Source organism: Colius striatus, chromosome 1, assembly GCF_028858725.1.
Source record: "Colius striatus isolate bColStr4 chromosome 1, bColStr4.1.hap1, whole genome shotgun sequence".
NCBI classification, from domain to species: Eukaryota; Metazoa; Chordata; class Aves; order Coliiformes; family Coliidae; genus Colius; species Colius striatus.
The window spans coordinates 103,065,764-103,119,609 of NC_084759.1; the positions used below are offsets into that span (position 1 = coordinate 103,065,764).

General features: G+C 39.0%; 2 protein-coding genes across 4 annotated transcripts; one reads left to right on the forward strand and one right to left on the reverse strand.

Annotated features, from left to right (window-relative positions):
* The first annotated feature begins 8,724 nt into the window (after window positions 1–8,724).
* On the forward strand, window positions 8,725–16,959 carry HSPA13 (heat shock protein family A (Hsp70) member 13). Its single transcript, XM_062002592.1, has 5 exons — window positions 8,725–8,963; window positions 10,005–10,345; window positions 11,097–11,310; window positions 11,827–11,994; window positions 13,482–16,959. The coding sequence occupies exons 1-5, from the start codon at window positions 8,939–8,941 to the stop codon at window positions 14,150–14,152; spliced, it is 1,419 nt and encodes a 472-aa protein (XP_061858576.1). The 5' UTR covers window positions 8,725–8,938; the 3' UTR covers window positions 14,153–16,959.
* A 3,055-nt stretch (window positions 16,960–20,014) lies between these two features.
* LOC104554466 (multidrug resistance-associated protein 1) lies at window positions 20,015–52,578 on the reverse strand. 3 transcript variants are annotated; one of them, XM_062002605.1, is made up of 28 exons: window positions 52,434–52,578; window positions 50,910–50,971; window positions 49,194–49,335; window positions 47,653–47,810; window positions 46,483–46,660; window positions 45,111–45,365; window positions 43,630–43,695; window positions 42,904–43,041; window positions 41,428–41,574; window positions 40,140–40,224; window positions 39,962–40,031; window positions 38,280–38,406; window positions 36,001–36,177; window positions 35,337–35,504; window positions 34,077–34,263; window positions 33,793–33,862; window positions 32,787–32,841; window positions 31,589–31,808; window positions 30,939–31,093; window positions 29,664–29,819; window positions 28,553–28,752; window positions 27,525–27,651; window positions 26,051–26,152; window positions 24,988–25,131; window positions 24,183–24,341; window positions 22,117–22,283; window positions 20,945–21,139; window positions 20,015–20,470 (listed from the first exon to the last, which is right to left on the reverse strand). In XM_062002605.1, the coding sequence occupies exons 1-28, from the start codon at window positions 52,494–52,496 to the stop codon at window positions 20,359–20,361; spliced, it is 3,885 nt and encodes a 1,294-aa protein (XP_061858589.1). In that variant the 5' UTR covers window positions 52,497–52,578; the 3' UTR covers window positions 20,015–20,358. The 3 variants fall into 3 exon arrangements, with proteins under 3 accessions (XP_061858589.1, XP_061858606.1, XP_061858598.1); XM_062002622.1 differs by lacking the exon at window positions 45,111–45,365; XM_062002614.1 differs by lacking the exon at window positions 41,428–41,574.
* Between the last annotated feature and the right edge of the window lie 1,268 nt (window positions 52,579–53,846).

The window sequence follows — 53,846 nt, forward strand, 5'->3', positions numbered from 1 at the left end:
CTCTATTAAGCCAGAACGTGTAATCCAACTTAAAAAAATTATGGTGTATTATCGTGTCCAAACACAGCATGATATGCAAGTATTTTTTTGTTCTAAATGAATGTAATAGCAACAAGGACTCAGACACAGATCTTCCAATTTGGATAATTTATGATCACTGAAATTGCAAAGCCTTTCGTTGCCATTTGTTGTTGGCTTATCTTGATGATACAGAAATACTGCAGGTATTGTAGATGCATAACAATTGCGTAACCATATTCTTTTTGAGTAGCACATTATTATGTATCTATATCTAGCCTACAGTCCTTCCATCACACCTAACTGCTCCTGGAATGAAAGCATGGAAGATGGTTACCGTAGCACTCAGCAGACAGAGGACAAGTAGTATGTCGTACAGCTCCTTGGATCCTTTTCAGCAAAGAGAGGGTAACACATTGATATTGCATGATATGAACTGAATCTACATCTCCTTATGTGAGAGAGGACAGCTACAGTGGGAGTAAATAGGTAAGGAATTAAAAAAAGGAGTAAGTTTGTTGTTCCTGCAGCTGAAGTTGTCGAGGTCCTTAGGAATGGGAAAATCTGAATCAATATCTGTCAGCTCTGCTCACTTTGTGACTGATTGACAGCAAGAAAAGAGCTATTACACTGAGAAATGGGAAACATTTGGGCCTTCTCCAGAATATATGAAGAAATGTGTTCTCTGTCCTGACAATTCAGCAGAAATTAATATACTTCTGTGACACCTTTCTGAGGTTGCAAACCCCTTCCCTTGCGCTGCTGTTTAATGATAACTATTGGTACTGTGGGAGCACTACAGCATGCCAGCAGCCCCAGCTTGCTTTGTGCTGTGTGCTAAGAGCAGCAAAAAGGGGGAGGGGGGAGAAGCAAAAAAAAAAAAAAAAGCAATCCTGCCCCATGAGACTGTTTGCACATAGTCAGAAATGTTTCTTAGAACCATGACATAAACATACTGTTGTATTTTTATCAGTATTTCATACTCAGTAAAAATATTCTGAAGCTTAAGGGCTCGGTGCCCACAAATATGCTGGCACGCAGATATCACATATCGTGTAAAGTCTGCTCCTGCTCTGCTGTGTGCATGCAGCAGCTGATTTTTCAAACAGGCAAAAGCATGCACTTGCATATCTGAGCAGCAGGGCTGAGCCAAAAGCATGTCAGTGAATTATTGGTGGCAAGAAGGTATTGATGCAGTCCAGCAGACCTGTATGCAGGACAATCACTCAAGAAAGAGAGCGAAAGCTGGCATGGGACTTTTATTGTGATTGCACAGAAAGGCTCATTTCTGCTTCTGTGGGTGGATCATTTTCCATAGCAGTGGACACTTCTGGAAAGGCTCTAACTTAGCAGTATCTGCTTCCAACAAACTTCTCCCCAGGCTAAACAGACACTTGCTCCTCACATGACAGTGCATGGGAGAATGATGCTGAGAAAAGAAGACATGCTGTGGCCAACATCTTTGCTCATCTTGTAAGAGTAATCTGACTAACGTCGGAATGATTCCATCAATATTGTCAGAAATAGGTTTAGGAGCCCTCCAGGTACATTGCAAGCCTTGGCACAGGCAATGACTGCTGTGAAGTGGATGCCAATTGACCAGAGGTTCTTGGAAGGTACGAAACAACACTAAGGACCTTGACTCGGGCTGATAACACTGAGTTTTCTTCTGCTGTGTTCTCAGCATCTCTATTTCAGGCAGAGTAGAGTGTGGAAAAGGCATTGTGGGACATGCTGTCAAGTACTATTGTTTCACATACTGCACTCACAAATAAAGCCAAACTGAATTTGTATATCGCTGGATGAGCTTGCTCACATCTTAGTTGTATTTGAATTACATATCCATTAAACTGGAATATGCCAGATATTTGTACAATAACGACAACTCTGGCTCCTGCAGGATAGATATGTACTATAAAGACCATTAGAAAACACCACTACCACTTTGCCCATACAGCAATTACAAATGAGGACACTTCTGTCCCATTGGATCTTTGATGACCCTTCCTAACCCAGATTCCTTTGCTTAAAAGAATAGAAGGCTGCCGATGTTGCTTTGAGCTCTCTGGAACGGTGTTTGATACACCTTGCTTCAAACTGTATTTGCCCTCCAGGCTTCTTGACTAGTCTTGAGCCGCAGGATTTCTGTGTTCCTCCGCTTCACACTCTGTAAAAAGGAACACATGCTCTTACCTATTATTTCTCCTGTATACTTGGATTAGAAATCATTTAGGCCAGGGACAAACAAGCATTGCATAGCTGTTCCTAGAGTACCATAACATTACTTAAAAGTGGTATGTGAAATAAATCTCTGTTCTAGTAGAAAGATTCCCCACAAAGGCTCAAAAGTTCTTATCCGATGTACAAATCTACAAACAGGTACTGTAGGTGATACCTTCAGGAAAAGTGTGAAATAGATGTTCTGATACTTTAGTTTCAGAACCCCACAAAAGAGATGGGGGAACTTCTCTCTATCCACATATATTTTGCAAAACTACTTCTCCTCCTTTGCCTGTGGGGCTTGCTGTTAAGCTGTATTTGAGTGTATTCCTCTGTTTATCTTTTTGTAGTAATTTGTAATAGACAAAATTGAGAAGCCTGACTGACGTCCGTATGGATTTCATATACGCAGCAACAACATGAATGAGAAAATGGCCTCCTGGGAGACTGCTGGGACTCTTGTTCATTATCATTATCACTATGATGATTCACACAGATGATGAGACTCCTAGACATATCATCCTCTTTGTGCTCTAGGCTGCACATTGCAGCACCTTGTTGTCACGAACAGTTGTACAAATCATAGAATCATAGAATGGAAGGGGCTGGAAGGGGCCTTTAGAGATCATCTGGTCCAACTCCCCTGCAGAAGCAGGTTCACCTAGATCAGGTCATATAGGAACGCATCCAGGCAGGTCTTGAAGACCTCCAAGGAAGGAGACTCCACACCTTCCCTGGGCAGCCTGTGCCAGGGCTCTCTTACCTTCACAGTAAAAGTTTTTCCTTAGGTTTAAATGGAACTTTTATGTTCCAACTTCATCCTACTACCCCTTGTCCTGTTGCTAGATACAGGTAGAAAAAACGGATGTCCCAACCTCCCAACACTCAACATTTAGATACTCATAAATATTAATGAGATCCCCCCTGCACTATCAATCCTCTTGTCACCAGAGTTACTGTGGTATCGTTCTCCCTGCTTCCACACAGGTCAATCGAGCTGGGCAGAAGGTGGGTGACGTGCTGCAGACATCAGCACGAATCCAAACCAAGGCACGATTCAGCCCTGCTAACCCAGGCTGCCATGGCTGAGGAGAATTCAGCCAATCTCACAGCTGCCGTTCAGCCACTGGCCTTGCAACACCTACCCAAAATGGTGCCATAGTGAAGCAGGAAGAGAAACTCTCCACTACCAGACCAGTAAGTGCCAAACCTACTTTATCTCTTCAATAAATAGTGGATGTGTTGTTAATTTTTTTTCTCCCCACACCACAGCAAGCTGTGCCAGCATGTAGACTAATTGATACTCGAGAAGTGGGAGAGAGACCTGTGTAAATCTCATTTCTCTTCCAGACTGTTTTTCCTGGATATGTACTGGGTTACGTTACACTGTTATCACTGCAGCTGTATTCATGAAAGGGGAAATAATAGTAATTTCAATGCCAACCTCAAAATGATTTCATGTGGGTTCACTGAAACCGTTAACGGGAATAAAATAAACTGTAGTGCAAAATGAGGCACCGTTTTCACGACTTATGCCTTTAGAAGAATTTGGATAACGACTGCAAAGGTTAATCCGCTTTATCCGAACCTGCGGGTATCTGTCAAAGCCGTAGAGCAGCCGGGAAAGCAGAGCGGCCTGGCAGGGACACCTGCTGGAAGCTGCTAACGCTGCTCCCAGCCGCCTCCTTCAGTAAACTGTGGCTGCGAATCCTGGGAGCAGCCCCGAGCTGCCTCTGCTGCCGCCGCCCGGGGACAGGCTTCTTGCCCAGTGAAGAATTCAACGCACAACTGCCTGGCTATGGCCAGTCGGACACTCACTGGGTGCTAGAGATCTTTAGGCTGTGTGCTGGAATTGAAATGGAAACTTTTGCATTTAAAATTGAAGGTTGTACTCCTCTTGCAGCTGCCTGACGTTGAAATGTCTGTCAGAGGAAGACTGGGCACCGAAATCCTTCCCTTTCCCAGTCGTATACAGCTGAAGAAAATGTTTTAACCCCAAAACGGAACTATCAGTGATATTCTCTATAATTTTGATGATGTGATGGCAATAAGGTTAAGAATCTACTTTTACCCAAGTTAAAAATTGAAAACAAGGTTTCAGATTTCAGTATCTAAATAAATTGCCTCCCTCTCCCACAGACACATTGACCATGCTCTCCACTGAAGAACTGGATCCAAATCACTCTCCTCTTTCTTCCTTCACACTGGGAAAACACAGTTTGATTATATTGTGTTGCTGGAATCACATTTTGTTTTGTCTATACTCTGGCATCCTGTGTTTTGGCTTTGGACACTGGCTTGAAAGTGATTGAGAAGGTACAGAAAGCGCTCACTGAGTCCACCCTAGATAGATGAAGCACTGTTCTGTACTATGGTGGACAAGAGATTCAGAGATTCAATTCCCTTTTCTCCAAGTGCAGAATACTGCTGATGCAAAGCATCCTACAAATGAGCCGTGTTTGGCTTGAATGCTTGAACTGTGTTTAGCACATCACAGGTCTATGGTTTGAACAATACTCCCCAGTGTAGCAGGCTTTTTCCTGCAGACACCAGTTCACATTTGATGGGAGACAGTTTTAAAACCAGCTTCTGCTCTTACATTTTTAAGAACAACTCTCTCCCTCAAGCTACTTGCAGAAAAAAATATGTTTACCTCCATGTATCAAAGCACTGAGGGAAAACAACAGCCTCTTGAAGGGAATTAATCCCCAAAAACCTTTTGAAAATGTTACACACAGCTTACTACCAGAGTGAAGAGATGCACTAATAAGGATAAACAAGCACTTGGCACAGACCCTCAGAGGGAGATAGCTGCACACTCACCTTGCAGGCATGTCAGCACCAGGCAAGCGTTGAGGGCCCAGTGGGTTGTCACCAAGGGCTGGCAAATGCTACATGGCCAGCACAGGCCAGGTATCCAAACCAGCAGAGCTATCAGAAGTTGTTCAGTCCTAGCAGCCCACAGCACCTCACTTACGATCATTCAGCTACATCCAGAGATGGGCTTCTCAAAAGCCGTTCTGTGGGTCTGAACTTGGCATTACCCACCCACAAGTGAAGATGTTCAAGACAGCAGTACACACCTTGCCTGCTCTTAAAGACAAGTGGCTGAAGCATATTGTTCCAGAAGATGACCTGCCTTCCAGCGTCTATCCCTAACCATGTCTACATATTCCCCACGAGGCAATCTATAGGCTACTCATAGCTTTCTGCTCCCAGCTAAACAAGCCTTTCCCTCTATTGACCAATGCATATTTAATTATTCAGTGTAAAATCAAGTCATTTTCTCCAGAAAATGCTCCCTTCTGCTCCTAATAACCCAACTCCTATGTGTAGTACCCATTCAGATTAAAAAAAACATAAATGGAAACATAAATGGAAACAGGTCTCCCTCTCTGGGACAACAGCTCTGCAAGGGCAGGTAGAAAGAAGCTGATCCAGAAGACACTTTGGTAATGTCCAAAAAGAAAAGGGCAAGTTGACTACAATTTTGCAGAGGCAAGAAGTCAGGCACCTCTGTGCAGAGTCCAGGAGTATCCTTGAGCAGGTTCTGAGAGGTCATGAAGAAGATGCTGGAAAAAAATGAGGCCCTTCTGGTCGTCACCCAAGCATGAGTGCTAAAAATCAGATGTTGCCTTCAGGGGACTACGGAGTACAGTTTGGACCCAGCCTTCCAACTACACAAAAGGCAAAAACAGATACAGGGAGGAAGATGACTTCTGAAGGAGCTTCTGGCATGATATACCTTTGCTGCAGAGCAGAAAGCCTGCTGAGATGCTCTCCTTGATTTGACTCCCAGGCAGGTGGCCTGCACTGTTTAATTCTGCAGGGAACAGCCAGACCTCCAGGGAGTCAGTCAGGTGGGGAAGAGTTGGCCAATTAATTAGGCAGCTTTGTTTTGAAGAAATAGAATGGGAGCTATATAGGAAAGGGCATCTGAATTCCGTCCTTCAGCAGGTACCTTAAGGAAGTGAATCCAGTGTCTTTTTGAGTTTTAACCTCCAGGATGAGCAGCAGAGCCTGGCCTATGCTTTAGAAAACGATGAAATCTCTGAAATGAGGTTTCATATCAGTATTTTTTAAAAACCATCCCTACATATCTGCATTCCACAGTGTGACATTTCAGATGCTCCCTATGTATTACATCCTGTTGTCATCAAATATCTAAATTATGAGCAAAACCCAGTTTAATTGTATGCCCTGTTTTCAATAAGCTTTTTTTTCCCCCTGCTCTCCATCCACTGGCAGTTACATAAAATAAAAAGTGCCTGTGCGTGAGTTACACCGGTGAAGAAATACTGTAAAGAACAAGTTTTCCCCCACTTAAATAACTTCGGAATGACAACTACTACGGTGCCACTTCAAGAAACGTGAACTCTGATGTATGGAAAAGAAACTAGTTAGCTACATAATTAGAAAACAGATCATAAGTCATTAAGAGAACTGAGTGGCTTAACTTTCTCTTCCCTTACCAAGGAGCTTCTACCTTGTGCAGGGAGTGAGCCACATCACTATGCTAACAAGAATGGAAGAAGCACACATTTTTCACTATTAAGTGGTGCATTTTTTGCATAAAGCAGCTTAGAAGAGGTAAGCTCCTGGGAATTACTTTTGGGTTATGTCTCTTTCCATCACTTAGGAGAAAGAGAGGTGCTAGAGGTGGTCAGAGCAATAGAACTTAGTGCAACTTTTCTTCCACTGTGCGATTTGTGGAATATACATATGAATATTTTCAATTAAAAAAAAAAATCTAACCTTAAATGCTTTAAGGAAATACCAAGCTCTCCATTTCTGCCCGAAATGGAAACCCGATCTGAAAGAACTTGAAAATCCATTATTCCTTATCACAGCGAGTTTACCAGAGGGACAGAGCTGACCACAGCAAACCCACACTGTGTTTCATGTTGTACTTCTTGTATTAATTACTATTTCTGCTTCTCCAGGATGCATCTGAGGGCAGGTTTCATCTATATTCTCCTTACTTGGCTAAATGTCAGGTGGGCAGGAAGGAAATCTGCTCTCACCATTGATATGAAGAGGTGAAAGTTGTCATGCCTGTCTCACTGTTGAGCCATGACACTCAAAGAGCACTTTTTAAGTTGCAATATGCATTCATAGCAATTCAGGGAGTGGGGATGAAATGTTTTTAAAAGGGAGAGTGCAACCTCAGCACAGGAGACCCTGGTGCTCTCTCCAGAGCAGATAAAATCTGATTTTATCTGAGAGCAGATAAAATCAAAGGCCTCTGCTTCAGCATAGCGTGTTGGTTCATAGAATCATTTTGGTTGGAAAAGACCTTTAAGATCATAGAGTCCAACCACTAACCTAACATTGCCAAGTGTCAGGGATTTCTCCACCACCTCGCTGGGCAGCCTGTTCCAAAGCTTAATAACCCTCTCAGTGAAAAAGTTCTTCCTAATGTCCAATCTAACCTCCCCTGGCGTTGAGCCCATTTCCTCTCGTCTTAGTATTCATTACTGGAGAGATCAACTCCCACTTCACTACAACTCTTCAAGCAGTTGTAGATCATGTCTCCTCTCGGCCCCCTCTTCCCTAGGCTAAACAGCCCCAGCGCCCTCAGCTGTTCCTCACAGGGCTTGTTTTCTAGACCCTTTACCAGCTTTGTTGCCTGGCTTTGGACATGCTTCAGCACCTCGGTGTCCTGATAGCGAGGGGCTGAGAACTAAACACAGTGCTTGAGGTGCAACTTCACCAGTGCAAAATACCTGAGGACAATCACACCCCTAGTCCTGTTGATCACACTATACAAACCCGGATGCCACTGGCATTGGGCACACTGCTGGCTCATAGTCAGCTCGCAGTCGATTAACAGCCCCAGGTCCTTTTCTTCCCTTGCAGGTCCCGGGGTGCCAGGACGGGGACTGGGAGTTAGCCCGAGGCCCCTGACTGGGTTTTCCACCCTTGTCGCCGCAAAGGCCGTTTCGCCATCGCATTTCCAGAGGCGCGGCCGTAAACCCCGTCACAGGGCAGCCAGACCTAGCGCTCCGCTCGCTGCCGGTTTCTGCGCCGCGGATGACCGGGCAGCCACCCGCCTCTCCTCAACGAAGCGCTCTGAGACACCAGTACCAGTAATCACGGAAAAAGAAACCACGGTAGTTACAGTTGTTTTCCAAGGCCTAACTTGGAATACACACACACGTTAGTGTGTGGAGCCTGCAGCACCAGATCTACGGTCTCTAACGCCTCATGCTGGCAGGAGGGCGCTGGGGCGGCGGCGGCGACGACGCCTGCCCGGGCCGTGCCCCAAGACAGGAGGCGTTGGGCAGCGGTGGGAAGCTGGGCGTCCTCACCGTCTCCATGGCCCAACCGCCACCGTGGCGCCCGGTGCCTCCCACACAGCCGTGCCACCTGAACTACCGGTTCCAACAGGCGGCTCGGCGCGGTCGGCGGGTGCGCATGCGCCGCCATGCTGGATGACACACATCCGCGTCGCCAACATGTTCCACCCCTCCACTGTTGCCGATGCCACTTCCCTTAGCCCCTTGGCTGGCGCCCGCTGGTCGCGTCCCTGTCTCTATGGGAGTTGTTGTTTTCTCGCCTCTGACGTCACATTAGTGTCAGTGGGGCGAGCGGACGTGCGGACTACCGCTCCCGGCGAGACGCGCGGCGCGGCGCAGCGCACAGCGGCCCGGAAGAAGCCAGTAGCAGTCGGCTTTGGCAGCTTCGGTGGCGGACAGCCATGAGTGGACAGATGGCAGTGCTGGGTGAGCGCAGACGGCAGCCCAGGGGCCCGGACTGGCACGGGGCCGGCGCGGCACTGCGGAGCGCCCACCCTGCTGAGGCGGCCTCCGCCTGTGAAGGCCCCGGCGCGCCTTGTCACCAGGGGCTCTCGCAGTCTCTCTGACAGCGGTATGGCCCCGGAGTGGCTTTTCGGGATGGCACCGCTTCCTGTAACGTGTTCGGTGGCCACCTCTCATGGGAAAGCCGCCGGGCGCAGTGGGATATCGATAAGAAGTGCATTGGGAGGTTCAGGGCGTTCTCCTTGGCCTGTTTGAAGCATAGCTGTGACCATCCCTCCCTGCTGGGAAAAGGGGTTTATCCCCCCTTTGAAATTTAAGATGTTTTGGTTTTGTTGTTTGACGGTGTCCTTATTGTTTTTTCTCTTCTGAAGCATTGCTTTATTTTAGGGGTTTTGGTGTGTGTGTGTTTTTTTGCATTGTTTATTGATTGGATGCAAAGTTCCAAAAAATAACCAAACGCCACTGTGCATTTAAATTACTGGATGATCAAGGCACAGAAGAGGTTCAGAGGTGTGGGAAGATGCTGTTTGGGGTCTGTGACTGAAATGGGAGGAGTTTGGCATAGTGTTACATCTCCTTAGTTTTAGATTTCCAGTGAAGTTGGAGGGAATGTTTAAATCCGGAGCTTGCCATATATATTTTTTTTTTACAGTTTTATGCAGCTTCATTAACTATGTGTCCCTTAGGGGGTCATTTATAGGCAGTTCCCTCCAGAATATTAATTAGCCTATATTTTTGAAGTACCTTGGAGAGAGACCTTGCTGGACCTCTTGGGCCTCTGAAAATCAGTGTAGTATTTAATGCCTAAGATTTTTGACTCTTCTAATCACTTTTTGTTGAATTAAGAGACATGAACTTGCTGGTGACAATTCCTTTGAAGAAATTGAAAACTAATTAGGTAGCGCATGAAATAGAACTGCATGAGATGTTACATATAATAGTGTGTAATCTAAGTTTGCAGCAGCAGATACTCTAATCTTGTTTTTAAAAAAATCTGTGTTCTAGGTTCAGCTGTTCTGGCTCTCTTGTTAGCTGGCTATCTAGCACAGCAATATTTACCCATGCCTACGCCAAAAGTAATTGGAGTTGACCTTGGCACGACATACTCCTCTGTTGGTGTCTTCCTTCCTGGAACAGGACAAGTGAAGGTTATTGCAGATGAAAATGGGCGCAATAGCATACCAAGTATAGTCTCATTCAGAGACAGGGAAGTGTATGTAGGATATGATGGCCTAGAACTGGCTGATTCAAATCCTCAGAACACCATATATGATGCAAAAAGATTCATTGGGAAAATCTTTGCCTCAGAAGAACTGCAGAGTGAAAGTCGCAGGTATCCCTTTAAGGTAAGTAGCCATCTTCTTCAGTTCTCTTCAGTCAGTGAGCCATCGGATGCCTGAAATGTGTAGTAGATGACCAGCTTGTCTGACCTTGAGCCATTTGGTATGTCTGAAAACTGACAAAGATATCAAGGGAGAGGAGGAACAGATGGTTGTGGAAGTTGTATACCTCTACGTGAGACCCCGTAGTGATTTTTCCACAGGACGCTGTCCTCTACTGTGAAATGTGTTTCTGGATAACCTTCTAGCCCTTTCTCTAAAAGTATAAATTTGAACTTGAAATTCCAACCGTGCTTTGCTGAAACTTCCCTTTTTTTCCCCCGAGACAAAAAAAAGATAAGGTAGCAGTTTTTCAAGTACTGCAATCAATTTTTAAATTTTTTACTTGTTGGTACCAAACAGTTTCTCTCAACCTCTTTGCTTTATTTCAGGTAGAAGAATCTGTGGGAAGCTTTATCAGTAGGGTAAACCTGATGATTAAAAAGCACTACTTTTATCTTTATATGTGGTGTTGAATTTGATTACACAGTTAATTGTCTTACCTGGGCACACTGGGTGTCATTGCTTTGGATATGCTCGGACCCCCTAATTGTCAAGTTTTGCATAATAGCCGTAGTCAGGGGCAAAAAGTGATTCTGGATGTGACAAGCTCATTCCTGTTTTTCCAGAAAATGCAGACTAGATGCAAGTAAAGTGTTTGGCGGAAGCATAAGGAAAAGACTTCTCACCTGTGGATTGCGTTGCTTTTTCCTCCTAGATTTTGAACAACAATGGATCAGCTGAATTTTCTGTGGAGTTTAATCAAACCTTTCACATCACCCCAGAGGGTATTGGCTCTTTCCTGCTACGGAAATTGAAGAAGCTGGCAGAAGAGCACCTGGGTGTGCCCATTTCAGAGGCGGTCATCTCTGTGCCAGCAGAATTTGATGAAAGGCAACGGAATTCTACCATTAAGGCAGCTAACCTTGCAGGTGACCTCCCTTTATTCCAGTAGGGTTTTTTATGAAAACTTCAGGTCTGTTTCTCTAATAGTAAAGTCTTTGTGGAGGATATCAAGACAGCATTTTAGTGATAGGGAACCTTGGGTACTAACAGGTGCAGTTCACTAACACAAGCATAGACAGCTAGAAGTAGTATATACTACTTCAGGAAAAAGTCTCTTTGCTAATCTCCAGATAGAGAGACTATACAGAACACCCTTGCACAATAATTTAAACAGAAGATGTGAAATAAGTTGTCTTAACAAGATTTCTCTGGAAGAAGTGTGTGTGGGCATAGCATGGATGCTGAAGTAGTCCTACTGTACCCTTAAATAAGGACAAGAGTTCATTGAGTATTACTGCTTATAAAACTATTTCCTTTAAGTCTGACATTTTACTTAATTTTGGTTTAAAAAAACCTCAACTCATGGTAAATGTCATACGATGTGAGAACTGCAGTTTTCTGAAATGTACCTGACTGTTGCTGGTTGTCTTTGCTCTTTGTAGGGCTACACATTTTGCGAGTAATCAATGAACCCACAGCTGCAGCTATGGCTTATGGACTCCACAAAGCTGATGTGTTTAATGTTCTGGTGGTGGATTTGGGTGGAGGAACTTTGGATGTGTCCCTGTTGAACAAGCAGGGAGGAATGTTCCTCACGCGAGCCATGGCAGGTGAGAAAAATGTTTTGCTTCCTCAAGGAGCTGGGGGAAATGTAGACCTGAAATCACCCCAAGAGGGGCTTTTTAAAACGTACTAGCTGTGTCACCATGTTTTTCTAATGTGTTCTCACTTGCTGTTCGTGCAAAATCAGGTTTGTGATTTGTTGCAGCTACAAAGGTAAAAGTCACAGGTCAAACGAGTAAGTCGTGACTCCATTTTATCCATGGCTGTTCACTTTTTGTGCCCACTAGTAAAGCACTGTTGTGTATTTCAGTTACTGTAGTTGAATTCTTGGGGGCCGAGGGTGTTACAAATCTCTTTATTACCTTTGCCCAAACTGGAAATGCTTGCCAAACCATTGTCTGGTGCTTTAGGGCATCCTCACCTTGTGTTTGTCTGCAGCTCAGTTGGGCAGGGTTTGGGAATTCACAGTGCTCTTAACCCAGAAATAAGTTTTGTGATACATGTTTACCAGAGGGATTCACCACTTGGCAGAATTCTGGCAGCAGTGTTTGGTAAAACCGTAGCAGGTGCACAGCTGCCTTTCAGATGACCTGGCTTTAGGCAGGTCTGAGACACAGGTGCTTAAACGGTCTGAGTTGCCTTTGGTCAGCAACTTTTGATGTGAGCTGCTGCTCAGTCCAGTCTGAATGGAACAGCAAGAAATGTTCAGCAGCTTCGCTCTTATTTAGACAGGTCCACTAAGTGCATTCCTGTTTTCCATTGAAACTAAAGAGTGGAAACTTTGAGAGCAGTGTTCAACATGGATGGAAAGCATAAGTACTTCTTGGAAAGGTTTTGAAAGCAAGGTGCAAGAATAGTCTTTCTGTAGAAGCTGGTTATATATTATACCTTTTTTTTTCTCTGTCTCTGAAGGCTAAGATAAGATACACCTGTTAACAGAGCTTGAGGTTCACCGCTTGCCTCTTATCACTTTCTTCCACTTTCAGCAGGGTATATACATACACTTCAGTGGCATGTCATTTTTCATGTAGGTGCATGGAGACATTGATTAACTTAAAACTGTTAATAGTCCTGATAAAGCTGTACTGTGTAAGTGCTAAGAGAAAATTCTGGGCAGAGAGTGAGATTTGGAACTGGAAACTTTAGCTGAAAAAACAATTTGCTGGCAGAGATTGCACTTAGGATTCCAGCTATAAATTTATTGCACATACTTTCTTCTGTAGAGAATAACTTTGCACTAACAACCATTGCTTTTTTCTGTTACAGTGTAGTGGAGTTCAGGGGTAAAACACTGAGGGGCATAGATTCTAAAATAACTGCTAAATCAAAGTCTGTAAATGACTGTCCATTGTGCATTGTTCAGTGGACAACAATTATGTCTGTCCTGGCAGCTCTGTGAGCTCTTGGGCCATGCTTATGTTCCCAGTATTGTTCTGGCCCTTGAGCACCGTCTCCTGGTGAAAAGGGAAGATGAGTTCTGCTTTCTGAAGCTTTGAAGGTGGCGTGTCTGATACTGTCTGTTCTGGTGTTTCAGGTAACAACAAACTTGGAGGACAAGATTTTAATCAGAAGTTGATGCTGTATTTGTACGATCAGCTCCGACAAGTGTACGGTTCTCTGCCAACAAGAAAAGAAGAAATACATCGCCTCAGACAGGCTGTGGAAGCAGTTAAATTAAATCTGACTGTTCATGAGGCAGCTACACTAAGGGTGGAGTTGACAATGCCAGCAAGGAAGCTTACAAAAGAAGTCTCAGAAAGTGAGGTCAAAACCAACTCTGTGGCAGAAGACAAGCCTCTGCAAAAGGCAGGAGGGCTGGAAAACATTGGAGATGCTTCCGAAGCAGAGAAAGACTTTGACAAAGTTGTGTTTGAAACGCAAATCTCTAGGAAGCTGTTTGAGATGTTAAATGAGGACCTTTTTGAGAAGATTCTTGTGCCCATTGAACAAGTGTTGAAGGAAGGCCACCTAGACAGATCAGAAGTGGATGAAATTGTGTTAGTTGGAGGCTCCACTCGGATTCCTAAGATACGCAGAGTTATTCGGGATTTCTTTGGGAAGGAACCGAACACCTCTGTAGATCCTGATCTGGCTGTGGTAACGGGTGTAGCTCTCCAGGCAGGAATCATTGCTGGCTCCTGGCCTCTTCAAGTCAGCGCTATAGAAATTCCTAATAAGCATTTGCGGAAGACTAATTTTAACTGAAGAGAAACTTTTTCCCGTTGCATTCCATCTCTCTGAAGCATACTCTGATGGTGCATACTTTCCTGACTGGCAGTGGAGCCTAATTCTAGCCATATCAAATTCATTCTTTTACCTGTCAAATTTATCCGTCTTAGGTGTTACTGGACACAAAACTGTTACAGCTAGGTGTTACTTCAGAAGTTCTGAAGCATCTTTTAAATAGAGGACGCTTGTAGATGAGAATTTGGATGAAAATGCTGGTGATGACACACCCATGCTGTCATGCTAAATTTTATTAGCAAATCCTGAAGAGGTGTATGTTTAAAATATAAAGGGAGCGTGACCAAAGGTTAGAGAGAAGGTTTTATGGTACTGTAGGTATTCTCAGGTCAGGTCCAACATATCTACTTTGAAAGAATGTGAATCAGTGTTAATGCACATAGCACTAACAATGTTGAACTTCAATTTATTTATTAAACTGAGTCATGTAAGCACCTTTCTTGCAGCTTCAATGGGACTTGGGCATTCACTTGGTTCTTCTGCTGTTCATTAGCAGCATGATGGTATCATTGAAGTTGTATGGCAAATTATCTCATGCTTCAGCTGAAACATATTAAGAAACTTAACTCTTGCTGTGTTGAGTTACTTGATGAGCCTCCAAGGGCTTACTGCCTGATCTGGTTTTGCTGGTGAACATACAGGTGCTCCTGTCATACCACTGATGTTCTCCACAGAGAGCAAGGGTGTAGCACCAACTATTTATACTTCCCTGCACCTTATTTGAAAACTGCAGTGATTTTGTGTAACTTGAAGGCACAACAGTTCGTCTTTTCTTCAGTTTGACCAACATGGGTTTCATTGTTGTGCATCTATGAGCGTGTGATGCCTTTCCCCATGAGCGCCTCAAGCCATGTTGTTCTCAGAGAGAAAGTGTGGGACAGAAGGGACTGCCTGGATGACAACAGTGGTTCCTCTGCTCCTAACAAATGAAAATTCACCCAACTATTTCATACTATTTAGTTCATATCTCTGATTCAAGTTCTGCCACGTCCCCACTCTAAACTGAATAGGGATCAGAAATTGTAGCTGTTTTTTCGGGAAGGTCACTCAGGATTTGAGGTAGCACTTCTTAGGACTGTGTTAGGCAAGTAGTTTGCTGCCCAGCTATCTAGCAAATGCATGAGATAAAACCCCCAATGATCTGAAAAAAATAACTGGGGGAAAAAAAGAATTAATGATCTGAAAAAATAGTTGGTGACAGTTCTGTGCTCTTTGGAGGGTTAAATCAATACTTAAATGCCACTGGAAATATTTTATCTGTGTAGAACATTCTGCAGTAAAAACAGTTCATTTGGCTTCAACATCCATCAACCTGGTCTTAATTGAGTAAGCTCTAGCAACAGGTCCTTCTCAGCATTTTCTTGTGTTCTCCAGAATCATTTTCTTTGCATTAAGCTTGTCAGGATCAAGTGACAGGCTTAGATTTATTATTTAACCTATGATTACATTAAAATAGTCTTCATATTCTCCTGGCAGTAGGCCTGATTTATGGCACTGCCATAAGTCAGTTGTGCCGATTCAGCTGTTTGCATAGCTGTTGTCTAAACGTGGCCTTGAAGTAATCCAATTAAAGACCTCTAAAATTGAATCACAGTTGTACACTACCATTCCATCAACATTGTTTAACTTCACAGAGGATTCCCAAAATACATGTGGTTAATTTCCCTCAGTTGAAAAAACAAAGGGATTTATCTGAGGGGTTTTTTCCCTTTGTACCCCCTTGAAAGTGACCATTTCTAAGTCTGTGTGGAACTTCCAGGAAGTGAAAGTTTCCTGTGTTGAAGGAAGTGCCTCCTCCGTACCTCCTCAGAAGTGCCTCCTCATCTCACTGAGGATGCCAACATACAGTATGGTTGAATGCCAATATACAGTACAGGTCTCACATGCGGTTGCTATTTGGGGTCTTTGCCTTGCAGATATAAATGTATGTGTTTAACTTAAGTTCCAGTGTCTTTGGAGTCACTGTGGCCTGCCCTGCTGTAAATTCATCTCAGTGTCTACTGAAGTTACAGTAGGTTTTCAGTCTTCACCTATTTAAATGCAGAGTGTCAAATGAGCAGAGTTATATGGCAACAGAACATCACGGTGAAGTCAAGCCGTTACAAGCTGTTGGTGACTTTGGGACACGTTAGGCAGGAGCAACTTCAAGCTGTTAAAAAGTCTCAATGCAAATAAATGCTTTTTTCCTTTTGTGTACCCTTTCACTGGGGAGGGGGGATGTTTCCTTCATTGTGAATCTGGGAATTTTAAGGGAAGGATGAGTTGTTTACTTGTAACACAAAGGGGTATTTATTCAGATTTCTATGCAGTTTTGGTTTTGGAGTAGAGAAGTTACTCTACATTGTAACTTTGATGCATCCTTATTTATTAAATAACTTTTCTGAGTTCTACAACAGAGTTATTTATTTTGTATCTTTTGATTTTAGTTCTGTAATCTGGCACAAACCACTGAATTTTAAAGATTAGACGGCTGTACAAAGTGTGTGTTTCCAGGTACACGCATGTCCTGCTTACTAAAAGTCTCTCTTTAAAGGAGTTGATATTTGAAAGCTGAAATCTTTCTACAAACAGTCCTTGAAGTCGGAGTATGGTTGCCTGTGGTGTTACGTGTATAATGAATTCATATAGCCAAAGCTTGCTTGGTCAGTTGAAATGCTGAAAGTATAAGATGCCTCACCAATTGTATGTTCCTGAATTGTTTCCAGTGCAGATGTTGAAATGCATTTTATAAGTAATCTTTTAGAATGTTTTTAATAAAAGCAGTTTCTGTCCCTTGGACATACCTTACTTCAGTTTCTTGTTTTAGTGTAACAGCACTGTTTCCCTGTCTTCTTCCAATTTCCTTGGAGGTCTGAAGATAAGGTGGTAATCCCCCAATTTGTCAAGGGGTGGTTGTACCCTGGAGTGACAGATCTGCTCTAGGATGTAGCACAGGGGAGTATTGAACTGGAATGGGAAAAGAAAAACCCCTTTCTCCTCAAGCTGCAGTCTGAGGTGGAAGAGCATAACTGAGAAGTGCAGGTTGGTGCAAGGAATGATGGGGGAAAAGAGGAAGCACTAACAGGGAGGGAAACCCTGGTTAAGTGGGGTGACAATGAACTTCTGTCGGCATTAGGAACAGTTCCCACCCCTCCAGTGCTTGTCATCCTGGGGCCCTGCCTCCTCGATCACAGGATGTGGGGAGGAACAGACCCTTCCTCCTGTTGGCAGCTGCAGGATGGCCATGGGGGAGGGCTCCGAGCACATGCAGAGTTAAGGCTGGGAACGGGCTCATACAGGATACAAGCAAATGTGGTAGTTGAGAAGTTGCAGGTCAAGAAGCTTGCCCTGTCATCTCACATTTCTAGCTGTGAGAAGGTTTCCTACATGTTATGTCATCTTGGTATTCAGGCTGAGACATGGGAGATCTAGAGAGCCTGAACGAGGATGTTTTCAATAAAGAATCTTTTAGCCTGCAGCTTAAACGCAGTACAGAATTTTGATGTACTACTTGTCCACAAACACAGCCAGAGAAAATGCTACTCAGTAGCTGCAAGCCTCTTGCTTCCCAGTGCAAAAGCCCTTGATGATTACACCTAGCCCAACTTTCCCTGTCAGCCAGCAATCAAGCATGGCTGGCAAAAGGCAGAAATGTGTATGTGCCTGTGAGGGAAGGGGGAGCTTTTCCCTCAACTTCTTTCCAGTTTCCCCTGTGCTACTGCCAGAAAAGTACAGAACAAGGACTAGAAGTAGGGCTAAGAGAAGTGGCACCTGAGACGATGCAGCCTGTGGCATTTTGAAAGACTGTGTGTAAGGAAGCAGAACAGGAGCAAGTTCTACTCCACGCTTCTCCCTGTGAAAATGAAAATAGGGTCATGGTGTTCTTCTGCACCTCATTCTCAATTGAAACTCTGTCCCAACACCCTGGCTGTCCTACCCTTCCTTTCCCTAGATGGAAAAGGAGGCTACACAGTAGCTCCTCAAAGAGACGAGCAGTTGGGTTCCTCATACTATCTCCAATCAAGGGAAGGTCACTTGCGTAGTCAGAAGGCTCCTTGAGAACAGCCCTAAGATTTGAGAAAAGCCCCAAGAACCTTCTCAGAACCTCAGCAGTTTGGGCCTGATCCCCAAACACCCCAGAGGCACTTGAGAACTGTTTGCACAGAAAGCACAGGACAGGGGAGGTTTGTGCTGAGCTGTCCTGTAGGGCTATGCCATGGATTTGTCTGTGCTGTCAAAAGACTTAGCTGCTGTTATGTTTGGTGAAGTGTGTTGGACACTCCAAAGCCTGAATTAATACTGAACTTGAGAGTCACGTGGCCCCTCTCAGAGTGAGTGTCTAACAGCCGGTGTGTGAGGAGACTAGAGGCTGCAGACCCTGGGTGATACTCTTACTGCATCAGTGCCTTTTCCTGCCTACCCTAAGCCTGGTAGATGGTTTACTTTGGTAAGTTAGTGCTACATGAAACACAGCAGGAGCGCATACTGCTTCTGCCCCTGCTGCACTTCCTTACACTGCACTTCCTTTTTTTTCAAAGTATAGCTATATGTGAGCACTACAGCTCAGTGAAAGAGAAGGGATGGTTGGTTGGCTTTTGCTGACACTAGTGCACCATTTTCTCTCAGAATTCACAACTATTCAGTCTGCAGCTCTTCTCAATTGTGGCTTGAAGGCTGTCTGAAACTGTAAAGCTAAGTCAGAACACCAATAAGCACAGAAAACCCTCCTCTCCACATATAAAATATGCTTTTTAAAAAGCCCTAAAATTAAAGTGCCCTGATGCTAGTCCTCAGATTATTTTCTTTGGACCTTGCAAAAGAGATTGGTCTCTACGGTAGTGAAGTCCATTTCCCCTAGCCTTATGCCTAAAACTTATTAATCACTTTAAGAATAGCACCCACTGCAGTCTTTTCCAGTTCCTCCTGTGATACTTTCGGATATGAGTGGGTTTGGAGGGGAGCATGAATGTAGGTATGGGATGGGGACAAGGTTGGGGGAAGTGGAGCCCCACAACAGCCTGCTTGTGTCACTTTGAATGCTGCTGGGAAGTTAAATGTTGGTATGAGAAGGTTCTGCTCTGTTGGGAAAGTACCATTGGCCTCCCCTGGGGCAAAGAGGAGGAAAAGAGAGATGAAAAGGAGGAAGCTGTTCTCTCTTTCAACATTTTGCCACACTAGTTGCTCCAGAAGACAATAGTTACTTGAGCAGGGTCATACCTAGTTCAAAATCATTATGTGCTTCTGTGATGGTACATTCTGTTGTGTTTTGTAGCCAATTAAACTTACTAGTAGTTTGTAATTCAGGAAGACAGACTTGCTTTCTTTTTTACTTTTAGGAAAGGATAGAAAAATAATTCACTATCACTGTATCAGAATCACAACTTTAAGGAGTTCTCTTCAAAGAGACTCTGTCACTTCTCACCAACTCTCTAAAACAGTAGATATGTTTTTTTTTATATCAGGCAAAAACTTAAGATTCTACTTGATATTAACCATGAGTCAATATTAAAGTAACATAACAGGGCTTTAACCTGAAACTTTATTCACATACTTTGGAGTTTGTGGTTTTGTTTTGTTTTGGGGTTTTTTTTGTCTTTTTAAAAAGCAGTTGATGGTAATCTTTAATCTTTACTCACAAGATTAAAAGGAAAATTAATGTGGCAAGTTTATTGCCTCAAGAACCACCTCAGTATACAGGCAAATAGGCATGTCCTAAAAGTCATCACCAAGCGACATCTGCCTGTATGTCCACACAAAAAGCAGTTTTGGGGTTTTATGAATTTGCCATCATAATAAGAATGTATTTAATTAAATGGGAATAACGTCAGAGTAACTTGAGTGCTATTTTTTTAATTAAAAACAATTCATGAACATCAAGATTTATTTTTCAATCAGTCTGTACAACAGCTGAAATACAAGGAAACTATTGCTTCATTGTAACGTCCCAGTGCCAGTATGATCAAAATAAGTGATTTGTATAAAATCAGAAAGTTATTTTAAGAAACCTGATGAACAGATATTCTTTGTATTTGTAGTAAACAGCAATGGTGTGAAAAGCTTTGAGTAAGCTAGTTATTTTACATGCAATAGAAAATATGCCATATATATGTGGAATGCCAGACATCACTTGAGTGTCTCCTGGAGTAAGGAATTCTTGTCTTCATTAAGAACTCATTCATTAGTTTTCTTTACCTTCTAATCCCAGCCTCTGCAACCATTTCAGAAAAGGCACCTTTTCGTTGTAACAAATTATGTGGTGTACCATATTCTAGAATCCTTCCAGCATCCAGAACAAGCACTCTACAATGCAAAAGCAGAAAGATTACAGGAGAAGAAAAATCCTCTCTTCAACCATACTTTCCAGTCCTAATAGAGATATCTCTGCATAATGGGTACTCTAAAAGAAGTATCATTGCACTAGGCAACTGATTGGTTTCTAAAACTAGAAACTCTTGTATTGAAAAAAGCTTTTTAAAATGCAATTTTTGCTTAATTGGTAAAAATGCTACAGTATAGTCCATTTACTCTAGATAATTAAGTGGTCTTAACAGTAGCTTCTACCTGTAGGAAAAATATTAATTCTGTATTTAGAAGTGGAAAACAGAAGACAGGTTATCAATATTTAACTAATCTTGATGCTCAAGTCTTTTGTGGTACCTTGGTTTGTACATATATAAAGATACAAAGGTACAATGAGTGTAAAATTTAGGAAGTCTGAAAACTGATGCATTTAATACAAACCATTTCTTTTTAAAATGGTTGACCAAAACTTACCTCTCTGAATCCATGACTGTATGTAACCTGTGGGCTATAGTTAATATTGTGCAGTTGTAAAATTCTCTCTTGATGGTGGACTGCACAAAGTTATCTGTTTCCATGTCAACAGAAGCTGTTGCTTCGTCTAGGACCAGGATTTTTGTCTTTCGTAGCAAAGCACGGGCCAGACAGACCAGCTGTCTCTGCCCAACACTGTTAAAAACACATGAGTAGGTAAGGTCAGGCACACTGAGGAAGAGGACAACAACATAAAGCTGCAACTGCTGTGAAGCCTATCTGTTCTGTCTTTCTTAACAATACTTTATACTTCTGAAAATACTAGTGAAATACATTCACCTTGTTTTCATTTCTTCTGGCTCAGCATACCAATAATAGTTCAGGTGCAACTCCTGTGGCTAAACTTTATAGTATAAATCTAGTCTTGCCTTCAATTTCTGTAATTCACATTATAATGGGGACTCTGAATAAGCCAATTGAATGCTAAACCACTTTTTAATAATGTTCAGTGTAAAAGTCTGAATGCTTCCAGATATTCACTATGGTGTATGCCTTCTAGAAACTTCCTCCTGAAAATAATCTATCAAAAAAATCAAGTTGATATTCAGTAGACTTCATTTAAGACCTGTCCCTTTGCTGCCAAAAGCTTCAGTATTTGGCTCCTAGAGCTTAGAGTCCTTTTATTTCAGGTGTCACCCTTCTTATACAACTAAGGAAACAGGGAGTTGCTTTGCCTAAGCAAATAAAGCAAAGGAAGCTCTGTGCAGTTACGCTTTCCTTCCAGGTTTCATTTAGTTTGGTTTTGGTTTTATTTTTGTTTGTTTTGTTGTGTGTGTGTGTTTTTTTTAATTTAAATAAATGAACATATTTATATGCAAATCTAGTTAGATGATGCATTAATTGCCCCCTCAACTCTTATCCTTTACACATACTCATACACTCAATCTGAAAATAGTTTCTTCCCTGGCTTCCTATGCAGCACAGGCCACAGAACTTCATATAGTTGTGACCAGCTGGCCACATCAAAGAAGCTCTTGCTATCAGAATAACTTGACTTAGAATGATGAGAGAAGAGTCATTTTAATGCTGACACTTTCTGAAATAAATTATCTGGAAGGAACACATAGTTTTACAGTATCAGAAAATAACTGCAATAGCTCTTGTTTATGTACCTGAGATTTTCACCACCTTCTGAAATCTCATGAAGGAGCTTCTTTGGGAGTGACTGAACAAAATCTTTTAAGTCACACAGTTCCAGTACCTCCCACAGTTCAAGATCAGAGTGTTTTCCAAGTGGATCCAAATTTGACTGCAGTGTCCCAGAAAACAAGATGGGGTCCTAAATAACAGCAGAATGTGAGTGCACAATTCCAACATAAACCTAGAACAGTCTGCCACAAATCCTTACATTAGTATAGGGAACTGGGACAAATAATTTTGGAAATGAAGACTTGCAAGGGAAATTGTTACATTTTGAAGCTAGTGGATGAAAATACAAAAATCACACAGGGTCTCAGTGTGCTCAGTTCTTCATTAAGGTGAAATGTAAAGAGCAAAAGATTTCTTACGTGTTTTCTGTGCTACTGCTCCTATGGCTAACTGAAGACCTGCCCAGCACCTGGTAACTGCAACATCATGCGAGTTATTACTATGGTCAAGACTTTGAAGCATTGAAGCGTAATGAAGCTTTCATTAGAATCACAGAATCATTACAGTTGGAAAAGGCCTTTAAGATCACCAAGTCCAATCACTAACCTCACACTGCCAGACCCATCACTTAACTACCCCAAGTCCCTCAGCACCTCATTTATGTATCTTTTAAATACCTCCAGGGATGATGATTCCACCACCTCCCTGAGCAGCCCATTCCAATGCTTTAATAATGCTCTCGGTGAAAAATTTCTTCCTTATAGAAAGCTATAAGTCAAACATCCTTAATTTCCCACAGGAAAGGTGACATATTCAGAAACAAGAACACAAGGAATTATTCCACAACTGAGTATCAATAGCTTCTGTGCACTGAACACAGCAGGGAATGTCTGGAAAAGTACACATAGACTGCCATATGCCAGGGGTCACATCCAGCACTCTGACCGTAGAAATAAGCATTCAGTAGTTAAAGATTTTTGTTGTATGCACACAAAAGCTGTTTTCTTAAAAACACAAATTTAAGTCAGTACTTGACAACATATGGATATCTGTACAGATTTATAAACAGAACTGCTGTTTTGAGGCAGTGAACAGCCACCTTGACTAAGAAGCATCACAGTGGTTGTTACCCAATAGGTAGACTGTAAAAGGCCAAAAGATTCACTAGTAAGTTACAAGCAAGCAGGACAGCAAGCAGGACAGACTCAAGCTACTTTGGTTTAAATATGAGCTTCGTCTCCATGTAGTCTATGGTAGGAAATATTACACGGGAAATATTAGCAGAGTTAAAGCTTCAGAAAAGCTAGATAAAGAAAATAGACCTTTCTTTGGATAACTGTCAGATATATTTATTAAGTGATGATAACATCACCTATACACAAAAATAGTTCTATGAATGGCATTTGGTAACATGCAAAAAGTCTTCAGGTGACCATTAAATTCATGTTCTAGGCTTTACTTGATACTAGAGCATTTCAACATAAATCAGTTTATTGGCATGAAGAGAATCTAAGTGATGTATCAACTAACCTTGGGTTTCCTGCCGTGTTCTGAAGTAAGCAGAGACAGACTTACATGACAGACCAAGGCAGATTGATTTAAATACATGTTACATGATTTGTGTATACACAACTTTATTCCCTACATTCTGCAGATATGAGTTATTTAAAAATATTTTTGTTTTCAGGTACACATGCAGACTGTAGAGAATGTGAGTTATTCTAGCTAAGACTTTTAAACGAAACCTGGCCTAATAAAACCCAATGTCATACTTACGGTCTCCCTGTTTGAGGTGTCTTCCATATAAATGCCAACATGCAGGTAAGACAATTTTCAGCACAGCAGTACTGAAGATTACTGTCTAATCAAATAGCTAAGACTCTAAAAAATTCAATTCTTAAAACTGATAGGCCATAACAGCCCCTGTTTTTAAACATCAGCAAAATTCTATTGGGGTTTTATGCATTTGTCTCTTGGCAGCCTGTAGATTTTGGGGCTATAATTTCTCAAAAAATAATGCAGTGTCATGTGTTAGTCAAAAAAAAAAAAAACAAAACAAAAAAGAAGTTATCTCTAAAACAGTTCTCACTTGAGGAATAATGTTGAGATTTCCACGTAGGTCATGGAGTCCAATAGTTGATATATCAATTCCATCAATAATTATTTTGCCTTCACATCCCTCCAGAACTCTAAACAAGCAGTTTGTGAGTGTTGATTTACCAGCTCCTGTTCTTCCAACAATCCCAACCTGAAACAGAAAGTCTCCTGATAAAGACAACAACTTTCCATGCTACACATTCTGTATGAAAAATAATGATTGAATTCAGTTACCACTTTCAGTTCAAAACTTAGTTTCCTTCATCACCGTGTCATCTTATAGACAGATAAAAGTGTTTACAAGTCACTTGGGACATGTGAACTCATAATCACAGCTCTCCCTCAGAAGCTGTACGGCCTGTGCCTGGTTCAGCGGGAAGACTTTCTGTTTCTGTTCCCTTTTATCTACCACTCCTCAGCTCAAAACAATGACTCTAAATTAGGTCTCAGTGTTCCTAGATCCCAAACCCCAAGCTGGTTAATACTAATCTGTCAGTGTATGTCTCCATATAAATATTCAGCACAGTGAACAAGAGGTTCAATCTCAAATTTAGATGTTCCTTATAACTGCTACACTCAAAAAATATTCTCTCAGTTTTTAGAGGGGATAAGAATTTCTACATAGTAGAAAATATCTTTCCTTTGCTCATTTGTCCTTTCTATAATGTGTTAGTCACTTAACATCTTCCCTGTTCAACATTATGCTGTTATCTAGTATCGGAGTCTCCTCACATGAAATTTTTTTGAAGTAGAAAGAATTTTACACCTCTGGTTTTTTTTCTTATTATATACAATACCTTCTCTTTGCTCTGCGTCTGAAAAGAGATATCATTCAGGGCTAAACCAAGATCCTTCCTGTACTTAGCCTTGTAGTTAACAAACTCTATTATTCCTCTATCAGGCCACTCCACTGGTGGTCTCTTTGACATTATCCACGGTTCCTGGAATTGAAATCATTGGTATTTTAGTATATGACAGTAAAAATATTACAAGTTAATAAAAATATTAGGAAAATTATAGATATATTTAAAAATCACAGCAGGTTTAGGGTAATTCCAATGCAAAATAAGGGAGAGAGAACCCACTTTCATTAACACTGAGCAGAAACATTCCAACTCAGATTTTTAGGAGTTTTGCCTTTGTGTTGCACAGGGTTTTAGGTTTTTTTAACACCATCTTATATACTCATTTAAAAAAGTAAACTCAGTTTAACTGGGTAGTTGCTAATAGTCTAATATCTGTGGCATCAATTCACAGAAACTGAATTTAATCTGATATCTAATCTCCCAGATATTTAAAATGCATATTTTATGAGAAAAAAACTTTAAGTAGAGTAGGAGAGAATAGAAAGATTTGAACAAAGGTTAAGAAACATAAACATGGGGGAAGGGTAAAAGAGAATGGAGAACTAGAAGAGAGTCATGTTTCCAAGACAGACTGAGGCTCTTTTCATCTCCATACTTGACATGGGCACTACTTTCAGAAAAGCACGCACCCAAAGCTAATCGACTTGAAAGAAACGTGTGTCTCTACATGAGCTAACAGTTAGGGGGCTGACAGGAATCTCCTCTCCCTCTTCCTCTCCCTCTCCCTTCCCCTCCTTCATTGCAGATAGCATCAAGAGTTCACCTGGGCTGTATTAGCATTAGTACAAAATCTATCACTAAGAAGGATGCCACGAAATGTACTGGTCAAAACAGGTATGAACTGCTATGACTATAAATGTAATGAAGAAGTTACACATTATTCTCAGTATATAAAAAAAAAATGAGATAGCATTCAATACAAAATTATAACCTGCTATTACTACTAACCAATATTAAAGTCAATCTAAGTTAGTAATTCAAGAAGAATGCTCACCTCTTTATCCATTTTTGCATATTCACAAACTCTTTCAATTGAAACTGCATTGGTCTCGATTTCACATGCTTTACGCACCCAAAAATTGAGACTCTGAATTACCTGGGGAAACAGTTGCATTGTAGAATGTGAAAATTTGAATCTGCTAGAATATAGCATACTGACTTCAAAACTTACTCTGAATTTAATCATCTCATCAGATGGATGCTCAATCACAGAAGTCAAAAAGTGTACAGAAAATGATGGCATGTCAAATTAATTATCACTTAGAAAATCAATGATCTCAGCATTCCTCCAAGCATTTCTTGTCTGCTTCCAGATGCCCAATGACTATTGTAATTTTCAGTAACAGAACAGCCCCAGAAATCTCAAATCACTTCAGGATCAACAAAAAGTACACAGTAATTATACGACATGTTAAAAGGAAAAACATGTATGGCTTATACTGTGGGCACATTATTGAACTGTCTTGTGAGGTAAAGTAAGCTAGCAATATAGAAGAAAGAATTTTTAATGGAGATACATATTAGGTCTACCATGTCTGCTAAATTTGTCATCTTCAAGCTCTGGGAATGCTTCCACAGACAGAATTGGTAATTGGTAATTCCTACTTGTATAGGAAAAAAAGGGGGTCAAAAAAATTCTTAGAGTCAATTGTTTCAAAATGTCGTATTTAACTAAATAATGGTGTCAATTTGACATCAGATGGTGAAAAACTGTGTAGTACCTGTGACTGTCATCACCAAATACATGTTGATAGAAAGAAGATTACTCTATCTTCGAATAACAGAAAATTGAACTCCTGTGAGTTAGAAGTGATGTGGGATGTGTCATGAAAGGTAATTGTCTTTTTTTTTTTAAATTTCTATTCATTAGTATCTGTTGACTGTGTTTCTGAAGCACTTACCACAGTGAGAATCTGGACACCTCTAGACTCCTAATCTCCATCACAAGATTAAAGAAGCTTGGATGCTTAGTTTGTGCATACATAATACTTAAGTTGCTAGTTAAAATAAATCTTATCAATACAGTTTACTTCAGGACACATTTCAAATGTGGCTCTCGTATTACTTCTACGAGGATAAAGCCAAAGCAAATTATTTTATTCAACTTTTAAGTAAATACTACTATATAACATTCAGTAAGTGAACAAGAAATCAAATATGAAGTATAGCTGTATGTGACTAGGCTCCTTATTTAGTTGAACAAAACACTTAAAAGTAAACCATACATAGTTTCATTACCTTGACCTTTGAATATGTTTTCATAATTATTCTTTCATCTAAATTCAGAAGTGGAAAATAATGTGAAGCTTACCAGAATTAACGGAATTCAAAGGAAAAACTCGATTCTTCCTGTGGCATTTAGTTTCATTGATGTCACTGTGTATATTCACCTACACACCTTCATTGTATGTATTATTCCCTTTTCATATGCAAAGTAGTAGCACCAAAAAATTTATACCATTACTTACATTCAGAGCATAGGATATGGATAAACCCACTGTAGAAGAAGTCATTGTATTTCCAGCCAGTACTGCAAACAGTGCAGCAAAGAACACCATTAAATTTCCCAGAAACTCAAGCCTGACAGATAGCCACCTGTGGTAAATCAAGGCAAAGATAAAAGTGAGTCACCAACAGTATTTTTTACAGTATAGTAAACACAGTGCTAATACAATGATTCTTTGACATCAGTACATTAGCAATTTCCCCACTTTACAAAAGAGGTAAGTACTATCATTCCCATTTTACAGATGGACTGGAGAGGGAATATGATATAACTAGAGCTGGTAACACTGCTAAAAACAAAATGTAGGTATCAACTCCTGGCTAGCGCTTCCTTCACTCCTCATACTGCTTTCCTACTCTCCCTATCATGGAGTTTCGGGTATATAACTGGAAGCCAGAAGTGAAAATCTCTTGTTAAACTCCTCTTCCAGAGCAGGACCACCTAGAGTAGGTCACACAGGAAGTCATCCAGGTGGCTTTTTAGTGTCCCCAGAGAAGGAGACTTCACAAACCATCTGGGCAGCTTGTTCCAGCGCTCCGTCACCAAATTTCCTTAAACTCAAGAATCCACTCTCCAAACCTACCTGGTGCCTGTAGGTACAGACAGCAACACTAGCTTACTTCCAATTGAACTATTAAAATATACACTTGACTTTTTCATAAACTTGTAAGGAGAACTGTTAGTTGAAAAGTAATGCTATCCATGCTTATGACCTATTAGTAAATTTTTTTATGTTCTTACTTTTTTAACATACTCTCACCCCAGACAGCACTTGTGTATTTTCTCATAGTAACATGCATATTACCTGCTAGTCTCTAGTACATAAAGAAGAAATCATCCTAGTGTTTAGACATTATGCATTCATTAGAAAGAGAGGTGGATAAATTGCTTATCCTTCAGTCTCTCAGCTGATTGACTGGAGAAATGCTTAGTTATGGAATTCTACAAGAAGAAGGTCTCAGTCACAGATGTAGAACTGTTGTACAGTACCTGTTCGAGATGACATTGTTGTAGAAATAAACTAAGTTCTCATACACAACATCATTATTCTTTCTAATGAATCTCTGTTGATGGCCAAATGCTCTAATTGTTGCTCGGCCTACGAGAGTCTCACTGAAGTGGGAGATGACAGGAGAATGCGACGCTCCTGCCAGCCGGCGAATCTGTCGTGAACTCGCTATGTAGTATCGCTAATAAAACAGTAAAGACAAACAGACGTTTAAAGTTGCTGCAGCTTATTTTACGTTGTTTAAACCACTTGCTATGTTTATTTCCAGTTAAGTAATTCCTGTAAATTTAGATATGAAAAAATTATAGGAGTTATACAGAAAAAAATATATATTTACAAACAGTATAGAAAGAAAATCTGTCTCTTGGGACACATCAACACTATAAACCTGACATTAACTGCAATACATAAATTACTGGCAAAATTAGAGAACATTATTTCCAAATTCTGTAGAAAATATGCAATATCACATGAGACATGTAACAACTAAAAGCTTTATGTAAACTTTCAAATTAGAACTTTCTGCTTCTTTCTCAGATGAAAGTCAGCCTTTATTTTTCCACTGTAATGATGTCTGTATTTTAACTCCTTAGCAGAGACTGAATCTAGGCACTCTTTTCTGTCCTCTAGATTCTTATTTTAAGAATATTTTCAAGTCTTTTTTCTTTCTCAGTAGCCTAACTGACAAAAAGTCTAGAAAAAAACCTAGCACAAGTAGTTCAGGCATCATTCTATTTTACATTTACTGTTTCAGCATTACCCTTCAACTTTTAACTTTCACTATAATATAAACCCCATTTTTTTTCAGGTAGCTTCATCAAATTTCTTGGCGAGACCTATATCAATATTATATCTTCCTAAGAACAAGGAAAATGTAAAAAGAACAATACAAGTCATCAAAAGTTCCCAAGTACTACAGACTATATTCAAGAAGTGCTCTAATTTCCTTTTATGAAGCCTGAAGATTTTTTCTGAAAGCAATTTCAGATGTCTTTTATATCACAACAAACAATGTCAGCCTGTATCCTTGATTGTTCTGGACATTTCATTCACATACATCTAGAAATCCTTATAAAAACTTAATACACTTACTTGGATAGTAAAATAAAAGTATCCCAGGGGAATAACTATCACTATGAATAGTGGTGAGGCATAGGTGATAACCAGAATGGTTCCAATAACATCTAGGGTACAATTTAGCCAAGTTCGTAAGTAGTAATGGAAACGTACATCCACTATAAATAAGTCCTGTAATAAAGCACAGAAGAGTCAAGATTTTGTGAGTAAATTCCACTAAAAACTTTGTGAAGGCATCCTTTAAAAATGGAATCAAATATCTTCAGTAAAAAATTGTAGCATCCCTTGATTATATTCCAATGATACCTATTAATATTTCATTATTATCTGTCTAAAAGTGAAACAGACACAATACCTTTTAGACTGCTCATGGTATGTCAGAGAATAAGATCAAAGTGTGTGAAGTCAAAGAGACAGCTCTTGCTGTTTTGCTACTCAATACTCTTAGTTTACCTAAAGCACAGAAGACTGAAAAGGAGTCCAGGAACTCAAATTCTACTAACTCCCGTATACTCCTGTTAATAATTCTAGAAGTGAAGTGATATATTACTAACCTCCTACTGAACTTGGTAAAGCTTTTTCAAACCCAGTTTATAGTATATTGCTACCCAAGACTAGAGATTTAAACCTAAATCAACTGATCTTTCAGTGTATTACACAACTACCTGAGCCTATTATAGAGAACACAACCTTCAACAGTCCCATCAATAGTGAAATAATTGGTAATGCATTGCAGCAAGCTAGTTACTGCGAGAGTGGGAAATATTAAAGTCATGGTAAATATTTATTAGTGTATTAGAGGTTCCAATTAAAGCCAAGCCAGTACAAGAACAGAAAATAACATTAATTTCAACTGTATTTACCTCTGAGAATGTGAATTTCATGTATCCATTGGTTTTGACTGTAACAATTGATTCTTTGTAAAATACTATCAAACTAAAAATAGAGGTTTTTTTTTTTTTTTTAAATATATCAGGTTTAGGTCTGGTAAACTCATTGCACTGCAGGAATGGTCTTTGAAGAATGGCTTCCTAATCATAGAATTGTTTAGGCTGGAAAAAACCTCTAAGATCAAGCAACTTCTACTAACAAGAGGTTTTGATCTTTTTGTAAGAAAATAGCTTGAGACAGTTCTTTAAGTTTTTATGTGCTGAAGCACCTTTCTGTTGCTAGATATTGCATTGACTTATATTTCTTCAATTTTTCAACAATACTAATTAGAACTAAATCTGCAGTCCAGTCAAGTTTCACCTTCATAAAATGGAAGATTCACATGAGTTTTCCCTTTACCTTTGTGAATCTATTGATGATCTGACCAACTGGATTAGTTTCAAAATGCTGAAGAGGAAGGTGCAATACATTGTCTAACAGCTGCTGATGTAACACCTGAGAAGCACACAGCGACCCCCTGGAGAGCACGTATGCACTGCAGCAAACAAGCAGACCTTGGGAATGGATAAATTAAAAAACAATGTGAATGGCTGGGGAGGGAAAGTAGATGGAGTTTATTTCTATCACTCTTTTCTACCACAGTGACAACTTCAACAGGAATATGTCATATCTTAGTTTCACAAATTTTTACCTAATTGGATTTTGTTGATACATCTTCCTGCTGCTTAGTACTTTTTTCCTACAATTAAGTCACTCACGCTAGCACGCCATCCCACATTAATGCTGATTTCCTTCCTCACTGAAATGCCAACACAACTTCATGAGGGTACACTTGGATTTCCAATAATTCACAGAAGCATCATAAAATGACATAGCATTTTCTCCTATACATCTGTTCAGCTCTTCTCCTCTCCCCAAGTTAACCTGTCATATGATGTTGCGTGCAATTCTGTTTATGAAGCAGTCAGTGTTATTTCTTTACTAATACACATTCAGGTAGGTCAGACTCAGCAAATGGTGAGAAAACAGTCATAAATACATATTCTTGCCTTGTATGAATCCCAGAAGCCCATAGATATGAAGTTTGTAATTTTGTGATTGTTTCCATTCTGTGAGATCACCAGCTTTTGCTGTTTCTGTAGTCCAGGTGCTAAGCCATAGATTTTGTCCAATGGCTAATGCATTCTGTCCTAAATAAGCAGCTATGGTTAGCCACATCCATCGCCAGTCAAAGGCTTGCAAGTATTTCAAAACAACTGACATTTTCATCTAAAGATATATATCAAAAGAACATATAAAAAAAGGAGTTACTCCTAAAATCATTATCATTTTTTAAGATAAACAAACATTATATAATAGGAACTGTATACATTAAATTCCAAATAAACCTAAATAATTTCTTAATTAAATCTGATCACTTAGGTATATAAAATCACCATAAAAAGGTTTCCTCTCCCACTACACTCTGCTCTTTAATGATACATATCAAAGGCAATCTTACTTGTGACACTTTCCAGTGTCAGACTAAAAAAAAAATCTTACATATGTAGATTATAAAAAACAACTAAACAAAAATAAGACAACAAAACAATTCAGAGTCTGCATGAGGCAAATCTTGCTCCATTCATCTGTGGAACTAGAAACTTTACAATTGCCGCTCTGGGCTACTGGAGCCAAGGAAATTAGTGTCACCAGGAGAAAGTTCTCATCCTTGGTGTAGATGAGGACAAATGGGGCCAAACTCAGCTAGGCCACTTGAAAGGTAGAACTGGTAGAAGCAGAATAATGACAACTATTTGGATTTTACCGTAAGGTCTAGAGAAAAGCGAGTTCTAGCTGGCACAAACTCTCCTGGCTTCTAACATAAATCAATACTGCAGCAGTATTATCATGCAAAATTTCTAGTCTCTGTTCTAGCACACAGATATTTACACTTTCTAAAGGTAAGACAGAATGTTTTTCTAACAGAGGTAAAAGTGGGGGTTTTTATTTTCTTTTTTTTCTGAAATATGCAAAACAGATACAGGACTTGGATGCAATATTAAAATACAGCTAGTAGCAAATCATCAAAATAGAAAATCTCAGACTACAAACTTGGTATGTAATTTGGTAAAAACCTGAACGATTTATTTTCAATTCAGTAATGAGGAGTCAGGCAACCTTAACTAGAAACAGAAAATTGCAACTGTGAATTAACATATTTTTATAAAAATAAATGTCAAAACCTCTTCTATTAGTGATACTTACTCCACCAGTGGCAACTTTTTCTTTGTTGAGTATTTTCAATTGATCAAATGAAGAACTGCAAACAAGAAACACTTGTTTTTTCTTTTGAATCCCCATACAAAGAATATGTTCACTTATTCCTAAGTAAAAATGTGTACCATAACATCTTGTAAATTTTTGCTATTGAGATACAAACTGTCTTCAACTGTTTTTCTTAGGATAAGATTATGGTCAGAAGCCAATACGGCCTTTTCATTTCTCATATAAGAATGTGCAGATAAAATAAAGCTTGCCCTGCACAAGTATCAGCTATGGATGTAAGACTGCTCTTTTCTGAGGCATGCAAGAGTGGTGCAACTTGGGTCTCAGTCCCTGTCTGGGCCAAGGATTAGAGCTTAATATTTGGCATATCCAGATCTACTACTTCTGGACTAGGGTGGTTGAGCTTAAGTGTCCTGCATTGTCTGAACTTGCTAGGTTGAATCTCTTCAACTTTGTCTTTGCATTACCTTATACCATTGCAAATATACCACTACAGTGTGTTTACAAATTACAGTGCAGTTACAAATTGATCTAGGAGGTCTTTCAACTACTTCAAAGCACACATGTTTTCTTAAAGGTGGAAAAAATGAATCAATGTTACAGGGGAAAAACTAAGAGCATAAACAACTTCTTAATACACCAAGAAGTCAAACTGCTGACAGTTGCAATGCTGACAGATGAGAGTGCATCCACACCAGCAACTCCAGTTGGTCTTCTGAAAGTCCCTTTCATTCCTGCTTCAAGTAGTTTGGTTCACACAGTGAACTTCTTGAACTCACACAGCACGTTGACTGGACTTCTTTTGTATAAAGTGAAACAAGAAGATGAACTCCAAATACATGCTCTACTTAAGCAAAGTATTAACGGACATTCAGGCTTGACCCATGTTTTAACACAGGGAAGAATAGTGGCATAGACTTCAAGAGGGCTGCCCTAGCAGTGCATCAGTTAAGCAAAAGTCACTTTTGCTTTTTAAAATACTTACTCTTTATGTTTTGGCAGTTCTCTATGTTGCAGACTCCTGCCCAGTTGGCTCTTTTCTTTTGAAGAACTCACTGTAATGGAAAAAAAATAGAAGAATCTTTTCAGAACAATTTGTTCTCAAGGCATTAAAGACTGATGTTTTTTCAGTGTGTAACCTGTAATTCTATAGGAATGCTCTGCATTTTTCAGCACTGTTCATTTCCAAGAAGGGGAGAAAAAATATTTTGGGAAGCCTGAATGAAAAAAAAAACCCACTAAGCAAACACAGTATGCAAAATTTCTCACCTTCTGTTGGGGTTGTCTCTTCACTTCTATGCTCTCCACTGAAGACTTGAATAAGCTCAGTAAAATTAGCTCTCTTTGAAATGAGTTCTTGGTAGGTCCCTGTTTGACTTATTCTTCCCTCTTCCATTACTATTATAAGATCAGTGTGAGGCAAGAGCGTTAGGTTATGGGTCACCAATATACGAGTCTGAAACACAATGTTTTCCTTTTTACCATATTAGTACAAAGCATACATTAAAATTAGACATTATATTATGACAGCTGGAGCAATAAAACAGATTTTTCTCTGGGATTTTTCTCATTTGTTTGTCTACTTTATTATTATTATTATTATTGTTCTTCATTACCTGCTTTACTACATTACTCTTTTAATTGCTGATTGTAATGTCAAACTTTATGTTTATAGCTACTTGCCATTACTTGTACTTACCTGTTTCTTAATGTGTATATTCAGGAATGGTTTAAAATGGGTTGTAAAGAGAAGAGGCAGCTACGACAGCTTTTAATATACTACATGTAGTTTGATAGTCAGTATTAAAATCTTATAAGTCTAACATTACTAGAGCTCCTGCTTCTGCCTATTTTTATAAACCACAGAGCAGGTAAATTAAGAAAAGGGATAAGGGGAAGAGGGAAAGTGAAAGACATTTACTTCATTTTAAGTAACACATTCACAACAGTATCTAACCAGTAATGGAGGTGTTTTGCAGGCTTCAGTCAGCAGGAATAATGTGTACTAATATTTAACACTGAGGGGACATTTTTTTACAAGCTACCTTACCTTCCTACATGAACAGTTTTTAAATGGGGGAGCCTCTTCCTTCTGATTCCACTTTCCCCTAGAAATTTCTTTTCAACAAGAAGAATTTTCTTTCTATAACCTATGCTGGTTATAACCTATTTACTCCAGTGAGACACCAAGAGTGACCACAAAAGACTCCACTCTGCCTTCAATGCAGATCACAGCATTCCTCAAAAACTGCCAGTAAAGAAGAAATCATCGAATATTATGTGAATCCTTCAGATTCCCAGGTCAGACCATCTCTCAAACTTTTTTTTCAGTCTGTGCTATGTCTACCCAATAGGCTTCAAATTGGCACAATCAGCTGTGCTTTTATTTACTCCCTTTATTCAGAATAATTTTCATCAACACATGAGGTAAGTGATGAGCTTTTGCCGATTAAGTGGGACTCCTTTTGGATCTGTTGTATTGTACAAACCAGTTTATTCCTAAATTGAAAGGAAGCCATGCTACTTTACCTTGCTTTTTAGGAGACCTGATGGGCCAATTAGATTCTCAAAAAGATGTTTCCCAACATGTACATCTACAGCAGACAGGGGGTCATCCAGAAGATACAAGTCAGCATTGCTGTACACAGCTCTAGCAAGACTCACTCTCTGCTTTTGTCCTCCACTTATATTGACACCCTAAGAAAAGAAAAATAATCCAATTTAAATATGAAATACTGAAGAGGACCAGTGTACCACACTCAGTCTCATCATTATTTTTTTTTCAGGCAAAAGTAAATCTTATGTTAGATATGAAAATAGAAAGAGATAACATTTGTATTTTCAGGTAATTAGAGCAAAGTTTGGGCTATGTTGATTAAATTTAAATTCTGACTCCAGAACGGGCAAAATGAAGATACTTCAGATAATAAAAGTATTTTTATATTATAGAGGAAACCCCTGGAGAATAGGACAAGGCTGGCTCAGTCTTCTGCATAGAAAATAGACAGTTAAGAATTCAGACTTTGAACAGAAGTTAAGTTCAAAGTATGCATGCTAAGCAAGGAAATGGGCCAGGTGTACTTGGCTGAGCACTGATTAGTCATTAGTATAAATTATCAAATAGATACTATATTAAAAACATAAAAGCCATAATTTAACTTACTGCATTATTTCTGACATCTCAAATTCTCACCCTTTCTCCAATCTCTGTTCGGTCTCCATTTGGTAACTGTTCCAAATCTGGCAGTAAAGCGCAAGACTCTAAAACAAGTTCATAGTGTGGCCTGTTTAGATTTGCACCAAATAGAATATTTTCCTGTAAACTGCCATTTTGAATCCAAGCCTGCTGAGAAACATATGCCACTGAACCCTAAAAAGAATTAGAAACATTTGGGTTTTTACTTGGGCTTTCTGAACTTAAAAATAGCATTTAAAAATACATTTGAAATTTCAGCTTTACCTTAATTCATAATTACTTTTAAAACCTGAGCATCCCTAAGCTGTTAACATTTTAACTAAGTCAGTTAAGAAAAACAATCTGTTTAATATTCCTGTATAATAGCTTGCCTACAATTATTATAAGAGCACATACTTTGAATAAAACTGACATAGCTGGGACACATATTTAACAGTCTTTCAGGGACAAACAGTTATCCATCGTAAGATTTATATGCAGAATGGGTCTGTGTTAGGTATATACCAAAATAGACTTTTGTTTTTTTCTGTCTTTACATAAGATTTCTGTATTTTTTACGTAATATGCTGTGTCAGTCATTAGAAACTAAGGTTACAGGATAGGAATGATAACTGGAAATGCTCCTATATCTGTTTTTACATTAAGCTATATGTCCTGTGAAAATATAGTAATTTTACAGCAAATGGATTGTATAGATAGACTTTTTTGGTCTTCCTTATTAGATTCTACACAGTTGAACTTTTTTCCCATTAAGTACTCCTCTCAGGTTTGGAACATGTCAACTTCATATTCTTCCCCAATGCTTTAACAGTGTCAGGATAACGTACTAGGTTTTCACAGAAATGGATTCTCGTTCAGCATTTATTTTCAAGGCTGAGACACATTTCTAAACTTGCCACATCCACTTGCAACCAGATTAAGTAATATCATGCGTATCTATTGATATCTATTAGCTTACATACTGTAGTCTGTCATCAGAGGTTAACTTCCTCCATATCTCAAACATATAAAAAACTTCATTGCACTGTCTTCTGCAATGCAGACTTTCATTGCTCTATGTAACTACAAGACAAGTTAAGCTACAGAGTTTCCGATCACTAGAAGAGCCAGTGCCTTCATTAGCTCTCTGCTTAAAGTTCAACTTTCCCTCTGTTTCCATATTCTTTATCATCTCTACACATAAGCTATTCCAAGTGGGTCACATTTGTAAATCTGCTCAAAAGCAGCAACCATTTGAAGTTTAGGCTTAATATATGACTTAAACACTCAACAATTTTGCACTGAATTATATAGAATATATACTAAAAAAGAAAGCAGCCTTGTAATCACTTAGGTTGAAAACAAACAGAAATTGTTATACTGTTAACAAAATGGTAATGGTGGGAAGGAACAACCCCATGCACCAGTACAGGCTGGGGGTCGAACTGCTGAAGAGCAGCTCTGCAGAGAGAGACCTGGGAGTCCTGATTCATAATAAGCTAAATATGAGCCAGCAATGTGCCCTCATGGCCAAGAAGGCCAATGGCATCCTGGGATGCATCAAGAAGAGTGTGGCCAGCAGGTCAAGAGAGGTTCTTCTCCCCCTCTACTCTGCCCTGGTGAGGCCTCATCTGGAGTCCTGTGTCCAGTTCTGGGCTCCTCAGCTCAAGAGGGACAGGGAACTGCTGGAGAGAGTCCAGTGCAGGGCCACCAAGATGATCAAGGGTATGGAATATCTTTCATATGAGGAAAGACTGCAGGAACTGGGGCTGTTTAGTCTGGAGAAGAGGAGATTGAGGGGTGATCTTATTAACATTTATAAATATCTAAAGGTTGAATGTCAGGAGGTTGGGACATCCCTCTTTTCTACAGTAGATAGTAACAGGACAAGGGGTAATGGGATGAAGCTGGAACACAAAAAGTTCCACTTAAACATAAGAAAAAACTATTTCACTGTAAGGGTGAGGGAGCAGTGGAACAGGTTGCCCAGAGGGGTTGTGGAGCCTCCTTCCTTGGAGGTCTTCAAGACCCACCTGGACACGTTCCTATGAGACCTGATCTAGGTGAACCTGCTTCTGCAGGGGGGTTGGACTAGATGATCTCTAAAGGTCCCTTCCAACCCTATGGTTCTATGAAATGTCACCACGTTTGAAGACTTAAGAAGCTGGAGAATCCTTGCCAGTACTTCTACAACCACAAACAGCTGAGGAGGAAAAACTGTACTTTCAAAAGCAGTTCTGCTTAATTTAGGTATCAAGGAGTGGGCAGGGCAGGGGAACATGGACAGATAATCTTACTCTTCTCTGAACCGTTCCTTCAAGTTTCTCCATTTCTCCAAGAACGGCAGAAAGAAAAGATGACTTTCCAGATCCAACCTGTCCCACAACAGCAACTAAAGAGCCTTCAGGAATGCTGACGTTCAAGCTGGAAATATTGAGGAAGACAAATTAGTTACCCTCCTTATAAATATTCCATTGTGTATGAGTTGTGGTCACTTTAAGAAAGAAATACTTCATTTTACTCTCAGAATGATGAGAAATTAGTACTTCAGTTTGCACTCCTTTTGACTATGTACCATTTGAAAACTTGCAATAATGACTTTAAGTTTATTTATCTGCAAGTTAAGAGCTTGTGCTTTCATCTGGTCACAATAAAATTACATGTGAGACAGTGATTCACATTCTATCTCACTAACAATCAGCTCACAGACTTCTCATGTAGCATCTACTGTAGCCAATATGTGATCCCTCTTAAGGATAATAAAAGCTGCCCTTCATGGTCTGCATATTTTAGCACATAAGAAGAGCCACTTGCTGTAATTGTATTCTGTGCTTTCTGGATCTAATATGTCCTGACTTGGACTCACTGATTTGATTCTTATTTAATCTATGCTAAGCACAGTTCCTTCAGACTGGAGCTTGGAGCACAAATAAAGCAGGGAAAGACTGCACTCAGAAACTACACCAGACCTTAATGAAGTTTGTATATGATGCTGAAAGCAGCTTATAACGGGATACTATATTGCAGGATACGTTGGCAGAGATGTGGACACTCAGTGCCATGTTATGGGAAGTGATCTTCCCAGCTCTGAGGGGGATATGGTGAGAGGGCTAGACTGAGTGGGTTGTAACGTCTTCAGCTACCTTAGTAAAATTTAACAGGTGCATGAAGCTTATCAATTAGGATCTTTATTCCACCCCAGAGCTTTGTTACTCCATTTTCTAACTAACTCTCCTATACTTTCATTGTGTAGAGGTTTAAGTGTAGATGAATTTAGGCAGCACTTTTTTCTATAGTGTCCAGTAACAGGACAAGGGTTAATGGACAAAAGCTGGAACACAAAAAGTTCCACTTAAACATAAGAAAAATTATTTTACTGTGAGGGTGATGGAGCCCTGGCACAGGCTGCCCAGGGCTGCCCAGGTTTGTCATAAGTCATGATAAAAAGTGGAGTATTTTCAGGCAAGAGAGACCAGAAGAAAAAGCAAACTTCTTGTTAATTTGGTGGGGGTTTTTTTTCAGTATTCACTACAAGGCTGCATAAACTACTTTAGCTTACTTGCAGGGAATTTAAAATGCTACACCAACAAAAGAGTGTCTTGCCAGTTAATGCTCCTCAGAACGCAATTCAGGAAAAATTTATGCTGCAGTTACATCTCCCCTGTGCAAACTGAGAGAAGAGGTGGTAGGAAAGAAGAAGGAAGAAGAGCACTGGCTTCTTTTAGCACTCACATAGTGCTACATGAGAGAACATGCAATTTTATGTAAGTCTTCTTGGAACATTAGAAAGATCAGGTCAGATTTGACTTCTTAGAGCACACCGATCACATGGGATACTCTAAAACAAACAATTTAATTTTTTTTTGGTATGTAACATTATGAACTAGTCCGAATCAGAATACACTAAACCTGAACAAAGTCTCTCTAAACATCCCATCCTGGCAAAGGAGCTCATAAAAATAATTAAGAAGTATCTTACTTTTTTAAGACTGGCAGGCCATTTTTTTCCCAGCGGAAAGAAGCACCGATAAACCCAACAGCATGATCTGCTGCAGTAGAGAAGAAAACAGCAGAGTTGCTAATCCATCCCCTCAGTTGTGTTTCTAATGATCATTTATATAAGCTCATGATCAATAAAATTACTAACTACTGCTTACTTCCACTGTAGTTTGCATTGACATCCTCAGGGTTAAGATCCTCAGCACACAGAAAATCCTCTAAACGGCTCAGAGAAACTTTGGTCTACAAAAGGAAGATACAGAACATTCAAGTGCTCCATGCATTTTTAAATAACAGTTTTAAAGTTCTAAATAATATGGGAAGACAGACTATTTCTTGTCTTATTTAAAGACAGATAAAAAAGGTTTTCAGACATTTAAAAATTATTTTCCTTAAAGTAATGTCCTAAAGTCATAAATAAGCCTAGTTTTCTCCTGAAGATCTACTGCCTGGTAGTTTTAAAGTCACAGAGCATAGTTGAGATATACAATATTAGAAGCTATGGTTAATCCTTGAATGTCTGGTTTCTCTGACTCTGTTTACGTAAACCTGTGTTGAAAACGCTTTAGCTTTTTTGTTTTGTTTCAAAGAAATAGTTCTCAGTAACTCTTTCACACAAAGAAGAAAGACAACATTTTACTATGAGCGCAACATGAGATACTTGTCACTGTGCTATGACAAAGTAAGATGAAGTTATGCTAGCGCTAATTTTTAAGCTATTATAAGTAAACCTTAGGAAAAGACAATGTTTTGATCTTACAGCATGCTAACGATAAATCAAATCAAACCAGAATGTGTACATGCTCACAGTGCTCTCCTTCCTTACAAAAAGCTGAGTTGTGTACAAGCTGTGACCTGTACATTCCTGTGTAGCTCATATAATACACCCATAACAGAGCTTTAACCACTAGAAGTTCCCAACCAGTGAGCCTACTGGTGTGCCATTAGGACTGAAGCTTGTTACAGGGTACCCTCAGGTGTACCCTCTTTTTTTCTCTACTTCCTCTAGTACTACTTGACAAAAACAGGACTGTGGAGTTAAGTACCTCAGAGTTAAGTATTATAAGACCACAGTGGGCCTCCCCTACATGGTATCAATGGCTTCAATACATAGCGATGGCTGAGTGATTTAAACATAAGCAGCTCAAATTTTTCATACTTTATCTTTCATGGACTATGAAAAAGAGAAGTTAAGAGAGTAGCAGCAGAAGTTGAGTCCAGTCTGCTAAAGGAAGAAAAGCAGGAAGGAGAAAGCTCCGTTAATTAAAGGACTGAGAGACATCTTTTAAACAGCCTTCACGCTTTTCATTCCAAAATATTGTGCAGTTTCAGTTCAATAAAATGTAACTTGAAATAATTAAATGACTTGATCACTCCTAGAAATAAATTAAATATGATAGAGTATGAATATTAACCTTCTATAGCACTCGTTCATAACATGTTTACCTGGGCTACAGCAGAGATCACTGATGGTAAATCAAACAAAGGCAGTCGCAAAATATTAAATAAAGAAATAGATGTAAAAACTTTAGTTGCTGTTAAAACATTCTCTTTACCCAGATGAAAGAAGACTCCAAATGTAGCAAAAGAGACCTTTAAAAAAATTAAAAATTCAGAAGCAAATTTGCATTAGAACTAAAATTCATACCCCAAGAGATATACAATATATTAGAAATATAAACACATACCATCCTGGTTTTGCATGTATTTGAAAGGTGTTAAGATCCCATTTCTGCCCAGCTATAAACATGGATTCTGTAACTGCAGCACTGTGTAACATAGCTGCAACACTGAGTGCAGGAATACTATAATTTTAGTGACCAAAAGCCTACTGTGTTTGACTCAACACTGTACACATAAAACTATATGAAATAACTTTCCTATCTCAGGAATTGGTTTCTTCCTTTTGAAAACACTCAAACACAATGTTTCAGGATTTTTTTTTCACTTCTTGTTATTATGCTATTGGCTATACAATTATTTCCAGCACCACCAGCAATGGTGGCTGTCTATAACAGGCTCCTACACCTTTTTGGCCTTCCCCCTGGTTCTTACTCACAAATAATTGACCCTGTTGTCACCATCATCAGGCTCTAGACAGCCAAAACATTCCCTAAGACATGCAGCTACCTTACCACCTCTCCTTCCTTGCCTATCCCTTCTGAGGAGTTTGTAGTCATCTGTTGCAGCACTCCAGCTCCAGCACTCCAGCTGTGTGATGCATCCCACTCTGTTGCTGTGATTTCAACTATATTCTGGTTTTCCAAATACACAATGGTTCCCAACTCTTCCTGGTTATTGTCCACGTTACATGCATTGGTGTAGATGCAGTTCAGCTGGACCACCTCTCTTAGGGGAGAAGTCCCAACTCCTGTGTGATTTTCTTCAGGCACTTCCATGGCTTCTAACACATCAATAACCCCTTGCTGCCAAATGGAGCCTGAAGTCTCCATTTAGATTCCAGTGCAGTTTAACAGATAGACTTAAAGATCCAAAGATCCGGATACAATTCTGATAGAATTCCACTGCAATCAGGCTAGGATGAATTTGGTTCATATTGTTTTGCTTTTTCTTTTTAATTTATTTAGAGGTTTAGGGTTTGAGAAAGGACAGCTAAACATTACAGATTGAAAAAGCATTCCCTTAAAAGTTAAAAATGGAGGGCTATAAAGAAGGCAGTTGATTTCTGTACAGTAGAAATGGATTTGGTTTCTAAATTTCTAACGCAGGTCTTTAAAAGCTTGGTCAATTCATAATCTGTCCCATTTTTATCCAATCATAAACATACTACTAGAACATGAGAATTCAAATATATTGTGTTTGAGATACTGTGAGGCAACATACTGTGAGCCATTCAGCTACTAAAGCAACAGAGAATATGAGAAACAATCCTGCAAGAATTAATATTTTTATAAAACAAACCAGAAAAGGAATACATGTCAATGTCAGCATGGAGTAAGTCGTTAGATACGAAGATGACTTCAAAACATTCACTTCATGGTCTCTAATGCTCATGACCTTCCTTTGATATGCAGGTTCCCATGCATAAAGTTTCAGGATCTAGACAATCAAACATACATGTATCTTAATAAAACAAATAAGCAGTGACTGTGCTTTAGAAAATAAGCATAATATCCAAACATCATTTTCACATTTTCAGCAATGCCAAACTACAATTTTTTTTACAAAGGAAAGCAAGACCTGAGATAACTCTAAATTAGGTTATTCTTATGGAAGATAAACTCCAGTCACTATTAATTCTTCAGATTTCAAACTTTCCATGAGCTATTTTTTTTCAAAACAAGATAAATAACAAAAATGAGACAACTTGTAAAAGTGCTTTTCTTCTACTCTAAAATTTCACTCTGCTAAAGGTTTTCAGACATCTATTAACATATTTTACATTCTCATTAAACGTGGATGTAAAATGAATGCATCATGGATGCCTTTGAGTTTTTTTAAATCAAACTAAATGAGTAGGTGTTTTCCAAAAACATCTTAGGCACACTATATTAAAAAGGTTTCTCTTCAAACTTTTATCATTGTCAGATGAAACATTACTTACAAAACCTTAGCATTTTTAATAACTTACTTTCTATCTCTACAACCTAACAAAAACCCCAGAATTTTCATTAGTTTGGGCATTACCTTTATTCCATGTAATATTTCACTTAGTAGCTTGACTCGTTGATCTGAATACTTCATTTGTTTTTTCTGGTTAAAAGATAGCAATGTTTTCATTTTTCAATGAGAAAAAAAATGCACAAAACCAATTAGGAAGGAAAATATGCAGAATATTGTAGGCAACAAATACCTTTTATGCTATTTTTACCTTGCTGAAAAACACACTAGCACTGCAGTTATATAATTTTCAGATATATGTAGTAAAAAAAAATAAACAAACCACACATTAGATATGATAAAGGATTAAATACATTAAAATAACATTTTTGCCCTAAAATATCTTAAAGAATGTACTTTGATTTTTATCCTTTTTATTTTTCTTCACATTGAATTAACACCTTAACAAATTTCTATATCTCAGAATGTTCAGGAATGACATTATGGTTTTAATCTTCAAAATCCCTAAGCAGGTAAACAAAGACTCGGTAACAGTATAGTGTAACACTACACACATATATACATGAAAAAGTCTGTAGCTCTGTATGGATATAAAACACTGTATACATGTATATATACAGGAGTTAGGAAGAAAGTTTCCTCTGTTACTGATCTACATTGTTATTATAGAATCCATCAAAGAAACAGAAATTCTCAGGCTGTCCTGCATCTCACTTTTCTAAAATACTATTTAACAGGCTAACTAATGTTTTGAGTCTTATTCCTATACAACATCATGTTGCAAACTTTTAGAGGAATTTCTTTTATTGTCCTTTGTATTTCTTCTCTATCTCTCATACCACAATAGGCATCCAAGTGCATATGTAGCTGCTGCATCTCACCTTCAAAAAAGTGAAGTCTTTTTTTGGGGGAGGAGTGGGGAAGGGGGCGGTTTTTAATGCCTCTAAATTGTCACAGAGTCTTCACTGCATATTGCACCATCAAAGGAAGAAAAAAATAGAGACAAATAATTGCCTTAACAGCAATGCACAAGTTAGGGTTATAGGATTTTTTTTCCAGTCGAGCTCACAGTAATTGTCACAGTAACAAACAACACAATACCAAGAAAACTGAAGCATCAGAGAAGCAGAAAAGAAGTCAGAACACATACAACACCTCTGTGGAATTCTTATAATCCCAGGAGAATGTGCTAAATTTGAGTGAGCTGCTTAGCCTGAATAGTAAAAGTGAAAATCTCTCATTTAATATAATTAACTCTTGTAATATGCAAAACTGTAACTGTTTCCTAAATTGAGTCATACATTAATTTTTACTAATAGAAAAGTATTGTTTCAGTATTCTGAAAAATTAGGTATCCATCCAGGATACTAGTTTAGCTAGCAAACATATGTCTTTCTCATTGCAGTTACGCTGCCCCTCTCAATGAAAAACAGCTGAAGCCTGGCATTGTTTATTTGGTTTGGTTTTAATTTAGATGTACCAACAGTATCCTTACATATACATAATTTACCCCCCATTCCTGTACGATGACAATTTAAATATCTCACCTTTAGCCTTTTTACTTTGGCTGCAATGAGCGCATTTATAGGTATAACCAAAAGAAGCAGTGCAACACCTGCTAGGACTGAGGGGCCAAGCTCTGTCCAGAGAAAGATGACAGCCATGATGATCTGAAAAGGTGCTGACCACAAGAGGTTGATGTTTACAGCTAGCTCCATGAGTTGCTGAGCATCTGCTGACATCAGGTTAACAATTTCCCCAGTTGTGTAGCTTCGCCGTGAGGAATTTGCTAAGGTTAAAGACTGCAGCCAAAAGACACAGAGGTTACAAAAGCCATCAATTTGGAGGGGTTTAGTTGCCCAAGAGAAGCTAAAAGGACAATAATTAGAGCAAAGCTGAAGTCAGCAAAACAGACTTTCAACTCTATATACCAAATAAACAGGACAACAGGGCACAAAGAGGGCTAAGAAAGTCTCAGTTTTGGCCTATCTTAGAACCCCCCAGTGCAGGAACCAGCAACAGCAGGTTTCACAGTAAGTGCACATATAATCTCAGTGTGGCAGGCAGATACCACAAGAACCAGTTGTCTTGGGACTGACACCCAGATAAACCCAGACTGAGAGACTAAATCAACAAAGACAATAAATTATTTCAGTTTTGGCTTCCTTAAATTAAGTACTGCATGAAAAAATACCCATGAACCATGTTCACAGTATTTCAGGTCAAAATTGTTACTGCTTTTTACTACTGCTTTTACTTTTAAGTTATTAGCACCTGCATTTCTTGTAGCTAATAATGCTGTAACCTAAGCATATTATACTAAAGGTGGGATAAGTTCAAGACAGATTCCCACAGCAGTTTGCCATTGCCTGAATATCTGAAAAGCAGCACTGAAAAACAAAGAACGTGCTGGGTATTCAACTCAACAAAAAACCAGTTTCACTAAAATCGGGATGGGGGTGGGGGGAGGAATTTTCAGCCTCTAAAGCAGACAGTGTGGAAAGCTTCAGCTTCTCATATTCACTGCTACTATTTAGCCAAAACAGTGATCACAAATACCCCTACTTTTTACTGGACATGCAACCTAAATAGTTTTCCCATTTCATTCAATAATTTTTGGAAATTAATCCATAATCAAAATAGGGAAGAGTTCAGTTTCTTCACACGTCTCCAATACTGTGTCTGTACAGGTGGCTGACAAAAGCATGTCATTTCAGAATTACAGTCTCATAATAGAAATGCTGCTGAGATTCCAAATTATTATAAATAATTACTAATCAAAATACAAAGAAATACATTCTGGTAACCTGTAACCAGTGTTTAAAATCCTGAGTTCCCATAACGTTGGTAAGCACATTGTCTTTTAATACTGTGTGCTCATTTTCGTTTTGAAAGAAAAGTAGAATAACACATGATTACCTTTTTGTATATCAGGCCAACAACTGCAGTCTTGATTTTGACTGCAGAAAGCATGTTATTACGCTGGTATAACTGATGAAGAAGAGTTTGGGTGAGAACTACAAAAAAAAGAGCAATAGCATAGCCATATCCTCTTCCATATGAACTAGGATGATTTTCACTGTTCATTATCATTGCTCTGAAAATGAAGGAAAATAACTTAATTTTTGTGCATTAAGTAAATGACTGACAATAAAAAGTTCAAAAACCTGACATACTAGTAACTTGTTAAGTCTATGTTGGATTCAAGTCTTAATTTTGAGTCCCAATTTGTTAGTGTACAAACATTTATCAAATAGTATTCTAGACATGAACGTGCCATCGCTGACTTCACTGACAATGGAATTTAAATAAAGACTGGTATAAAAGAAAAAAAACCTAGATATTTGTCCTTAGAAATGTCGTAATTACCAGCCATCAAAGTGGGAGAAAAAAAAAATCTAGAGGAAAATCCCAATTTTTGTGTTGGTAAAAGGTTATCCAAAATAACTAGCAATGTGATGTTTTCAAACAAATTTAATGGTTAACATTTTTTTCAGGATTACACTGATTCAGAGTGTAGTTTGAAGGTTAACAATATTTCTGTTCATTAACTTTTTTCTATAAACATACAAATATTTCATAAATTCTTAGTATCTCTGTGGTAAGCACAATTTCTAAAAAACACTCCATTAACCTTGTTTTACCAACAACATGATAAAAACAGTCTCATTGAAGTTTTCCACCAAACACTGAAGTTGTAGATATTATATATTTAAGAGGGTTTTTTTTAAAAAATAAGACATGGAAAAAATATAAACAAAAAAAAGCAGGGCAGTTGAATGTCTTCACACTTATTTTTTCTTAACATTTTATTTTATATTTAAGTTTATTAAATAATTAAATACAGTATTGTGGAATTGAACTTTTACACATTTTGTCTCAGTCCTTTGGTGAAGAAATTCGTGATTTCTTTGAGCTTTCCCTCATAAGATCATTTTCAGATAATCACTGGGGTGGAGGGGCAGAAAGGGTGAGTGAAATCTTTACACATTTGAGTTGTTGCTTACTTTAGTGTTGATATTGGTAACCTTTTAGCTTTATTATCACTTTTACTCTTTGAATATAAAGTGAAACACATTAAAAACCTACTTCATTATTTGTGGACTCATGAAAGCCAGAATGTCAGCTGTAACTTTCAGAAATGCAACTTTAATCAATAAAAATTTAAACGTTTGCAATAACGCCAAAAGCAAAGATGGTTTATGGAAACTTCTTTTCTTAAACAGCATTCTTTTGATGTAAGACGCCTGCAAGACAATAAAAATATGTACAGATTTAAGAGTATTTTTTTTAACTTCACTCACATTTACAACTATAAATATGTAATATTAAAATGTCCATCTAAAGCCACCACTGTACTTATGATCTGAAAAAGCCCATTGCCTACAATTAGAAGAAAAGCTTTGGGGTAAGAAATGAAGGCTGGTTTTATTTAGCTTGGCTAGTAGTCTTTCAGGAAAAGATAAATATAATTTCTAGGGTTGCCCCAATCATACATGAATATAATCTGAAAATACTGAAATCCTCAAATTATTATCACAGGTTAGAAAAAAAAAAAAGTATCAGAAAAAACAGAAGTAAGCTTGTAAGCATCAACATAAATGCATTATCCTTTACAGCAGGCTTATAGCAACTTTATATTTAAGGTTGAATAATCCTTCTGTTATTTCAGAATATTTTCAGCTGTCAAGTATTTTTTTTAGTTTCAATTCAGTTCAAACAATTGCAAATAAGAGGGCTGAAAAAAGTTAAGTCTTAATTATAACAGTAATGAAGGACAGGATTTTTTAACAGATTATTTAAATAATAAAAACAGAACCTGAATTAAAAGTGATCCTTATTGAAAAATACTTTTGAATGCTTTGACAGAAAGAGCTTTGGTGTGTATATTACCAGTGGAAGAAAGGCTAACTCTACAAATAGATAAGGAAAACACTGAAGAGTGCAGTAAGATCAGACTCTGCAGGACTCCTCTTCTTGGTAAGTAATTAAAAAATCAAAAGCTACGCTCTTACTGGACTTCAGGTTAGGTCCTCTCTCCCATGCAGTTCCTAACATTACAGAGCTCCTAGTGCTCTTTAACTAAAACAACAAAATAAGAACTGACTCAAATTGTCAAGGATTTGCATGAAAATCATGCAGGATAACACAAGTAAAAAATTATTATCTGTAAAACTCAATATTGTTAAAATTAAAACTGAAGCCTCTTTTGTGTGTCATGTAAGCCAGAATGTCTACTGATACACAAGCTGATAACAGGTTTCTCTACCTACCTGAAATACGGGTACAAAGATGAGACATGGGGAAACAAACAAATCCAGAGAGAAATCAGCTGGACAATTTTGACAAAGAGGGTAATTAATCACCAAAGCAAAAGTCATGACAGATTCCCTATTAGTCACAGTAGATTCCATAGCACTCAAACTGTTAAAATGTAACTAGATATCTTTTTAAGAGGCAAGTTTGAACTCAAAAAGTCCTACAGCCACACTAGAGATCACTGACCACAACACAGACAGGCCTTTGTGGTCTACAAAATGTAGCCTATTCAATAAACCAGATTTTAGAAATCCTCTCTAGACTCTTTAAATTTATGAAAGGATATTGCCTATTGGCAGAACTATAGCTACCATGAATCCTGTGGTAGAGTTCTGGATTTCTTTTCTCCATTGCTTTTCAAAGTTAGGACACACATTGCATGGTGAATCACTTTCATTCAGTTCAAACAGGTCATCCCTTTCCAATGGCTTCTTATAGCCTAAAGATATTAGTCTGAAAGAAAGCAATGAATTTAGATAGCATGAAATACAGTAGACAAAACAGAACTACTAACTCAAAAAAACAATGATACTATTTCGTGTATATAAATAAATTCTGTAAGTAAAATAATATATGCAATCCCATAAAGGCTACAGATTAAATAGTAGAAGATAGAGTCATCTTAAATACACAGAGATTCACCTGAAGTAAGAAGAGCTCAAGCAGACTGTCACATCTGAATGGCAATTTCTGAGGGACCTTTGTACCTCAGAATTTGACTACAATTCTGATCCCATATTTCTTTATACAAAAATATGCTATTTCATAAACAAATGTCAACCATCATGACCCACTCACTATTGTCATCTGGAATTAAATACTTTATCACAAGACTGTATTATCACAAAATGACTGAATCATTTAGGTCACAAAAGACCCTTAAGAGTAAGTCCAGCTGTTAACCTAACACTATCAAGTCCACCACTAAACCGTTTCCCTTGGCACCTAATCTACCCATCTTTTAAATGCATATAACGTGGGATAATGGACATATAAATGTCATATAGAAGCACCACATGCAATACAATACATAACTTTCCAGAAAAACTGAGAATTTGTATTTATGTACTACAGTGTAAGGACTGGTACAAACCACTGCTACTCTGAAACTTCAACAATGATACGGATTAAACTGAATATTCTGAATCCTTGAAATAATCTGCTTGATTTATCTCATCTTATTAATAGCACATACCATTTAAAGTTTTTCCTTAAATTTATTCACATTGAATACAGCAAGAAACAGTTGTAATATTCTTAAAATGTTTTTTCTCACTTTCAAATTTTTGACGTGTATAATATGTCTGACTGAAATGATTTTTAAAGAAGAAAAAAAAAGTTAAAAATAAGAAATGGTCACAAGACATTATGCATGAAACTGTTTGAAATAACATCCAAAATATTAAATGACAGGAAGCTGCATGACTTGATATAGTTGAACTTTCAGTTCCTATTTTTAAGTGGAAAATTTCACAAGAAGCAGAGGGACTTTATTGATCTAAAGGTGACCTACAATAACATGAGGCCTGCTGTAAAAGAGGGAGGAAAAGGAGCATGAAATTGGCTAATTGGAAAATACCTTAAATATACTACTGAGGATTTCTTCCTGGAGATCTATCAAATTGTATACCACTACATGGAGTACAAATTAAATCTTATTTTATTTTTTGTCTATTGACAAATTTTACACAGACAGACAATAAATGAAAAAGGACAGCCCAACTTGGTCTTTTATATCTTATTGTCCAAAAATATTGCCTATGGGGGCAAAAACATTGTGCTTAGTTATCAAAACATGAATGTTTTAAATAATGTCATTAGTATATAAAATTACTGTTACTATGTATAAACAATTATTTGAATATGATCTCTACATGTTGTAAACTTTGATTTTTGGATATAAACCTAACAGTAGACTCAGGTTCAGGATCTGGTTCAAATTAGAATGATGGTGTGGAATTTAAGTGTGTGACCTATAATTCTGTGACCATTCATGAACATCAACAAGCAGTTTATTAAATTCTCACCCGTTAAACCAGGAATATGTTAATTTACTGAAGAAAAAAACATTCTCTTCAGGACTGCGCTTCTGTTTAAAAAATAAAAAAAAAAAAAGAAAAAGTATCAATGTTACTTCAAATACTGAAGAAAACGTTTGCTTTGGGTTTTTTTTTTCCTTTTTCTTTTATTAAATATGTAGTTTTTAAAAGCTATTTAATTCTGAGCTTTAATAAATTTTATCCTTACACTTTATCTGTTATCTTCTCCCACAATACACTTTAACACAAGGTATGAAGAATGAAAGACATCTACAGTCTCATGACTAAATAGGACAATTTAACCACACCCTAGCTTGATTTTACACTATTTACACACATCCTAGAGTATGATCACACCAACAGTAAAGAACAGGAGCTGGACTCGATGATCCTTACAGGTACCTTCCAATTTGAGATATTCAATTATTCTATGTCCAATACAAGCAAATCTTCCTTTAATCTTTGACAGTTAAAATCCTGACAGGTTTTTTCCCACCAATTGAAAACATAGCTACTGGAAGTTATCAACAGCAAACTTCTTTCAGAGCTTAAGGAATTAAAAGTACTATTAACATGTACTGTGCATATAAATGAGATGAAAAGTATGAGGCATGTGCACTGCTGCCAATTTCGTGAGTCACTGGAGATAAGTGCAGTGGAGGCAAACAAACATGAACTCTCCCATGTGTAATCAATTCGTGTAAACAAATATGAACTCTTGAGGAATGTGTAACCATACCCAAGAATGATTTCAGCACACCTAAGAGGTAAATTCTGTCCCTCAGTAATTATTGTCTTACAATAATTTCTCCCCAAAGATGCAGTTACAGATGTTTTCGGTAGGTGGTGTAAAAAACCCACCTATCAAAAATGGAAGCTGTGAGAGCTCTGAGGCTCGATAGGTGTATTTTCCACAACAATTTTTCTTGCACTCAGTGAAAAGCCAAATAATTACATAATAATCCAAGACACAAATATGCAACAAATAAGTATGTCCTCCTTTATCAAACACAACTGCTTGTACATCTATTCGTCCTTCATTATCAGAAGCTAATGTTTGATCCATTCCATTTGGTCCATTCCGACTTACACCCACAGAACATTACTTATTTCAACTACTGTTTTTTACTATTGAGGAACCCAGCAGAAGTCCTGGTCACAGATATTCCCCACTTAAAGCCTGCTTCTATCTGTTGCAAAACTCATATTTCCTTAAGAAAAGAATGACAAGAAATACTGAAATAAATCCCTGCCTCAAGATCGCTCCCTCCTTGCACATTCAAAGCAGCTAACTCGGGACATGCCGGTTGCCATTAGCTGCATCTTTTTGACACAAGCCTGACATAAAGTCCGGTCAGATTTAAAGCAGCCTGCCACAGTAGCCTCACGGCTGCCCCAGGAGACACCCGCTGCTTCCCTCCCGGGGCAGGAGGCAGGCGCTGGCGTAAGGCAGCCCGTCCTCAGCCCCGTCAATAACGCCTCCTCCCCGCTCGGCTCCCCGCGCAGTGTCACCTTCTCGCCCGTGGGGCTTAGGCGCTGATAGAAGCTGCCCGACTTCCCACGGGAGGCGGCCATGGCTTCATCTCGAGGCGGGCACTCCGAAATGCCTATCCCCGAACAGACGCGGCGCAGACCGTAAATGGCTGCCGCCCGTACGCAAGGGGGGCGGTGCTGCCTCAGCTTGCCTCGCAGCTTGGGTACGGCGAAGCGCGTCAGGTACCCTAGCTCGAGCGAGCCCGAGAGGAGGTACCTGCTACCTCAGCGCACCCCGCTCTAATTCGGGCTGTACGGGACGGTATCCCTGCGGCGACAGAGCTCGTGTTGAAATGCACTTTGTGCCTTAAAACGCGACGCCTGTGATTTTTGTCATGGTATTGTCACACGGAATGCCAGGCCTGATGTGTGTTGTACTAGTGGGCAGCATTCAAGTGAAATGTAAAGTACCAGTCCTGGTGGACAGCAAACTAAACATGAGGCAGCAATGTGCCCTCGTGTCCAAGAAGGCAAATGGCATCCTGGGATGCATCAAGAAGAGTGAGGCCAGCAGATCAAGGAAGGTTCTCCTCTGCCTCTACTCTGCCTTGGTGAGACCTCATCTGGATGGAGTGCTGTGTCCAGTTCTTGGCTCCCCAGCTCATGAGAGACAGGGAACTTCTAGAGAGTCCAGAGGAGGGCTACAAAGATGATCAAGGGTCTGGAACATCTTTCTTACGAGAAAAGGCTGCAGGACCTGGGGCTGTTTAGTCTAGAAAAGAGAAGGGAGGACCTCATTAACACAAGTTCTTAAAGGGTGGATGTCAGGACGATGGGGCCACACTTTCTTCTTTTGCCTCCAGTGACATGACTAGTGGTAATGGACAAAAGCTGTAACACAAAAAGTTCCACTTAAACCCAGGGAAAAACTACTGTGAGGATGAAGGAGAACTGGTACAGGCTGCCATGGGAGGTTGTGGAGTTTCCTTCTTTGGAGGTTTTCAAAATCTGCCTGGACATATTCTTGTTTTACCAAGAGGAACCTGCTTTAGCAGGGGTTTTGGACTAGATGACCTCTAGAGGACTCTTCCAACCCCCACCATTCTGTGATTTTAGGCTTCTATGAAATAGGGCAGGAGAGGGAATGGCAGCTGGTGGTGTGTGTGCATCCTATTTTATGACTAAGCATATTACTTTTTTTGTTGTTGTTGTTGTTACTAGCCCTTAGCTAGATGGGTGCTATTAGAAGTTTATTAATGCATTAGAAAATATCACATGAAAACAATACCTTCATCTTTGAGTTGGGCCCACATAGTGAGGTGCTTCGTACCCTAGCTGCACATCTCCTGTGGAGAGCACTGCAGTGCTGTTGCTGTGGAACAGATTCAGCTTTACACACTTTTGGATAAAACTTAGAAAGCACATGCTTGCTGTCAACAGAACTACTCTACC

What these genes read in the sequence shown, in the direction of transcription:
- LOC104554466 (XM_062002605.1), bottom strand. Translation starts at nt 52,496, where the DNA reads ATGGCCGCCTCCCGTGGGAAGTCGGGCAGCTTCTATCAGCGCCTAAGC. An exon ending in ACTCTACCACAGGATTCATG is followed by an intron (nt 47,811 to 49,193) that starts GTAGCTATAGTT and finishes ATTGTCTTGCAG; the next exon opens with GCGTCTTACATCAAAAGAAT. An exon ending in GGCCTGCCAGTCTTAAAAAA is followed by an intron (nt 38,407 to 39,961) that starts GTAAGATACTTC and finishes CAATATTTCCAG; the next exon opens with CTTGAACGTCAGCATTCCTG.
- HSPA13 (XM_062002592.1), top strand. Translation starts at nt 8,939, where the DNA reads ATGAGTGGACAGATGGCAGTGCTGG. An exon ending in GTCGCAGGTATCCCTTTAAG is followed by an intron (nt 10,346 to 11,096) that starts GTAAGTAGCCAT and finishes TTTTCCTCCTAG; the next exon opens with ATTTTGAACAACAATGGATC. An exon ending in TAAGGCAGCTAACCTTGCAG is followed by an intron (nt 11,311 to 11,826) that starts GTGACCTCCCTT and finishes TGCTCTTTGTAG; the next exon opens with GGCTACACATTTTGCGAGTA.